Genomic DNA, 72,089 nt, shown 5'->3' with positions numbered 1-72,089 from the left:
ATTTGAACTCATGGTCTAACATTAGGCTGACTCTAATCCCTGACACGACACTCCCTCTAATTGGTGAATACTAAAAGTTGCCACTTAAACCCCAGTCAAGAGAGCTGATTGAAACAGGGAGAAACTGCAGCTCCTTCCTCACTACTATAGAAAAAAATAATAAAATTGTACCAGATGAAATTGTGATAAAGAAATACATTTAGACTCTTGCATGTGGCTTCTTCTATGTCAAAAATAAAAAGTAAGCCCGAAACATCTGGGAGCAGGAAAGCGGGACTGCTAGCCAAGCCAGTGCCCTTGTAGGCAAACAATCTGGACCAGAGTCATGCTAGAGACATGTAGCCTGTACAGCTCTGTCTATGGACAGAGCAAGAGCAAGGAATCCCCACAAGAAAGCTGTGGGAAGGTTGGGAACCCAAGCATGAGCCATTGAAGCCACCCAGAGTAGTGCTGACCAATGTGGGCATAACAGTGACCAGAGCAGAATGCCTGAAGGCTCTGAGGTTCCTGACTCTTAGATGGGTCTGAAGATTCCTCACTCAGAACCTTAACAAATCCATGGGCATCTAATCCTAGAAAGTGGAGATGAGCACAAGAACACATATGATCTAGTATGAGACCAAGAAGAGACACGCACCACATCCAAAAATGTATCAGAGAACTGGGAACAAATGTGTCAGAGAGGAAAGATGATTAACACAAAGAAAACTCCAACTTCTATAAAGAAATATTATAGGGGTCAGCTAGGTGCCTCAGTTTATTGAGAGCCAGACCTACAGAGAGGAGGTCCCGAGTTCAAATCTGACCTCAGACATTTCCTAGCTATGTGACTTTGGGCAAGTCACTTGACCCCCATTGCCTACCCCTTTCCACTCTTCTGTCTTGGAACCAATACACAGTATAGATTGTAAGATGTAAGGTAAGAGTTTAAAAAAAATATTTATTGTATATCCTAAAATGTCCTAAATCCCTGTGAGGAGATAGCAAATCCAAAATAGCTGCAAGTGTAGATTCAAAGAAAAAATCTATTTATCAACAAAGATTACACGAATACTTAAAAGGAATGAAGCAATTGATTAAAATGAAATAAAAGCTCTGATTGTAAAAATCAGTAGCTTATAAGAGAAAGTGGTGAGAATTATCCATTACCTGATATTAGGGCCAAAGGTCTCCCTGAAAATGAGAATGGACCAAGAAAATCAATCATTTCATGAGACAAAAACAAATATTAGCACAAAATAAAAAAATCTACAAAGAAAAGAGAAAATGGAAGATATAGAAAAACATATTGACCTGGAAGAAGATAGTCACAGAGAAATAATTTAATGGCAATGTAAGTGGATTCTTAAACACATTGGAAACTAGTTTGTCACAAGCATTCATTAAGTGCCTACAATGTACAGGCACTGTGCAAAGAGCTAAGAATATGAAGAGAGCAAAACAAAAAATCCCTACTCTCAAAGAACTCATTTTTGGGTGGAGTGAAAACATTTACATTTTTTAAAAAAGCACCTAGTAAATGGCAGGCAATCCAGATGAAAAAGATACTGGTAAAGGTAGGATTACAGGAGATGACAGGCAGGACCATGAAAGATCTCCTGATGAAGGTAGAATTTGACCTAAGTCTTGAAGAAATCTATAGAAGCCAAGAGGTGGGTGTTAGGAGGGAAAGCATTCAAGACTTTGAGGTAGAGACTGGGATAGAGATTTGGAAAAATGGTCCAGAAAGTATATTTCAAAATATAGTAAATGAAAACTGCCCAGATCTATTAGAACCAGAAGGCCAAGCAAAGATAGAAAGGATCTGCTATTGACTTTCTGAAAGAAATCCCAGACGGAAAAATTTCATTTCAAAGAAAACAATAATCATAAGCTTCTGATGAGTTAAAGAAGCAAGGAAACCTACAAGACTTGGCAGCTTCAACTCCAAAGGAGAGGTGATTTTAGAACACCGTATTCTAGAGGAAAAAATATTTAGACATAACCAAGATTAATTTCCCCATCAAAGCTAAGTATTAACACAAGTGGGGGGGTGAAGATGGATTTAAATGAAATTGAGAACATTCAAGTAGTTTTTGGTGAAAGACAGCATCTGACTAGGAATGGTGAAATGCAAACAAGAGCCAAGAGAAATGTAAAATGGATATTGGGGAGTTATCTGAATACAATAGAGAACCTGGAAGTTTTATGAGTTTTATAAGGGGGGAAAAGAAAGGAGGATATGAAATGAAGCATATATTTATGCAGAAGGGAGGAAAAAATGAATTGAACTTGTTATATCTCATCATTAGGGTACACGAGAAGAAAATAACAAACATGAAAGTTGGGGTGGATGAACCATGAATCAGATGTATCTTACTGCTGTTTGGAATGGACAAAGAAGATGGAATATATGCTTGTGAACACAGACATGTGAGCATACACACAACACACACACACAATTCTTACTTGTCAAAGCTCTGTGTAGAAATATATCAAAATCAATGTGAAGCAAGTGGGATGTGAAAGGGGTGAAGAGTTAAAAGGGAGGATGGTACCAATGAAGCACAGTGAGGAAAACAATTTATACAATGACAATACCATTGTAAAGAAAAAGAATTTTGAAGGACTCTACAATTCTGGTCAATGAAGATACCCACTGGTGCTCAAGAGGATCACCACAGAAGCAGACCATCCAAGTTCTAACAGGGAGGTGATATACTCCAGGTGAAGAAGGTGACCCACATTTTTGGACATGGTCACTACTTGGAAAATTTTTGGATTGACTCTTTATTACAAGGGTCTCCCTACTCCCTTTTGTTGTGTTGGGAGCAGGGAGGGAGAAAGAATCTTAGTTGTATTGACTAATAAGAATAAATGAGTGAAAAATTTAAAGAAACACACTTAAAAGAGGAGGAAGAAGTTCACATGGGAAAGAGTGCTTTACTCAGTTGCCACCTAGCTATCTCTAGCTTCTCCTGTTTGTTGCCCAAGCTTTTGATGCTTGCATGTGGATAGTGGAAGTCCTGGGTTTTATTACTTGTTCCTTTATTGGATCTCATTGCTGCAAATTTGTGTTTGTCATTCTTGCTATCATCCTTCCTTTTGTGGCTCTCCTCCCTTACCTTTTAAGGTTGTTTGTTTTTTTTTTTTTAACTCCTACCTTCTGTCTTATAATCACTATTAAATATTGGTTCCAAGGCAGAAGAGAGAGAAGGGCTAGGCAATGGGGTGAAGTGACTTGCCCAGGGTCACCCAGCTGGGAAGAATCTGAGGCCACATTTGAATCCAGAACTTCCCAACTCCAGGTATGGCTCTCTATCCATTGAGCCACCCAGCTGCCCCAATCCTTTGAATTTAAAATCCCAGGAATAGATTTGTAAGACACCTGGCCATATTGGATATTCTCCATGTCTGGCCAGGTATTGTGCCCTTTTCTCAGGGCTAGTATCATTTCCCTAAGCACCCCTGTTATCCTCATCTTAGTGCTGCAGCTGCGGGACGATGGCTCACACCTCCATCCATTCTTTATGGATCCAGAGACCTTTCCAATTCAGGATCTCATCCAATCCTTAAGTAGTCAAATCTGAGGCACTCAGGGCAGTGAGTTTTATTCCATTGTTACAGGAGTGGAAACTGAGGCTCAGAGAAAGAACCTTGATTCCAACTCCTTTCCACTCCATCTTCCTAGAGGTACTGATTGCTATCAGTTCCTGTAATTTCAGTTTTCTAATTAACCATCACCTGCCTCCTACCTGGTGTCTTCTAGAGTCTGAGAAGTCCTCTCTCCCCTCTCCTCTGCTCCTGGAATCCCTGCTCTCTACAAAATTCAGTCTACATGCTACCTCCTTCTTATTTGCTCTTTTCCTCTCCTCTCTTCACTCCTCAAAGGCTAGTGCCTTCCCTTATGGCTACATTCCCTATATTGGTTTGTATCTTCTTATATTCCAATGACTACACATGCCTCCTCCAGGAGAATGGAAGCTCCCAGAGGACAGGGACTGCTTTGGCTTCTCTCACCTGGTGCTCAGTGTCCCCAGTGCCTGGTACACACTTAATGCTGACTAAGTGCTTAGGAAATGGTTGTTGATTGCCTCATTTTTTGCTCCCCCCCCCCCAAGTGCTGAACACATGGTAGGAGTTTAATAAATACTTGGTAGATTGAATTGACCTTGGGGAGTTCTCTTCCCCTCTCTGATTCTGTTTCTTCCTGTCTAAAATGAGGTGTTTGGACTCTTCATTGATCTCTGAGGTCCCTTCCAGCACTAATATTCTATAATTACAGGATTCTAACTTAATTCACTAATTGGCTCATTTTTCTTCTCCACTGTAGAAATTAGCTTGTGCGCAGTCTTCTAGAAGATATGAAGAGATGGATGTGTGTGTGTGTGTGTGTGTGTGTGTGTGTGTGTGTGTGTGTGTGGTGTATGGTGTGCCTGGAGACCCAAATCCTACTTTTCACCATGGAGGAGATGCCTGGGCATCCTCATCTCCTGACCTTTGGGGACTTTTATGTGGCCTACAGGTCATGGCAGGAGAGATTCCAATGCACTTATTCCCACTCCAAGGTGCTGCTTCTATACACTTCAGGGGCCACAAAACCCTCCTAAGAATGAGCTCACGATGGAGCTTTCTCAAGCATAATCTTCCCCATTTTATAGGTGAGTAAATCTGCCTCGGTGAGGATGAGTGACTTGCCCAGTACCCAGATGTCTGAGAAGAGATGGGAACCCAGGTAGCCATATTTCAGGAGCTCCACTCTCTTCCCTCTGCCAGGTATCCTAGGAGGGAAGGAGGTCTTGGGATTGTGGTTCAGAGGGGAGCCAACCCAGCCCTGTATTTTACACTGGAGCAAACCAAAGGTCAAGAGATGGGAAGTGACTTCCCCAACATTGCCTAGGGAAGGCAGCATGGAGCATCACCAGGACCTGGCAAGGTGATGGCAGGGATCTTCACTTATTTGGAACTCGGATCAATCATCAGGAAACATCAACATCTCCAGGTCAGAGTGCCAAAAGGGATCCTGACTCAGGATGGATTTTGGAAGTCTCTTCCTTGGGTTCTGGTAGAAGGAGCTCTGCACTTGGAGACTAGAAGTAGGCTGGTCCTCCCTCTGCCATGAATTAGTTGTGTGATCTTGGACAAGGCATTTCCTCTCTGTAAGACTCAATTTCCTCTGCTTTAGAATGGGAGCAAGACTTGGATATTCTTTAAGTAAGGTCCTCCCACCCCAACATTTAGCATCATGCCTGGCATGAAGGTGCTTAATAAATATTGAATGTTGACTGACTTTCACCTCTTAGGTCCCATCTGCGCTCTTCTTGGGGACATTCTGTGTCTCAAATTTTTGGATTTTTAAGCCAAAATGACTTGATTTTGACCCCAATCACTGACATGAATTATCTATATAGGTATATAATATAAGACAACTAGGGGATGCAAGGGATAAGACAGTTGACTCTTTAGTCAGGAAAACCAGTTCAAATTCATCCTCAGATACTGACTAGCTGTGTGACACATGTAGTTAACCTGTTTGCCTCAGTTTCCTCATTTGTAAAATGGGAATAATAATGTCTAGTAGGGTTGTTGTGAGGATAAAATGAGATAAGAGATCTAAAGTACTTTGTAACACTTAAAACAATTTTTACTATTCCTAGTTATTACTTTTAGCTGTATAACTTTTGGTAGACCATTTCAACTCTTCTGGACCTCAGTTTATTCCTCTGAGAAATGAGGAAACTGGCCTTGGTGATCTCTAAATCTATTATCCTTTAATAATTCCAGGATCTATTTTTTCCTAGTTTGTTGCAAATGCTTAGTAACTGCTTGCCACACTGAACTGAATTGAATTGAATGGCCTTGAGTCCCTTCTGGCCCTGTGTAGCTGTCTAGGACTGTGTTCTCTGATTCCATCTCACCTTTGATCCAACCTGGCATTCCTGACTATGTAGCATTTTAATGATACTGTAAGAACCCTGTTAAAAATAGGGTGATTATGTGGAAGGAATTATAATTGTTCAGAGGAGACTGTCCTTCTGTCCCTGCTAGTGAGCATCCTCCATTTCTTCTGTCCTCTGTAGCTAAACCCCATGAAAAGTCATCTCCACTAGGGGCCTCTCCTTTGCTTTCTCTCCATTGTCTCCATTTCTCTGACCCTTTTTTAACTCCTTCCAATATGGCTTCCAACATTATCTTCCACTAACATTCATTGCTCTCTCCAGTAAAAATTTCTTAGTTGTCAAATCCACTGGCCATTACTTAATTCTCATTCTCCTCGACCTCTCTTCAGCTAGAGGAAGAAAGAGAATGTGGGACTCAAGATTTTTAAAGGTGAATGTTAAAAACTAATAAATAAGAGTGTAATTATATAAAGGGTTAGGACTAGAGAGGTGGCATAGTGGATAAAGTGAATGGGACCTACAGTCTGAAAGGTTTATCTTCCCAAATTAAAATCTAGTCTCATCACTGACAACCTGTGTGGCTTTGGGTAAGTCATTTCACCCTGTTGGCCTTAGTTTCTCTATCTGTAAAAGGAATTGGAGAAGTAAACAGCAAACCACTCCAGTGTCTTTGCCAAGAAAGCCTCTAATGGGGTCACAGAGAGTCAGATGTGACTGAAAAATGACTGAACAATTATATAGGAAAAAAAAGCCCATATTCCTCAAGAAGCCATCTCTAACCCCTCTTAATTCCAGTTCTCCCTCTCTTTTAATTATTTCCTATTCATCCTCCATAAACCTTGCTTATTTTGTACATTTTCTGCCTCATTAGATTATATGCTTCTTGAAAGTAGGAACTGTTTTTTGACTATTTTTGTGTTCTCTGCATTTGACAGAGTGCCTGGCACATAGTAGGTACCTAATAAGTAGTTATTTATTTAATTAATGGATGGATGGATGAATAGATGGATGGATGAATGAATGAGGAAACATTTGTGGGAAGGAAGATTTTATATTTACTAAACAATGGACTAGAAGACTCAGAGACCCAACCTCCCAATTTTACACAGGAAAAACTGAGGCCCAAGACATCTGGATGATCAGTAGCTTGACAACCATATTTTCTGATTCTAAATCCAGTTTCCTTATCCTTTATATCTTGATGTCTCTCATCTGGGCCAGTATTCATTTCTTTTTTTCAATTCTCAGAGTCTGGAGGTGGGATGTTCCCTTTTAAAGATGCTTGTGCCCCAGTTAGGGGCCTTTAAACAAGGTGTAGTCACTGATAACAAGGGCTAATGCTACTCTGCAGTAAAATTTTAACGTGAATATAGATCACTGACCTCCATAGTAACCTGGGAAGGTAGGTGGGACAGCCATGCACACACCCGTCTGTGTATATGCTTGCAGGCTCATCTCTACAGGCACACAGATATATTCCTATACAACCATGCATCTCTCTGGGGATGTAGATACACATCTGTATGTATTAGCTGTATTGCAATAGGAGCTTCTTTTGTAATCTCTGCATCTAAAGCCAGTCTTCTGAGAAAGACTTCAGTGGCTTCAGTGGAGCATCAAAGAGGGCCAGGACCCAGAGAACACCAAGAACCCATACATTACCTGCTCAATACTCCTGGGTGCTCGTGGAGAATAATCACACTGACATAGTGAGTTGGGGTCATGATGTGCCTTTTTCTAACAACCCTGACAGATTGAGGATGATGATTGATAGTGATGGTGATGATAGTGATGGTGATGATGGTAAGAGTGATAGTGATGATGATGATGATGGTGTTGGTGATGATAGTGATGGTGATAATGCTGATGATGGTGAGAGTGATGGTGATGGTGATGATGGTGGTGGTGATGATGGTGATGATAGTGAGAGTGATGGTGATAATGGTGATGATGGTATTGATGGTGAGAGTGATGGTGATGATGATGATGGTGGTATTGATGGTGAGAGTGATGGTGATGATGATGATGGTGGTGATGATAGTGATGGTGATAATGCTGATGATGGTGAGAGTGATGGTGATGGTGATGATGGTGGTGGTGATGATGGTGATGATAGTGAGAGTGATGGTGATAATGGTGATGATGGTATTGATGGTGAGAGTGATGGTGATGATGATGATGGTGGTGGTGGTGGTGATGGTGATGATAGTGAGAGTGATGGTCATGATGGTGATGATGGTATTGATGGTGAGAGTGATGGTGATGATGATGATGGTGGTGATGATAGTGATGGTCATGATAGTGAGAGTGATGGTCATGATGGTGATGGTGATGATGATGATAGCTAACATTTACCTGGCTTCTACTCTGTGCCAGGCACCTTGCTAAACACTTTACAATTCTTACAAGATCCTCACAAGATCTCTGGGAGGGAGGTGTTGTCATTATCCCCATTTCACAGTTGGGGAAGGGGCAGCTAGCTGATTTGGTAGATAGAGTGCTAGGTCTTGATCCGACCTCATGTGCTTACTAGTTGTATGATCCTGGGTAAGTGATTTGAACTCTGTTTCCCTTAATCCACTGGAGAAGAAAAAGGCAAAGCACTCCAATAGCTTTCTTAAAAAAAACCACATGAGGTTAATGAAGAGTCAGACATGAATGGCCACCCAAAAAAGTGAATAAATTGAGGCAAATAAAGCTTAAATGACTTTCCAAGGGCCAAACAGCTAGAAAGTGTGTGAGACTGGATTTGAATTCAGGTCTTCCCAACCCCAGGCCCAGAGCTCTAGATCCTGAGCCATTTTTAGTCGCCCAAATTATCCTTCTTCATTGGATGGGAAAACTTAGGCCTAGAAAAGATGTTCAGAGTTCAAGGCCATCTAGTCAAACTCCCTTCTTTGGAGAGGAGGAAATTCAGTGACTGCTACTCAGAAAGCTGCTCTCAGAGGGCACGGAGATGAGGCTTAAACCAATGTCCCAACTCTGACAGGTGGGGAGAGAGGCAGCCAGCATTGATTCAGAGCCTGCATTCTCTATGGCAGCCATAGTGCTAAGTGCTGGGGCCAGCACAAAGAAAGCCAAGCCAATCCCTGCCTTCCAAGAGCTTACATTCCAGGTGGGTAAGGCAATGCCCCAAAGGGGGTGGGCTGACAAGCTGTCCGTGCCAGGGCAGAGAGCCAGAGCTGAGATGGGGGTGAAAGATGGCTGCCCAGAGGCTCTCCTCTCAAGCAATGGGAAGAGGGGATGGCACAAGGGAGGGAGAGTCTAGGCCTGAGAAAGAACTTGCTTCATGATGCTGATGTCAAATGGGTCAGAAATGTGGGCAGAAATGAAGGAAGGCCAGCCTGGGATCCGTTGCTCCCACCTCATGGTCTGCCACCTCCTGAAACATTCACTTAGTGAAGGAACCCAGTGCAGGGTCTTTACCTTCCCCAACTTAAGGAGGTGGCCACTGAAGGCTTTCATTACTCAGTCCTTTGGTGTGGCGTTTGTGGAGTGGGGAAAGAGCTTATTCTTGTAGCAAACTGAAGGAAACATTCATTTTCTTAAATCTTCAAGGGATTTTTTGTTTATAATTTTACCGAGTGAAAAGAGAAAGACAATGTGTGGCACTGGGTCACTCTGGGCAAGTGACCACCCTCTGTGCCTCAGTTTCTGTTTCTGTAAAATGAAGATGATAATGCTGAACTCCCAGGGTTGTTGCAAGCCTAGAATGAGTCCATTTACATGAAAGGCTTCATGAACTGGCTGGGTGCCTCAGGAGACAGAGCACTTGGCCTCAGAGTCAGGCAGACCTGAGTTCAAATGCTGCCTCAGACACTTATTATCTATGTGACCCTAGACAAGTCAACCTCTGTTTGCCTCAGTTTCCTCAACTGTACAATGGGAATAATGAAAATGCTTATCTCTCTGGATTGCTGGAGGGTCGAGTGAGATAGTATTTGTAAAGTGCTTAGCACAGTACCTGGCACATGGTAGATGTAGAAATGTTTATTCTTTTCCCTTTCCCCCACCCAACTGGCCAACTATTAGTAGAATTAGTCATCTCCATTGGAGGAGGGGGCCACAGACGCTACAGCTTCAGAGAATGCATCTACTCATTCTCGTCTGGTCCACAGTTTCCATCTCCCCCCCGAAGAAGAGCCTTTGCCAACACAGAGGTCGAGAACCCGTGCAGCATCTCCTCTTTGGATTTTGCTGTTGAGTCCTTTCAGCCGTACCTGGCTCTTCGTGACTTCTTTGGGGTTTTCGTGGTAGAGATGCCAGAGTGCTTTGACATTTCCTTCTCCAGCTCATGAACATAGGAGGAAACCGAGGCAAACAGAGTGAAGTGACTTGTGCAGGGTCACACAGCTAGTACGGACCTGAGGTCAGATTTGAACTCAAGTCTCCCTGACTCCAGACCAGGACCCTATCCATTGTACCATTGGGCTGCCCCTGTTCAGAGAAGACATAAAGCACAGCCTGCCCTTGAGGAGCCCAGGCTGCTTCTTTCTGATCTCTGTTTTCTTTCCAGGATGGATACTCATCCACCAAAGCTGTGGTTCTGCTCCTCCATGTGCTGCAATACCTGGACAACAAGAAGCATTTATATGATTGTTTTTCTATGCAAATCTTTACTCAGAACCTAGTCGAGGAAAGTTGAAAGGGTTGGGATCATCTCTTTAGAGAGAGCGCCAGTATAGACGGGACTGATGAAGACCCAAGCCTGGGATCATCTCTTTAGAGAGTGTGCCAGTATAGATGGGACTGATGAAGACCCAAGTCTGGAATCATCTCTTTAGAGAGAGTGCCAGTATAGATGGGACTGATGAAGACCCAAGTCTGGGATCATCTCTTTAGAGAGAGCGCCAGTATAGATGGGACTGATGAAGACCCAAGTCTGGAATCATCTCTTTAGAGAGAGCGCCAGTATAGACAGGACTGATGAAGACCCAAGTCTGGGATCATCTCGTTAGAGAGAGTGCCAGAATAGATGGGACTGATGAAGACCCAAGTCTGGAATCATCTCTTTAGAGAGTGCGCCAGTATAGATGGGACTGATGAAGACCCAAGTCTGGGATCATCTCTTTAGAGAGAGCGCCAGTATAGATGGGACTGATGAAGACCCAAGTCTGGAATCATCTCTTTAGAGAGAGCGCCAGAATAGATGGGACTGATGAAGACCCAAGTCTGGAATCATCTCTTTAGAGAGTGTGCCAGTATAGATGGGACTGATGAAGACACAAGTCTGGGATCATCTCTTTAGAGAGAGCGCCAGTATAGATGGGACTGATGAAGACCCAAGTCTGGGATCATCTCTTTAGAGAGCACGCCAGTATAGACGGGACTGATGAAGACCCAAGTCCATGCTACTAGTGACCTTTTGCCACATAAGTCCAATTCACCAGAAATCTCTTCCAGAAGCCAGCAGGACTGTTGAGGATGGCCTCGGAGCTTCGTGGTGGCTTTTGGCACTTACAAAGGGTCTGCTGGTGGCCCAGCCTTGGGAGAGGTACTCAGTTTAGGGAATGCAGAATTTCTCCCTGTTCTCTCAGCCTTAGTGAACCTCCTACACAGAGGGGACACCTCCCGGCTGGTTAGAGGGTCAGCTTTGTGAAGCATGAAATACCATCAAAAGAAACGTAGAAGGAATATCCTCCATTAAATGAATGGAGTCAGAGATGCTATCCATCAGCCAGTGGAAACGTTACGGTTTTAATTTTTAAACAAGATTCATTTAGGTGTTGATCCCTTTATCTGGGTTAAATTCCACTTTAATTAGGTCAAGAAGAGAAGAGTGTGATTGGGAGAGAGAACCAATAAACCCCCAACGCTTCAGGCTCTGAGTCTATTCCAGGGACGTCTACATCCCAGATTCGGAATAAGAGATGAAAGAAGGGCACGAGTCCTGGAAAGGAATTATTCTTACGAGATGAGGCAGATGGACCAGGAGTAAACAACAGATCAAGTTGGGAGCCGATGGGAATATCGAGGACAGATACCCATTCAGAAAGATAGTCAACCAAGGAAGGCAACTAACTGTTTCAAGGAGAATGATCTTGCCATCAGAGAAGATAATTGACTAGTTACTCAAGAAAAGATTTTAAGTACCAGAAGGTGGGGATTATTCTTTGCCATACTCATAAATGTGCCTCACTACTATATTCTCCAAGTTTAAGGTTACAATGTCCTTGGATGGGGGAGTGTTTATGTAGGAAAATGCACTCTAGGGTGGGTTTTTTGTATTTATTTTTCCTTCCATTTATTCAGTTTTTTAAAAGATTATTTTTATTTTCGATTTCAAATCATATCTCTTTTCAGCCCTTCCACTCCACATGAAGGAGGCCAGAAATACGATGGCCAGTATACATGTGGAGCCATGCAAAACGTATTTCTGCCTTAGCCAAATTCTGGAAAAAGTAAGAAAAACAAAGCAAAACAGCTTTTCAGTCTATATCCTCTGAGTCTGTCCATTCTCTATCTGGGGCTGAATATCACTGTATACCACGAGTCCTTTGGAACTGAGGTGGGTCATTGTACTGATCAGAGTTACCAAGTCTTCCGCAGTTAGTCTTTGCCGTATTGCTGTTACTGTGTAGGTTATTCTACTGGTTCTGCTCACTTCATTTTGCTTCAGTTCATATGAGTCTTCCCAAGTTTTTCTAAACCTCCCCATTTTCTCATTTCTTCCAATACAATAGTATTCCATCCCATTCAGTCACCATCACGTGTTCAGCCATTACCCCTTTGTAGGGTATTCCTCTAGTTGTGAATTCTTTGCCAACACACAAAGAGCTGCTACAAATATTGTCACACCCAGGAGTCCTTTTCATCCTTTTCTTGATCTCCTCAGGGCACAGATCTCGTAGTGGCATCACTGAATCAAAGGGTGGACAGTTATAGAGCCCTTTGGGTAGGACTCCAGATTGTTCTCTGCAATTGTTGGACCAGTTCATCGCTCCACTCGTTTTTGTACCAATTGTTCTTATTACATGATACCATTAAATGCCGTTGCTAAAAGATTAGAGTATTAGCCAATTTTGGGAGGATATTCAGTGTGGTACCAAGAATAAATGGAAATGCTTGAAGCAGAGCAATTCAGAGAGTTTTTACTCATAGCTATGCAAACATGGAGCTCTGCTGCTCTACAGCTAAGGCTCAAGAACAGTGGCTTGGGAGTCAAATGGGATGTGTACCCCAATTGGGAACTCAGATCTCAGGGTCTCTTAGAGCTGATGGTTGTTGCTGGGCAGATTCTAAGGGACTGAGTTGGGGTGGACTCTTAAGGGCAGTTAATCAGTGGATGGTCTGGACTATTACTTCCTTTATAGACTGCAAGGGCAATGGAAAGTTTGCTAACATTGCAGACTTAGTTTATATGAATTTTGCCAAATTTTATCCTTGTCTGAATTCAGCCAACCAAACCATTATTGGCCTCTTAGGAACTTGTTGGTACATAGATGAATCTGTGGTCAGATATGGAGTGATTTCTGTCAGCTGGAGCTTAGCTAGTCTATCAATAGGTCAATTCTCCCAATTGTTCATGGGACACATACTAGTGGAGTCCTGTGAGCTACAATGTTATCAGAATAGCCTTACAGGCTAACCTCTAGAACCCTGAATAGTAATGGCATCTTCTATGGCCACTCAATCTATAAACCTGCCAGTAACAAATTAGGGAATTATATGTTGTATGAGATATATATTATGTGAGATAAATGCAGAAATAAGATTATAAAATTTTATAATGGGAAGGACCTTAAGGACCATCTTCTCTAGTGATGGTGAACCTTTTAGAGACTGTGTGCCCAAACTGCAACCCTCCTACCTATATGAGCTCTCCTACCTTACCCCAGATAGGGAAGGGAGGATGTAATCCCACTGGGGTGCTGGGAGGAGAGGTGGGTCATGTGGAGAGGGGTAATGGAGTAGCCCCCTCTGGCATGTGCCTGCATACATGTCATAGGTTTGTCAACACAGATCTACTCCATTTCCTCTTATTATTGATTTGAGGTAGCTTGGGCTCAGAGAAAGGAGTCTCTCCCAAAGTCACACAGCTGGTAATTATCTAGACTGGACCTCAAACCAAGATCCCCTGGATCCAGGTCCAGCATCTTCTCACTAAACATAACTTAAGATCAAAGGATATATGAATCTGGAAGGGCTTTTAAGGATCAGTTAATTTAAGGTTTTCCTTTATTAGACTGGAGAAAATTTGGCCAGACAGATTCAATATCAGAGCTGGAATTCAAGTACTGGTGCCCTGTATCCAAAGCCAACACTTTTCACTAACTCATCCCACCTTTCTTGCTCAAACTGAGTTAAGTACACTCCATGAAGTCATCCCTCCAGAGGTAATATTTTCCTGGGACAAGTTAAGGACCTGACAGGGTATTTCCCATATAAAGATATGACTGAAAATCATTTTAATCACCCCTCCTTTTCTCTGTCTCCTCTTCCAAGCAAAGTATAGTTCATGGCATAAGTTATTTAATGGTAAGGATGATAGTTTTAGTAGCACTAAAAAAAATTGCCATATGAGGTATTTGGCAGAATGAATATAGAAAATGAACAGCGATTCACAGATGTTCTTGCTTCTTCCTGGGTAGCATCACTGAAGATGTAAAGCTGCTACCCAAACTTTATCTGGGCTCCTGATGATGTTTGGGTACCTATTCTGAGCTCTCATGGCATAAGTTTCCCTTGTTCAAAGGACAGCCATTTTCTTTGACAACCATGCACTGGAGAGCCACCAGAACAGATAAAAGTACTAGGTGACCAAAGGAAGGTAGGGAATGAGGGCCACAGTTCAGAAGGGGAATTTCCAGTCTCACTTGATGACTGACCTGGGTAGAGAAATCTCCCCCAGGGATAGTTGAATAACCAAATAGTGTCTATATTTGCTTTGTTGGTTTTGGCAAGCCTGGAGACAGAGGAGAAAAGTTTGAGGATGCCAATATGTCTATGTTCTACTCTGTTATTCAATTCCAATTAATGTACCATTTACCAAGGAGAAGACACATCCAGCCTCTTGTTTGCCCAACACAACACAGATACTGGCTGAATTATTCTAAAAGACTTGCCATGCTGTTCTTTTCATCTTGGAAGAAAACTAATTGAGTTTATGTTTGGAAGTAAGAAAGAACACAACAGCCGGAAGATGGCACATGAAGGGCAGAGAGTTATTCAGTGTATGAAGGACTTGCCGGTTACACTCTTCGTCCCACGTGTCATGTAAAAACATTCAGAGAAATTGATGAACATCTGAAGCAATTAGTTTGGCTTTGAGTACAGTTTTTTAATTGTGTTACTAAATCCACTGAGTAAGGAGACAGATGAAATTTTTAACTGAAGTATTTGCAAGTTATTGTGGGGAAAGAATAGGATATTCAGTTTTTGTCCTGGCTTTGTCACCAACTAGGGGTGTGTGTGTGTGTGTGTAAATTCTTCATTTAATTAATCAATCAAATGTGCAAATTAGGTATGGACAGATCCTTGACACCATCTTAGAATCAATTAAGAAAAGTGTAAACTACCTTTGGAGGAAAAGTCCTTAATCCATTGGTAGAGGGAAAATAGTTGAGTCATTGGATGGAAGCAAATGAGCCAGACTGAAAATATTTTGTGATTGGCTGAAAGAAATGAGGCAGACTTGTGGGCTTCTGTAGAAGAGAGCCAGCCAGTCTGGAAGCTGGAATTCTGAGCTTTTAGACTGGGGAGTCCCTAGAGAAGGCTGATGCATGAATGTTTACAAGAGTGTAATAAATGAGAGCACGGGGGAAGGCGATGAGTCCAGAGGAAGTGTTACACATGCCACCTGCAATGACCAAATGGCAATCCTGGGAACTTGGAAAGGTAAGAAGCCCTGGAGTTGCCATATTCCCATCGGCCACACATAGAAGTGCTCCCTAGCAGTGGCAAGGGGAAGCCCTGACTGCCTTAGGAGCTGAGAGACACACTGAGGACAAACCAGAAGCACTGGGGAAAGTCAGCTGCAGGACACTACAAGGGCAGCAGCCCTTGGAGCCCAGATGAGAGCTACAGCTAAGGAGAGCTTCACGAAGCATCCATCAAGGGAGAAAGGGGTGAAAGAGCTTCCAATGACCAGGAGCTCTGCATTAAGGTCATGGCCATCTAGACTCTCCAAGTCTGATCTCACTCTTCTAAGGGAGAGTATGAAGGCACAGGGAGGGTGTGCCCAAGGTCGGGAGCTTGTTTCATAACAATTGTCCTTCTGACAGGGTGATTCAGGGGGAAGTTTAGGTGATCAGAAAGTAAACCAATTAAAATCGAATTTTAGAAATGCTGTGCACTCATTTCAGTTGTCTGACTCTTTCTGATCCTATTTGGGGTTTTCTTGGCAAAGACACTGGAGTGGTGAGCCATTTCTTTCTTCATTTCATTTTACTGAAGGAGAAACTAAGGTAAATAGGGTGAAGGGACTTGTCCAGGGTCACACAGCTAGGAAGTGCCTGGGGCTAGATATGAACTCAGGAAGATGTCTTCCTGACTCTAGGTCCTAACCACTATACCACCTAGCTGTTCTATTAGTAAATAGCAATTATTAGTAATTAATTAGTAAACTTTCTTCTAATATCTATCATGTCTGCCTAATTGGGGGGGAAACTCTGCCTGGGGATTCATGAGGAATTACATTTGAAACTTCAGTCCTTCAGAGTTATCCTGAGGGCAGAAACAGGGCAGGAGGCTGGCCAGCAGTTGAAGTCAATTCCATGGACCCCTTTTCTCCATATGAATTCCTGCTGGTAAATTTACCATCAGAGCCTGCCTATTGGCTGTAGAGGAGCATCTAACTCTGAAGAAATGTCTCACATAATCTGTGTGTGTAACTGGCTTCTGATGCCTATGAGGAGTTCTGCTTGTCTTTTGTCTAAACATTGCATCTCTCCCTGCATTCTAGGCTTCATTCACACTGCCCTTTTGACTGCTCTTCACACATAGGACCCCATTTCCCACCTCCATGCTTTTGTACTGGCTTTCTGCTGTTCTCAGAAAGTATTTGTGCCTTCTTCTGATCTCTTAGAACCTCTCATTTCCTTAATACTCAGCTCAAGCACTGCTTTCTGAATGGCCTGTGATTCCCCCTCTAGTTCCTAACGCCTTCCACCCCCAAATCCATCTCCCGTTTCCTTTGGGTGTCTCTTGTACACATTGGTGTTGCCCACATAGGTTGTGTGTATGTAGGGATCGGCTTAGACTGCTCCCCCTCAGGGAGGATGGAGATCGGAATGTGAGCAGAGTCCCAGCTCTCCTCAGTGTTGGCTTCTTCCCAGAGGCGTTCCCTCTGCTCAGGGTGTTTCTCCAAAAAGCATCTGGATCTGAGCTACAAATGCCAAGATCCAGATTTCTCTCCTGCCAAGCTCTTGCCAACTCTCTGCTTTCGCAAAGGGACTCGGAGCCCTTTTGTGTCTTCCTCGGAAGAAAGCACTGGCTGCCCCCCACATCTGCCATGTCCTCCCTATGCCCAGGGACAACGTAGAGCCCTCGACTTTCCTCAAGATTCTCAACAAAGCCCACTTTCAGCAGGGGGGTCCTTCCTCCCTTCCCCGATTATTTGGGGAAGGGTTTGGATATATTCTGTATTTATCAATTACTATGCATACTGTCCCCTCCAACAGAATACAAGCTCGTTGAGGACAGGAGTATTCTAGTGGAGTATCTCTATCTGAGCTCAGTAGATGCTTACACTGCTGGCTGCTTGCTTCCTTTATTGCTTTGGCAAATCCCCCAACCTCTGTTTCTACATCTGTACAATGGGGTATTGGCCTGGCTTCTCTCTGTCTCTCCCTCCCTCCTTCCCTTGCTTTATGTGCTCTGGAAACTTATCAATAAACAATGAACATATCTTATTTGTAGAGAGAAAACAGATCTAAGATAACAAAACTGGAAACATGCCGGAATCCTGAAAAGGGAGGCCTCCTTCCTCCTCTTCCTTCAAATAAACACTCGATTTCTTTTTTTCTTTCCATTTTCAAGCCAGTAGTCTTGGCTGTGTGCTAGCTCTTGAGAGGTGCTGCTATCTCTGAAGTTGCCAGCCCCAGATGGAGTGTTTCTACAGGGGGAAAATCATATTTATGTTCAGGCAAGCTTAATTAGAAAGAAGGTGATGATCGAACGGATGGCATCAAACATAATGTAGGAGTCCATAATTACAAGTTGTTATGAAACTGTTGGACCGAGTCCTCGTGGAGGAGGGGTGGGGGGAGAGAGGGACGTGGAGCTGGAGGAAGCTGTGGCTCTTAATGCTCCCATTCTAAGACATTTTGTCCTTGGGATTCCATTGTCACTGAGTCATCGCTGGAGAGTCAGAAGCTACACGTCATCCTTTAGAATCTCATATTGTCTTTGAGTGTTGGTAAGTCCCATCCCCATCCGGAGCCTCAGTTTCCTGCTTCGTTGGACTAGATGACTCCAAGGCCCCCTTCGGCTCCTACATTCTGGGGTCTGAGATCCTTGGTTTTCATTGGGATGTTCTCCTGACTCCCCCCTTCCCATCCTTTTGTCTTGCATTTGTCAAGCAGCACGAGCTTGACACCATTCCTGAAACACTCTTTCGTCATCTCTGCTTCTTGAAATCTTTCTCTGCTTGGCAGCTTGAGCACCTGATCAAAAGGCTTTAAGTTGAAAATGGAGAAGGAGGAGGAAAACTCCCCACACATGGCTTCATCAAGAATAGGTCAGGCCAGAGTAACCTCGTTTCCTTTTTTGACAGGATTGCTAGACTGGTTAGATCAGGGGAATGCTGTGGATAGAGTTTGCAAAGATTTGAGGCAAGTCTTTGACAGCTTCACCTGCTCTGCTTCTAGACAACATGGAGAAAGGTGGGCTGCGTGCGAGAGATGAAAAGTAGATGGATTCGGCGTGCCTTCAGTGGCCAGATCAGATAGTTAGTCTGGAATATAGGCCAATCTGGAAAGAGATTTTGGGTGAGTCTCCTTGAGCCCATGTAGGTGTCGCACACCATGGCTATGCATGCTAACTAGTTTGCTGTTTAGTACTGCTTGACCCTAGGATGGTGGTTCTGAAGCCTAGTTAATGAAGTCACCAAAGCAATGGTCTCTGGATATCTATTGGTCTGGAGGGAGTGGAATCAGAGTGAGAGGGAACAGGATATGCTGGGAGGGTAGTTTTGTAGAATGGGAAGAATATGAATAATCATGAGAGCAATCAGAAGGAGACAATTCAGGAGCTAAAGGACCTTGGGACCAAGCCAAGAGAGGATCTGGAGATCCCCTCACTGAATCCTATTTCCCCAAATGGGTGAGAGCTCTCCCTCTCTCTTCCCCCCCTCTCTCTCCCTCCCTCTCTTTCCCTCTCTCTCTCTCTCTCTCTCTCTCTCTCTCTCTCTCTCTCTCTCTCTCTCTCTCTCTTTCGCTCTCGCTCTCACTCTCGCTCTCTTTCTCTCTCTCCTCCCTTCCACATTTCACATCACTTGAAATCCTTCCTTTCTGCCCCTTCTATCTCACAAGAAGAGATGGCTCCTTTCCTTGATCAGATAAATGCCTGGTCATGCCCAAGGGATCTCTTCCATTCCATCTCCTTCAGCAGACTGTTTCCACAATCAACCATTCATCCCCATCACATGAGCAGATATATGGCTATTGTGTCCCCCTGGGGAGGGGAGCACAAGTTGTTTCATTGGCACAGCTTTGGTCTATGTCTCAATCCGGAATAGACACATGATAAATGCTTGCTGATTGATTGTTTTGAACCATAGGGAAAAAGAATGATGAGTGAAGGTGACAAAGAGACTAGCCTGGGCTTGAGGAAAGAACAACTTGATAATATTGGTGTGGTGTTGTCCTAAAGTGATCTAGACAACCCCAAGAAGGAGGGGGTTCAGGAGACTTCAAATGACAACTAGGTGGCCACTTGAGTGTGTTGTGAAGGAGATTCTTGTTCAGGTATGGGTTGTGCTAAATGACTTCCATTGGTCTTCCAGCTTTGAGTGTCAGAGTCTGCCAAGGCACATCTCATAGTTACATATATCCATTCAGCTATAACATATCAAATGAACAAAAGAGAAAATCAGTAATTCTCTGGAGAGAATATATAAGAAGGGAATCAGCAATAAAACCTATGACTCTGTCAGGTGTTGTTACAGACAAAAGAGTGGTTTCCATAAACTGACTGCAAAAATATGGTTTCAAGACTTTGAATAGCCAAAACTGTAAAGATAAATTTTTAGTGTTTTGATTTTATAGCAAAATAAAGTGGTCGCCATGGGAAAAATTGCCAAATATGAAATACCCAAGTCAGCTGGGTTTTATGGAGATTTTAATTAATACAAATGAAGGAATTAAAGAAAAAGGAGAGAGAATAAGAGAAGTATAGTATGAAGGGCCTAGACCAACATGGCCTAGGCCTGAACCTTAGGAGAGAGACTAGTCAGTCTTTTATCAACTCACCACAAGATTTGTCCCAAGCAAGATTCTAGTGTTCAGAGAGTTCCAGCTACTCCAACTAGTCCAAACTCCAACTTAGCTACCAAAGCTGAATTTCCTTTCAGCCACCAGAGACAGAGACCAGCCTCCAATTCAGCTCCATGGCTGAATTTAAAATTCAGAGGCCTTCTGGCCTCCTTTTAAAGAGAATTTTCTCCTATATCCCCACGCCTAAGTTTTCACATCTACCAATCACAGTAGACATTTTCACAGGAGTGACCACACTTAATTCACACCTTGTTATCACCTTCTCTGGGTAGACTAAAACCTCTTGCTAAGCTTGCTTGAACTTTTAGTGATTAATTTGACCTTCATAGGTACTTAGCACCCTTTTGTATTAGATCTAAAAATAGACCTCGCTTAAGGGCTTTTGCCTCACTATAAGTATGAGTTAAGTACTTTTTCATTGTTCAGTAAGGAGTTTACAACTTTATCTTCCCCTAAAGTATGCCTAAGTATGGGTGGAGTAATGTTAGAGTTCTCACATACATTCCTGACTAAGTACCTCTATTGTTTAACTAACTGGGGAATAGCCTTAACCAAATGTTTTAAGGTAGAGTTTGAGCAGTTTTAAGATTCACAGTGTCGGGGGCAGCTGGATGGCTCAGTGGATTGAGAGCCAGGCCTAGAGATGGGAGGTCCTAGGTTCAAATCTGGCCTCAGACACTTCCCAGCTGTGTGACCCTGGGCAAGTCACTTGACCCCCATTGCCTAGCCCTTACCACTCTTCTGCCTTGGAGCCAATACACAGTATTGACTTCAAGACAGAAGGTAAGGGTTTTAAATTAAAAAAAAAAAGATTCACAGTGTCTAATTACAAAGAGGCCCTTTATAGGTAATGGTGGGTGGACTAGAAGGAGGAGAGACTGGAGGCTAGCAGATCCTCCAACAGGCTATTGTAATCATTCAGGCATGAGGTGTTGAGGGCCTGCACCACAGTGGTGGCAATATCAGAGGAGAGAAGTGGGCCTATTCAAGAGTTGTTCCATAGGTACAATCTAGAGATAGGAGGGATGAGAAAGAGTGAGGAGTCAAGGATAATACCCAAGTTGTGAACCTGGCTGACTTTGAGCATGGTGATCTCCTTGACAGCAATATGGGAGTTTGAAGTGGGGGAGGATTTGAGGAGAAAGAGAGTCCTGGTTTGGACCTACTGAGTTTAAGATATCTACTGGAAATCCAATTCAAGATATCCAAAAGACAGTTAGAGATTAGCAAAGAAGTAGCACTTGATAAGGAGATCTGAGTATCATTAGACTACAGATAATAACTGAATCCTTGGGAGCTGCCGAGGTCACCAGATGAAATAACATAGAGGGAAAAGAAAAGGGGACCCGAGTCTGAGCCCTGGGGGATCCCTATTTTCATAGATGGTGTGACCTCCACTAGAATACCAGTGGGGCATAACCACCAAAGAAAAGTCCAATGATGAAAAGAACCTAAGGGATACAAGTCATTGACACTTGAAGGATTATATAAAAGTGGGGGCATGTTCATCATGGAAAGAAAGATTGGCATAAACCAGAAAGGAGGTAGGGTTGTGGAAAGGGTAAATGCCATCTCAGTTCTTTGGAAGAAGAGACAATCACAAAATAAGTTCACTAAAGGGCAATGATCTTGACAGCCATTCCTGAAAACATTCTAGAACATATTATTCAAATTTCTTATATGAGGAGGTCCTTGATTCCAAGAAAAGGAGAGGTAGAGAGTCATTGTATACTCTTGGGTAAAGGCATGACAGGTATATGAGAAAGAGGATTTCTGAAACAGCTTGTGCAGTATAGATTGGAGGGGAGGGGGGAGGGACTGGAGGCCCAGAGACCAACTAAGAAGCTACTGTAATAATAGGATAATGAGATTCTAAGTTAAGCTCTGTGGAAAAGGAATGACATTCTTGGCACAAAGAAAATGAAGGGCTGGGCTCATTTCTTTGGCTTTTGTGAACCCCATTGCTAGGATCCAGAGAGTTACTATGAATTTGTCAATTAGTTTTTTTTTTTATCAGCAAGCCATTTTTGAATAAAATAAACATCCTGCCATTATGGGGTTTTTATTTAATAAAAAAGCCCAATTACATAATTAGGTTGTGCCATAAACAAACCATTATCTTCCTATTTATGAGCTATAAAATGAGATAAAAGAGAAAATAAGAGTAAGTTATGAAAAGGAGAGAAGATAAGGGGATTTACTGGGAAAAATCCTGTGTTAATAACATTTCCCAAGATTTGGGAGGGACCTTAGAACATGGAATGGAGAAAGTCAGAGTCAGGGAGGACTGGCAAATGTGGAACGGACACTATCAGCATCAGAAAGACCTAGAACTGACCTGCAAGAGCCCTTAGAAGTCATCTAGTCCAACCCTCTGGTTTTAGAGGTGAGGAAATGGAGGAGCCCATCAAGGGAAGGAACCTGCCCAAGGTCACACAGGGAAGTCACTCCAACTCTGTGAAGTCATGTTCAGTCATGCTGCCTCCGAGCACCTCAAAACATAGAATGTAAAGACTGGGGACCAGCCTGGAACATAGATCGCAGGGAATCAGAGATGAGAGGAACTTTAGATTATAAAACAGAGGATGTCAGAGCCAGAGGGTCTTAAACTATAGAATGCCAGAGCTAGGAATGACCTTGGAGGCAGGGAGAGAATATTCCCAACAAGGGGTCTTTCAGACAACTAATATTGCTAAGAAGCATGTTATAGTACTTTAAGCTTTATAAATACTTTATAAATATTATCTTCATTTTTTTCCTCAATGAATCTGGGAAGTAAGTTCTTATTATTTCCATTTTATAGATGAAGAGACTGAGGCAGGTAGAGGTTGAGTGACTTGCCCAGAGCTACACAGTAAATGTCTTAAGCAAGATTTAAATTCAGGTCTTTCAGACTGCAGGTCCAGCATTCTATCTGTCCACTGTGCCTCCTGGCTGCCTCATTTCTTTAATATGTCTTATTGATGCAGGCCCCTCTCCTATATAACTCTATGTGTTAGGAAGCTTTCCTTAACTTCTCCAGGATGGAACTGGCCTCAGATTGGGATAAGGCACTCCAGATTCTCTCATTCTTGAGCATCTCTGCAGAAGCTTGGATAAGGGTTGGACAGGCAGGTCCTTCCCCTCTGAGGAGGAGCAGATCATGCTTCATTCATCACTCACAGAAGCAGTACTGGTTCTCCTCCTCCAGAAAGCTCTCCTGAGCTCTCTAGACAACAAAGATCTCTTTGGGGCTCCTCTGAGTCTTTGGCCTCTTATCAGAAACTGCCCTGTTGCTGATTTCAGTTTTTGTTCTCCACAAAAAGAACATAAGATCCTTGCGGGCAGGAGTTGTGCTTTTTAAACTTCATAGGCTTTCAAGAACAACATGGTATAGTGAATTAGGGTGCTGGTCCTGGAATAAGAAGACTTGGGTTCAATTCCTGCCTTAGTCTTGCCATGTGACCCTTATCATACTCCACTTCCTTCTTTGCAAGATGAGGATGCTGGATTTAGCTTGTCTAAGGCACCGACTTCCTGGCTTCACATCTATTATATGCTCAGAGGTTTTTTCTTGTTTGTGTTCCCCACATCTCCTGGCACAGTAAATGCTGTTTCCTCAGTAAATGTTGATACTCCTGGAGATCATTTGTCAGTTCCCTTAACAAACATTTCCACCAGTCGGCACAGAGCCTGGGATCTAATCCTTTCAGTGGAGTTGGGCAGGACTAGACTAGAAGCTTCATGAGGGCTGGCGCCATATCTTCTCTCCCGATGCTCAGGGCCATGCTCTGTCTATCACTACATCCCGAATCTGTGATGCCACCTCTGTAGGGGCTTTTCCCCCTGATGCAGGTGCCAGGCCTCCTTTAATCTAGTAAATGAGACTTGAACTGTTGCCTGAACACCAGAGAAGTGACATGACTTGGTGGTGGCCACATGGGGAATACCCGAAGTGGGGATGGAATCCAACTCTTCATTCATTCATCCATTAAACATTTATTAAGCACCTACTCTGTACCAGGCACTGAGCTGATCACTGGAGATACAAAAAGAGGCAAAAGACATATTGTCCCTGCCCTCAAGGAGCTCACAATCTAATGGGGATGTGGGGAGAGGTGGAAGAGAGGGTAGAAAAAAGAGTGAAGCATAGATTTTTGGACATAGATAATGTGAGAATTTGTTTTTCTTAGGTAAGCATATTTATCATAATTTATTACATATGTATAACAAATCACATATATTATTATACTGTTGCATGTTATATTGTTATACATAAATAAAAAGAAATATTAACTACAAAAATCTAATGAAGCAACAACATAAAAACAAAGCAAGCTAGATATAGGTTAAATAGGAAATAATTAAGAGAGGGAAGGCATCAGAATTAAGATGGAGGGGGGAGGCTCCTCTAAGGTGGGATTTTAGTAGGATCATGAAGGAAGTGAAGGAGACAGTAGTTTGAGTGAAGGAGGAAGAATATTCCAGGGATGGGAGGCAGCCAGAAAAAATGTTGAAAGCCAAGAAATGGAGGGTATTGTTTGTGGAACAGCCAGGAGAGTAGAGTCAGTGTGGTGAGTATGTGGTGAGTAAGGTGTAAAAAGATTAGAAAGGCAGGAGGGGGCCAGATTATGAAGGGCTGTGAGCCACAGAGAATCTTGTATTTATTTGCTCTTCAGGAAGAGATATTAAATAGAGAGCCACTGGAGTTTATTGAAGGGTTTTTTTTTTTTTTAAGAAAATTAGGAAATTAGGACTTTTAGGAAAATCACTACTGGCTCAATGGAAGATGGACTGGTGTGGGAACAACTCTTAGTTATGCCATATTTTCCTCAAAGCCAATAGAAAGTGTTTAATACTCAATGGATTAAACAAGAAGTTTAGTAGGATGCCACCCATGTATTCTTGGAGCCTTTTTGAATTTGTCCTCATCAGCATTTCCCTCTGTGAGCTGGCTTCATGCTCCTTATTCACCTGAATCTTGTTGCCAAAGTCAACAAATGATCTCTTAGTTGGGAAATATGGTGGTCTTGCCTCAAGAAGTTCTTATGCTTCTTACCCTCTCTGCAACATTTAACACTGTTGATAACTCTCTTCCTGCATACTCTGCTCTATTGGGTTTTCCTCACTGGTCTCTCCTGGTTTTCCTCCTACCTATTTGACCACTCCTCAGTCTCTTTTGCTGCCTCATCATGATTGTTCACATCATGCCCACTCACCATCTGTGTAGGCATCTCCTATGGCTTTTCCTCTTCTTTCTCTGCTCTCTTTCTCTTGGTAACCTCAGCAGCTCTCATGGGTTTATCATATTTTTCCAGCTGACTCACAGATCTATCATTCCAGGCTCTGTCTTTTCCCCAAACTTCTGTTGTGAATCACCAACTCCTAATGGACATTTCCAATTGGGTATCCTAGAGACATGTCAAACTCAACGTGCTCAAATTTCATTATTTTTTACCTCGAACTCTATCCATCCCTGTTTCTGTTGATGGTTGCACTATCCTTCAGGGGACCAAAGTTTGCACTTTGGGTATCATCATCAACTTCTCATTTGCTTTTACTTCACAATCTAATCAATTGCCAAATCCTCTATAACATCTCTTGTTTCTCTCCTCAGCATTTACATAGACATTAACTCAGTTTAAGCCTCTCCCCCACCCCTAGCCCCAACTGCCTCTCTCCTGGACTATTATCACAGCCTTATATTTGCTTTCCACAGAGCAAGCCTTTCCCCATCTGAATCCAATTGTCAACTATGGTGTCCCTTGAGTACAAGTCTGATCAAGTGGCTCCAACATGGGGTGAGAGGGAATTGAGGAATGGCTTTGAAGTCAGTCAGGGAAGACAATTTGGGTTCCCAGCACCAGAGAGAGGAGTTTTTCATGTCATCCTTGAGATGATAGTAAGCTATTGATGGCTCTTTAGCAGTTCAATGACATGGTCGTATCTGTGCCTTAGTAACATAAACCTGGCAGCTGTGTGGATGACTGACCAGAAGGTGAAGATTATTGACTTAGATCTGGAGATCTTAGTGACTATCTATTCCAAACCCTTCATTTTACAGACCAGGAAACCAAAGTCCAAGAAGGCTAAGTACTTGCCCAAGATCACATAGGGAATAGTGAACTGGAGCAGGATTTTCATTCAGGTCCTTGAACTTCTCTTCCACAAAGTAAGGAGAAAATTTAGGAGACCATTGAAGAGAAGAGAAGTGCAACAACAGGAAAGTGGCTGTGAAGAAGAGAGAAGGCAGGGATGGAGAAGTAGGGCATGCCCCAACTTTCAGCTTGTGGTTTTGGAAACCCGTGGGCCATCTTTACACCACAAGGGGGCAGCAGAGGAGTCTTTGCCCCTTGTATGTATTCTGAATACATATACTTGTGTGCATGCTCTATCACTCCAGGTAGGATGGAAGTTCCTTGAGGCTCCAAGCTATTTTTGCCTCTTCATCTGCCCTTCATCAATTAAGGGGACAGCCTTATTGGAAGTTAGTAAGGGACCTCTAAAAACCCCGACTTTCCTCTGGTCTTCACTGCTCTTCTGAAATGACCTTGAACACCAATTCTGGGAGTCCGCATACTAATGAACTCTTGGTTCTCTTTCCTTCACCAAGGATCCCCACTGTGAACAATGTCTGGCAGCATCACTGGTTACTTGCCAGCTTTTGATGAAATGCTTTAAAAGAGGCTAAAGAACATTGCCTGAGGCTTTAATCTGGTGCAACCAAGCAAGGAGCTGAGCAGAGCTGTGGCTCAGCTTGCCAGCAGAAGGTCCCAATGATCCCATCCTAAGAGTCAGGGAATTGCTTTTGTGCAGGGAAAGATTTGTTAGTGATAGCAGAGAGCCCACTCCTTCCCTCTGCATATTCAGGACATTTTGATAAACAATTACCAAGCACAGGTCCTTTGCAGGACACTTTTCAGGTTCTGGTGGAGATGCTTGCTTCCTACATGTTACATAGATGTTGGCAGATTCACCTTCTGGATACAGCTTCAGGGCCAGTACAATGACAGGAGCAATGACTTTTAAAAATATCAAACCATTATTTATTTATTTTTAACATTCACTTAATTTTTTGGGGGTTCTAAGTTCATTCTTTCCTTTTCCTGTCCCTCCCCTACCCACTGGGAAGGAAAGAAATGGGATGTCAATTATACACATGAAATCATGCAGAACACATTTGCATATTAGCTGTTATTAAAAGAAAAAAAGATACTTTAGTCAATGTGAGATGGTTAGAACAGGAAGAGGCATGATCACAGATAGGGAACTCTCCAGCTTTCCAGTCTGGAAACTCCAAAAAGTTTCTTTTCTCTAACATGTGTGGAAAGTGTCCCATGGGAGGTTCTTTAAAACCAAAACCGAAACCCCAAACCCTTAGCTTCTCTCTTAGAATCGATGCTAAGTGTTCTAAGAATGGACTCTAAGACAGAACCATTGTAAAGGGTAAGCAATTAAACCCATTTCCTCCCCATAAGAGGCTCTTAATAAATTCTTATTCAATGACTGATTGATAAAAGTCCCTTTACTATGTTCCTTATAAGACTCCTACCTTCCCAGCCAAAGGCTTTTGTTGGTTGGATGACGTCATGAAAGAAAAGACCTGAAGTCAAGAGACTCAGATTCTTGATTGGCTATGCCATTTACTGATCGTGTGATGAAGAGTCACTTCATTGGTTAGGTCCTCAGTTTCCTTCCCTATAAAATGGCAGTGATGGAACAAGAGATCTTAAAAGTCCCTTCTATTGTAGTATTCCATGTTCTAAGTCCATATCAGCTCTAATATTCTGTGTTTTAAGGTTCTTCCAGGCTCTATAATTCTGTGTTCTAAGGTTCCTGTCAGCTCAGACATTGGTTTATATTTGAAGTTGTCACCAAGCACTAATGTTCTATGTTCTGAGGTTCTCCTAGTTCATAAATTCTGCTTTCTATTTTAATTTCTCTACACTTTTTAATATTCTATGTTCTAAGGAACTTTCTACTTCTGACATTTTCTATTTGTTTTATGTTTTTTTTACCCTGCAAAACTTCCTCCCACTATTATTCTTAAGGCACTTATCTTCATAGTACCTAATCCCTGAGGCAGAGACTAAATTCATATACAGAGACCTACAGTATATCTTTTGTAAATAAAGTGGCTTTTAAAATGATAGCCTGGATCAATCTTCTCTTTCTACCCATTGCATTTCAAGAACTGAACCTGCTAAGAAAGTTCTGCTTCTTCCCTCCTCTCTCCACAATTTAAAGGCCATTCATTCATCTAAGCACAGTCAGTATAGGGAAGAGATAATCAGATTCTGTTGAGTATTTCATTGAGAATTTTCACACAGTGACACAGAAAAAGATTCCAGTGCACTCAAAATTCCCTTTGATCTCTAGATGGCACATTGGCTTGTACCATCTCTAATTTCAGAGTGATAGCACTGGAATTTCAAAATGTCAAAACATACTTCATTGAACTCAACATTAATTTAATTATTTTAAATTAATCATTATCACATAATTAATTCCTTTTCTTCCTAAAACTGAAGTTAGTCTTGTGTGAGAAAGGCTTAGACCAGTTTGATGACATTTTATGGTAATAGGTTCATAGATATAGGGTCAGAAAAGACCTTAGAGGGTCATCTAGTCCAAGTTCCTCATTTTAAGGATGAGGAAACTAAAGCTCACAGAGGTCAAGGGTCTTGGCCAAAAATTGTAGACATGGTAGACTCAGGATTTGAATTCAAGGCTCATATTCCATGTTCTTCCTACTGTGCAATGATTTCTTTCATTCAGCAAGAATGTGTATGCCCTTCTGAATTGTGAGACCCTAATCTCAAAAAGGATTGGCCTATCACTTAACAGCAAAGATGGCTGGCTACATAAAGAACAAATGGCAGAGGATAGGTATAGAGGATGTATGTCCAAGGTCATCTAGTCCAATCCATCTCTGAAAAAGAATCTTAATCATGATTCACTTAAATTTACCTCATTGGCAGCTTCTAACAATTGCTTCTAGCCTTTGTCCTCTTTGACCAAACAGCATGAGGACAATCTTATTCCATCTTCTATGTGATAGCTCTTCAAATTTCTGAAGACAGATCTTATCAGTACTCCTCCATTCAGTCTTCTGTTTTCTGGACTCAACAAATCTTCTTTTAACAAATGCCTGTGTGACACAATTTCAAAGTTCTTCACCCTCTCGGTCATCCTCCTCTAAACACTGTCCAGCTCATCATGGTCTAGTTGTCTTTCCTAGGATTAACAGAATTTTCCTGATGTTATCTGATCAGGGACAACGAAACTATTACTTCTTTATTCCTGGAAGCGATGCCTCTCAATGCAACATGAGATTGCATTTGTTTTCTTGGATTCCATATCACATTGTTGATTCATGATTAGTTGACACTATGCTAAAATTCCCAGCTATTTTTCAGATGAATTGTTCTCTGTGTTCCAGATTAGTGAAGTTGTTGTATTGGAACTTAAGTATAAGGCCTTACATTTATCCATATTGTATTTCATCTATGATAAGCATTTATTAATTGTTACTATGTGCAAGGCACTGTGCTAAGTGCTAAGGCTACAAATAAGACAGCAGAAGACCACCCCTTTTCTCAAGAAGGTTACCATTTAATGGGGGAATGCAATACCCAAAAAGAAGCTGGATAGGAATGATGAAGATGGTGGAGTTGAAACCAAGTGAACAGGTGGTGGCAAATGAAAACATGGCTGGGATTTTGAACTATTTATCAAGGGAAGCTTTGGAAGGAGTACTTAGGATTCTATCTCTAGCCCTCCAAAAAGAGGACAGAAACAATTTATCATCTCAATCAATTTATCAATTCACAAGTATTTAGTAAGGAACAAGTATGTGCCAAGCACTGTGGTAAAGGCTGGGGATACAAAGATAAAAGCAAAAACAATCCTTGCCTTCAAGGAATTCACAATATACTGAGAGAGACAATGTGTGTTTAGAGGTGTATGTATGCATCTTTATCTATGTGTATGGCTATACATATATATGTGAGTGTATGTTTTTGTGATCCACCAAAATACATCTATGCACATCTCTCTCTCCATCCACCCATCCCTCTATCCATCTATATATCTATCCATCTATCTATCTATCTATCTATCTATCTATCTATCTATCTATCTATCTATCTATCTATCTATCCATTCATCTATCTATGTCTCTATCTATCTATCTATCTATCTATCTATCTATCTATCTATCTATCCATTCATCTATCTATGTCTCTATCTACCTATCTACCTATCTATCTATCTATCTATCTATCTATCTATCTATCTATCTATCTATCTATCCATCTATCTATCTATCTATCTATCTATCTATCTATCTATCTATCTATCCATTCATCTATCTATGTCTCTATCTACCTATTTATCTATCTATCTATCTATCTATCTATCTATCTATCTATCTATCTATCTATCCATCTATCTATGTATCTATCTATCTATCTATCTATCTATCTATCTATCTATCTACCTATCTATCTATCTATCCATCCATCCATCCATCTATCTATGTCTCTATCTATGTCTCTATCTATCTATCTATCTATCTATCTATCCATCTATCTATGTATCTATCTATCTATCTATCTATCTATCTATCTATCTATCTACCCATCCATCCATCCATCTATCTATCTATGGATATTAGGGGTAGGAGCTTATGAACTCTCCTTTATAGAAATCAAAATCCCAGCTATATTTTCACTTGTCATCAGCTCTTCTGCTTAGCTTTAACTCCCCCATCATTTCCATCATGTGCTAGATATTTGATTGTGATATATATACACACACATTATATATATAATTTTCCACACACAGATAGGGAGCCACTGGAATTTCTTTGGGGAGGTGGGTGTGACATGGACAGACCTCTTTGAAAAAATCCCTCTGCAGGCCTTGTAGAAGAGGAAGTAGGGAGGCTTGAGGGAGGGAGCCATTTCAATTATCTACATGAGAAGTGATGGAAACTTGAAGCAGGATAAGGACCATGTGATGGGAGAGAAAGAGATTGTAAGAAACATATTGAAGAGCAGAAACAACAGGATTTGGTAAGTGGTTTACTCTGTGGGAAGACAGAAACTGAGGTATCTGGAATGAAAGTGAGTTGGTGAATGTGGTAGATAGAAGCCAGGGTTCCACTGAGGTATTCTGAATTCTCATGTTAGTTATCTCTTTGGAGGGTGGAGAAGTTTGTGGTCTCTGTGTTCCTCCAAGTCCTTGAGGAGAAGGTTGAATCATTTGTCTGTGACCCATGGCATTCCCTTTGAGGGTTCCTTCAAAAGTAACCTGGACAATGAATGAAAGACATCACTTTGAATCTGACCAACCAACAAGTTCTAAATCCATCTGCACTTTGGTCATGATCTGAACCCTGGAAAGTATTTTTAAGATTGTTACAAAATGAGGGAATTGAACTCTGGGGTCTATTTTAGCATTAGACCTGTGACTCTATGAAAGCACCAAAGAAGGGTCCAAAGAACTGGAGATCTGGTGAGGGAGAAAGAACCAGCCTGCCTTCTGAGAGAACCAGAGAGGCCTTCCTAGAAAAGGCATTAGAATGACTAGGATGCCATTAGGGAGGGGAGGAAGAGAGCTAAATCATAGGATTCATGCACTATGTTCAGGACACATTGTATAAGATGCAAAATAAAATGTGCCAAACTAAAACTGTGGTATTTTTGTTATTAAGTTGTCTAAGTCATGTCTGACACTTTGCGATACTATTTGAAGTTTTCTTGGCAGAGATACTGGAATGATTTACCATTTCCTCTGCCAGCTCATTTTACTGATGAGGAACTGAAGCAAACAGAGTGAAGTGACTTGCCCAGGGTCACACAACTAGGAAAAATTTAAGGCTGGATTTAACCCATGAAGATGAGTCTTTCTGATTCCAAGCCTAGTATGATCCACTGCATCACCCAATACCCAGGCTGTGGCATGTGATTTAAGGGATGATTGGGTTCCACTCTATCTACAAATACAGAATGATCTTGTTAGAAATCCTACCAAAAGAGCTGTAAAGAAAAAGAAAGTCTTACTCTGAACTCAGCTTGACATTTTCCCACCTTCCTACATGTTCTCCTTTTATCCCCCACAACCATGTTAATGACTATTCCATTGTTCACTCAAAACAAAACAGTTTCAATGGCAAACACCTTTTAAAGCCAAGCAACTTATCAAGTTGGGAGACTTGGGTCAAAATGTAGGCTCTTCCATTCATTTATAAATTGTGTGGCTCTGGATAAGCCTCTGAGTCTTGATGTCCTCATTTGCAAAATGTGGTAAAGGATGCCATCAGAGGCATTCAGGATTAAAAACTGGCTGGGGCTGGGAGAGCAAAGACTGACCAGTGAACATCTGTCATGCTGTGGTATCCCTGCAATGCTGAGGGTATCAAGTGTGCCCTGGCTCCCCCTCCCAGAGCCAGGCAGGCTACAGCATCCCCCAGGGATTGAGAGATCTCTTCTCTTTGACCATCATCTTGAGCCCCCATCGGAGGTGCTCCCTCACATTGTTAGGAGTCACTTCCTGCCACTTGGTCTCCATGAACATCAATTAGCTCTTGCAAAGGGATATTTATTGAAAGATGTAATAAGCATAGAGAACAGAAGGAATCTCTGCTGACCTTTGGATTGCAGAGCTTGTCTGGCCATAAAGCAGGAGGCAGCAGCTGTCTCTGCAGGAGTTAGAGTGGGTCACCACCTGCCACCAGGCTGACAATGTGCCTTTGCCCTAGTTATGATTCGGATCCTGGTGTCAAGGACTGGGGATGTCCAATAGCTCTCCTCTGGAAATAGCCTCTGGATCTGTTCCCAAAGTTCTAAACTTATGTTGTAATTGGAGCAACGCTTACCACTGGGGATTTTGATGTCCAGCACTCGCTAGAAATAGCAGATCTCCAATGGTGGAGCTCTAAGAAAGAATGCAATCTGAATTCCATTTTTCTTCAGTAAATGGCCTCTAATCTATTATTCAAGTTGATTTTCCTCTTGGGCTGGGTGGGAGATAACATTCCCAAAGGGAAGGGAGACCACAAGCTGATTCGATCTGTCTTCGGCACTTTCTGGACTCAATCCCATCTGTCTTCCAGCGTCTTCACCATGAAAGAAGACACAAACCACAGTGCCTTGGATCCAGCCTTCTAGCTTCTCCTCCTGGTTTTGTCAGAATCCAGCTTTCCTTCCTGGAGAACACACATGTTCAAGGTGTCATTGATCTGGCCAGAAGATCGTTATTAAGCTTCCTAGTGGGGAATGTCTTCCAGACCTCTTCAGTGGAGATCATGTCTGCCCCTGGAATCAAGGTTCTACAGGAAATTATTGGGAGCCTCCTCCTGTCCCAGAACTCACCTCACCCCCAAAGTGAGCTGCTGCAAATATTCCATTCATGATTGAGTGTGGGCAGTGGTTCCCACACATGTCATCGCACTCAAGGCACTGAACCAAGAGAAACACTTTTTCTATTGAAGGCAGAAGAATAAGACTAGAAAAGTGATGGACTTGATCTATGCACTCCTTAAAGTCTCTTCTAAGTTTTTTATTTGATTTTTAGAGCTTGAATCTACAGAGAGCTCTTAGATTCCTTTTTGGTAATGTATTCCTTATAACAATTATGAAGATGTGTTATGCAAGTTCTCTATTATTCCCATTTATGGATGGAAGAACTGAGGACCAGAGAGGAAAGTGAGTAGTACAATATTACGCAGAAAGCAATGCATTAGTCTGGGATTAAAAATAAACTATAATAAGGGGCAGCTGGGTGGCTCAGTGAATTGAAAGCCAGGCCTAGATATGGGAGGTCCTGGTTTCAAATCAGGCCTCAGACACTTCCCAGCTGTGTGACCCTGGACAAGTCACTTAATCCCCATTGCCTAGCCCTTACCAATCTTCTGTCTTGGAACCAATACACAGTACTAATTCCAAGACAGAAGGTGAAGGTTAAAGAAAATAAGCTATAATGACTAAATTCAGTAGCCTAACTATTATCAAATTGTATCTTATCTGTAGGCAGTTAGGTGGCTCAATAAATAGAGTACCAAACCTAGTGACAGGAAGACCTGGGTTCAAGTATGACCCAAGACACTTCCTAGCTGTGTGACTCTGGGCATGTCATTTAACCCTGTTTGCCTCTGTTTTCTCATGAACTAGAGACGGAAATGAGAAATCATTCCCGTATCTCTGCTAAGAAAATCTCAAATAGGGCCATGAAGTATTAGATATAAATAAAATAATTGAACAACAACAATAAAGAAAATCTTACCAGTATGTTCACTGATCCAAAAAGTCTCCCCTTTTTTGACCTTTCTATATTTTTGTTATATTTTTTTCTCTCTCTCCAGGAATGTTCTGTTCTCTTGTCTAAGGTCCTTCCTAGCTCTGACATTTGGTCCCAAGGTGACTTCCTGTTCTGATCCAGTAGGGACCCTTGAAGTTGTCACTTTACATGTTCCCTAATTATGTTTATTCCTTTTTTTTTGTTCCAAGATTCACAATTCTGGGTTGTAAGAAAGGACAGATTTTTTATTTTTGGAAAGAAAAGAAAAGCTTAAATTTGCATTCAGTCTCCATCAATTCTTACTCTGGAGTCAGATAGCATTTTTCATCATAAGCCCTTCAAAACTGTCTTGGATCATTTTATTGATTGGAATAGCTAAGTCATTTCCATTTGATCATCATACAATATTGCTGTTACTGTGCACAGAGTTCTCCAGATACTCCTCACTTCACTCCAGAATTGTTATGAGGAATGTTGTATTTTTGTTGTTTAATTATCTTTTAAATTTCTAAATAAAATTTTCACCATTTACATGCAAAAACATTTTTTAAGAGTTTCAAATCCTCTAGACCCTTCCCTCCCCTTCTTTCTAAGACAGTACGCAACGTGATTTGTACACGTACAAACATGTAGAATGTTTTTTTCTGATTCCTTATTTTGTAGACCCCCCAAACCCAAAGAAAGTGAAATGCATAATATTTCAGCCTGTATTCAGACTCTGTCAGGTCTTCCTCTAGAGGCAGATGGAATTTTTCATCATGAATCCTTTGGGAAAATAGTGAAGTCATTCAAAGTTGTTCATAGGACAATATTGTCAATACTGTGTGCACTGTTCCCCTGGTCCTGCTCACTTCACTTCACTGCTTCAGCTCATGAAGGTCTTTCCAAGTTTTTCTAAAATCATCCTGCTCATCATTTCTTATAGCACAATAGTATTTAAAATGATATATCATAGCTAGTAGAGGTATTCCACAATTGGTGGGCATCCTATCAATTTCCAATTCCTTGCCACCTCTCTCTGTCTCTGTCTCTGTCTCTGTCTCTGTCTCTGTCTCTGTCTCTGTCTCTGTCTCTCCCTCTCTCTCTCTCTCTCTCTCTCTCTCTCTCTCTCTCTCTCTCTCTCTCTCTCTCTCTGTCTCCCTCTCTCTCTCTGTCTCTCTCTGTCTCTCTCTCTCTGTCTCTTTCTCTCTCCCTCTCTCTGTCTCTCTCCGTCTCTCTGTCTCTGTCTCTGTCTCTCTCTCTGTCTCTGTCTCTGTCTCTCTAATAATAAGTAGTTTTATACAAATAGGTTCTTTTCCTCTTCCTTCATTCTCTTTGGGATCCAATATCCAGAAGTGGTATTTCTGGTTAATGGCTATGCACAGCTTTATAGCCCTTGGGGCATAGTTCCTTTTTGCTTTCTGGAATGGCTAGATTAGTTCACCACTCACTAACAGTGCATCAGGGTCCCACTTTTTCCATGTCTCCTTCAACCTTTCTCCTTTTTCTCTTATGCCATGTTAGCCAATCTTCTAGGTACAAGGTGGAACCTCAGAATTGTTTTAATTTGCATTACTCATCAATAGAGATGTAAAGCAGTTTTTTTTCCAAATGATTGTAAACTGATTTCTTTTTCCTGAAAACTACCTTTTCATACCCTTTGACCACTTATAAACAGAGGAATGCCCCAAGTTATAAATTTGACTCAGTTCCTTAAATATTTGAGAAATGAGGCCTTTATCAAAGAAATTTGTTATATTCCACCCCCCCCCTCCCCAGGTTTTCTGCTCTCCTCCCGATCTTCATATTAATTTTATTTGTGCGCAACCTTTTTAATTTGAGGTGATCAAAATGACCCATTTTATATCTTGTGATCCTCTCTATATCTTGTTTGGTCATAACTTCTTCCCTTGTCCTTATCTGACAAGTAGAATTCTGCATGCTCCCTTTATTTCCCAATGGCATCACCCTTTATGTCTAACTCCTGTACCTATTTTGAGTTTATCTTGTTATAAAATATAAGATGTTAGTCTCTACCTAATTTCTATCAAACTTTTTCCAATTTTACCAGACATTTTTGTCAAATACTGAATCTTTGTCTCCAAAACTTTATCAAATACTAGATTACGTTGGTAAATTACTGCTGTATAATATGTACTTAATCAAGTCCACTGATCTATGATCTATGAAAAAAATGAAATTTTTTAGCCAGCAACAGATTGTTTTCATGATTACTGCTTTGTAATGCAGTATAAAATATGGTACCTCTAAATTCTTCAATTCTCTTTTCTTCTCTTCTTACTATAACAAGCATATCTAGTACAATATTGAGTAATACTGCTATTAATGGACAGCTCTCCTTCACTCCTGATTTTATTGGGAAGTTTTCTAGCTCATCCCAATTACAAATAATGCTTGTTGATGGTTCCATATGAATATTATTTATCATTTTAAGAAAAGTACCCTTTATTCCTATACTTTCTGGCATTTAAAAAATAGAAATGAGTCATTTTATTAAAAGCTTTTTCTGGATCTACTGAGACAATCGGTTGATTTCTGTTGTTTTTGTTATTGATATGTCAATTATGCTGGTACTTTCCCTAACCTTGAACTAGCCCCAATTCCAGGTATATATCCCACCTGGCTATAATGTATAAGCTTCATGATATATTTCTGTAATCTTTTTGCTAGTATTTGACTTAAATTTTCTGCATCAATATTAGTTAGGGAAATTGGCCCATAGTTTTCTTTCTTTGTTTTTGCTCTGTCTGGCTTAGGTATCAGCACTATATTTGGTCATAAAAGGAACTTGGTAGGATTCTTTTTTTGACTGTTTTCTCAAATAGTTTATGTAGTATTCAAAATTTTTGCTCTTTAAATGTTTGGTAGAATCTACTTGTGAATCCATCTGGTCCTGTGGGTTTTTCTTAGGGAGCTTATTGATGACTTGTTCCATTTCTTTTTCTGAGATGCAATTATTTACATATTCTATTTCACCTTCTGTTATTTTAGGCAACTTATATTTTGTAAACATTCATCTATTTCACTTACATTGTCAGATTTATTGGTATATAATTGGGCAAAATAAATCCTAATAATTGCTTGAATTTCATCTTGGTGATACATTCACCTTTTTTCTTCTTCTTAAAAATCAAATGAACCATTGGGTTATCTATTTTATTTCTTTTTCATAAAAAGAGTTCTTAGTTTTATTTATTAATTCACTGGTTTCTTTTACTTTCAATTTTACTAATATCACCTTTGATTTTCAGGAATTCCAATTTGGTATTTAATTGGGAATTTTTAATTTGTTCTTTTTTATAGTTTAGTTTTAAACTGCATGTCCAATTTATTGATCTGCTATTTCTCTATTTTAATGATGCAATCATTTAGAGATATAAATTTTCCCTTAAGTACTACTTTGGCTATATCCCACAAATTTTGGTATATATCATCTCCTTGTCATTCTCTTTCATGAAATAACTGTTTCTATAATTTGTTCTTTGATCTACTCATTCTCTGGGATTAGATTATCTAGTTTCCAATTAATTTTAACCTATGTTTATACAGCCTTTTAGTGAATGAAGTTTTCATCTGATTATGAGCTTAAAAGATGAATTTAATATTTCTGCTTTTTTGTATTTGTTTGTGAAGATTTTATGCCTTATGACATGGTTAATTTTTGAAACAGTGTCATGTACTACTGAGAAAAAGGTATTCAGCTTTCTATTCCCATTCCATTTTCTCCAAAAATCTATAATATCTATCTTTTCTAAAATTCTATTCATCTTCAATTAAAAAAATATTTTATGGCTAGATTTATCTTCTTCTGAGAGGGGAAAGCTGAGATCTCTCCACCCCCTGCCCTTAGCATACTTTTACTACCTATTTTCTTCTATAATTTTTTTTAACTTTTAAAATTTTAGATCCTATGCTATTTGCTGCATATATGTCTAGTATTTATATTACTTCATTTTCCATGATACATTTTTAGGAAATTTTAGTTTTCCCGCATATTTCTTTTGCTTAGGTCTATTCTTGCTTTTGCTTTGTCTGGGATCATGATTGTTATTCTTGAATTTTTCCCCTCAGAAGAAGCATTATAGATTCTGCTCCAGCCCCATGTTCTTGTTCTGTGTTTGCCTCTCTGTTTCAAATGTGTTTCTCATAAACAACATATTGTTGAATTCTGGTTTCTAATCTATTCTGCTGTCTGCTTTCTTGTTATGGTTGTGTTTATCCCATTCTTACAGTTAGTAATGATTACTGTGTATTTCTCTCTATCTTATTTTTTCCTGTTCATCTGATTCTTTCTCTCTATCTCTCTGTCATCTCTGTATCTGTCTCTCTGTCTTTGTCTGTCTATCTGTCTCTGTCTGTCTCTGTCTCTTTCTCTGTCTGACTGTCTGTCTGTCTGTCTGTCTGTCTGTCTCTCTCTCTCTCTCTCTCTCTCTCCCCCTCCCTCTTGCCTTTCCTCCACTGTTGCTCAAAAGTCTGTTTTGTTTCTGACCACTGTCTTCCTAAAAAACAGTACCTATTTTCCATCAGCTTCTCCCACTTCTATTATCCCCTTTCTTTTCTTCTTCCCTTTCAGAAAAGATAGATTTCTATATTCAATTGAGTGTGTAGGAATTAATTCTGAGAGAAAAGGTCAAGTGTTGCCCTTCATCCTCCTCTCTGTTTTCCCCTTTACTGTACAAACTCTTCCTGCATACCTCTTTAATGTGAGATTGTTTTCCCTGTTCTTCCTCCCTTTCCCCTTTCTCCCACTACATCTTTTGTTCTTGCTCCTTAATTTTTTTTGAGATCATTCCTACAGTATCAACTCACATTCATTCCTTCTGTCTCTGTCTTTTAATCACCACAATAATGACAAATTTCCTAGGAGTTACAAGTATCATGTTCCCATATAGGTATACAGTTTAACATTGTTGAATTCTTTATAATTTCTCTTTCATTTCCTACCTTTTTATATTCCTCTTGAGTCTTGTGTTTGAATGTCAAATTTTTTTTTATTTAGCTCTGCTCTTTTCCTCAAAAATGCTTGACAGTTCTCTTGCTTGACAATAAATATCCATTTTCCATGGGAAGGATTATGCTCAGTTTTGCCAAATAGTTGGTTTTTTTTGTTGTTATTGTTATAATCCTAGCTCCTTTATCTTCAAGAGTATAATATTCCAAGGCCCCCACTCCTTTAATGTGGAGGCTACTCAATCCTGTTTGATCCTCACTGTAGTTCCACAATCTTTGAATTATTTCTTACTGTCTATTTGAACATTTTCTCCTGGATATGAGAATTCTGGAATTTGCCTATAAAATTCTTGGGAATTTTCATTTTTTAAAAGTCTCTTTCAGGAGGTGGTCAGTAGATTCTATCAATCTCAATTTTACCCTATGGTTCCAGAATATCAAAGCAATTTTTCTAGATAATTTCTTAAAATATGATGTATAGGCTGGTTTTTTAAATATAGCTTTCAGGTAGTCCAATAATTCTTAAATTATCTTTCCTTCATCTATTTTTTTTCAGGTCAGCTCTTTTCACAAAGAGATATTTCACATTTTCTTTTCTTTTTTCCTTTTCTTTTTAGTTTAGTGATGTTTCATGAAATCATTAATTTCCACTTGCCCAATTTCAGTTTTTAAGGAATTATTTTCTTCAGTGAGATTTTGTACCCTCTTTTTTAAAAGGGTCAATTATAATTTTAAAAAGTTCTTTTCTTTGGTAGATTTTTGTAAATCTTTTCCCACTTGACCAGTTCTACTTTTTAAGTAATTCTTCTCTTCTATGGATTGTTGTACCTCTTTCATCATTTGGTCAATTCTATTTTTTGAAGTGTTATTTTTTAGTATATTTTTGTGCCTCTTTTACCAAGCTGTTCATTTACTGTTTGTAATTTTCTTGCATCATCCTCATTTATTTTTCTAATTTTACCTCTATCTCTCTTATTAAATTTCTGAAATCTTTTTTGAGCTCTTCCATTAACCCTTGTTGGGATTATGTCCACTTTACATTTTTTCCCTTTGAGGTTTTGCTTATAGCTCTTTTGACATTGTTATCTTCTTCTGAGTTTGTGTTTTAATCTTCCCCATCACCATAGTATCTTTTTATTGTCAGATGGGGCTTTTTTTGCTCATTTTCCAGTTTATTTCTTGACTTTTAACTTTATGTTAAAGTTTGGGCTCTGCCCTTGGGGTTGAAGGGGCACTGTCCCAAGTTATAAGTTTTTCCTACTGCAATTTTCAGAGTTAGTTCTTGAGGTCTATAAATTTTTGGTGCTTCTAAGATAATGTGATCCAAGGAGGGGTATGGTCACTTCTTTCTTGGCTTTTGCCTCTGGTCTTTATCCAGGAAGGGACCTCATTCCTCTGCAGTTGCAAATGCTGGTACTCCTCTTGTCCCTGGCACTATGACAAGGTAATTTGCTCTTGTGCAGCTGCAAATACTATTGCTTCTTTCTGCCTTGGAACTAAAACCAGAGCCCCTATTCCCTTCTGAAAAGCCACAAATACTCTTCTCTGCTCTAGAACTATGACCAGGACACCTGCTCCTCTGTGTCTTGAAGTGTTAGTGCTCCTTTTCAATCTGGAATTGCAGCTAGGACATGCATATAGGTAATGCAACAAAGTCCTGTGTCCAGTGCTAGAAAAGGCTCCCCTGTAGTTTTGACCAACTGTATAACCTCTTCCTGTCTATGGGCTGAGTGCTCTGGAAGCAGCTATTTCAGTTCTCATATCTAACTTCAATGCCTGCTTCTGAAGTTTCCACATGTGGGCTGTGCTCTAGTTGACCACCACCCTGATGTCACAGACCTCTCTTTCCAACCCCCTAAGTTGTCTTGGAAAGGAAAAATGTTTCATTCTGACCTTGTTTTCTCTGCCACTTTAGAATTTGATTTGAGACCTTATTATAAATTTGTTTACAGGGGAATGTTGGGAGAGTTCAGATGAGTTGGTTGTCTGTCCTCTTCCATCTTGGCTTAGCCCTCAGCTTATGCTTTTAATGAGCTATGCTTCTACCTGAGTCAATGTCCTATATATAAATATTTTTAAAACAGAAATATTCCAGGGATGCTAGGTGACACGGAAGCATGAAAGCCAGAGTCCAGAGGAAGCAACACGAGTGATTAATTGAAAGCTATCTTTTACCAGAAAAGAAGATTGTCTAGTCTTTAAGCAGGGTTGAACTATATGTCATCAATGGGTATTTCTCAAGCTTGATTAGTACCCAGGTGATGATGAGAATTCTAGAAGATGGCCACCATGACCATGTTGAATGATCTTATCAGTATAATCAAGACAGAGAACACAACCTATCTTTGCTATTTCATCCAATGCAACCCTCTTGCATATTATCCCATAATCTTCTAGAGGAAGTTATACCCAATGTTCTTGAAACCTTCCTTCAGATTTATTGACATTGCATGGATACCAAGGGAGCACATAGACTGTTCATTGCTTGTCCCTTATTCTAGCTACATGATCAACAAACTCTCCTATTCCAGTGAAACACTCAGTCATAACCTTGACTTTACCTCTCATTCAGTTATTCATTCATAACAATGTGACCTACTCAATTTATCAACAAGCATTGTGTTTTCTATGTGCCAAGCACTGTGCTAGTCTTTAAGGACCCTAAAAACTTTGGGAGATTTGCATGATAGACCACTTTAATTCATTCGAAGTTGTTTCATGACCCATAGCTATGTGTCTCGTGCTATAAGCCACATGTTAACAAGAAAGGCCAAAACACATTCTCTGCCCTCAAAGAGCTCCTATTCTGATGAATAAGAATAACCCAGAAAAAACTCCATGTACAAGACACTTGCAGATTTTTTTGGTTGTTGTTTTTCAATGGTTTCATTTGTCTGATTCTTTGTAACCTCATTTTCAGTTTTCTTGGCAAAGATACTAGAATGATTTTGCCAATTACTTCTCCGGCTCAATTTACAGATGAGGAAAATGAGGCAAACAGGGTTAAATGACTTGCCCAGGTTCACATAGTGAGTCAGTATCTAAAGCCAGGTTTGAACTACAGTCTTCTCAGCTCTAGGCCTGGCACTCTATCAACCATGCCACCTAACTGCCCCCTAATGCAGATTAGATGGAAGTTAATGGCACAATAGTGTATGTATATGCAGAAAGGTCCTATACATAAGATGATAATGGAAATAAGTATTGAAGAAAACCAGGAAAGGTATGTAATAAAGAAAAAGAAAGAGAACATTCCCAAAATGGGAGGATGGGAGATAGTCAATTAAAAGGCATGGAGTCATGAGATGGAGTGTCTTGTTTGAGGAAGAGCAAGAAAGCAGGAGGTCCTGCAAGGTAAATCCATGTAAGGAAGGAAGGGTCAAAAACGTTGAAAAGGCGGATAGGAGTAAAGTTCTGAAGGATTTTTCATGGAAAGCAGAGCATTTTATGTTTCATCTTGGTGGTAAATGGAATCCCAAGAAATTTACTGATTGGGCAATGGCTAGGTCAGATGTACACACTGAGAAAACCAAGTTGGAAATTGAGTGGAAGATGAATTGGAGTAGGAAGAGACTTGAAATGGGAAGACCAAGAAGTCTTGCATAATCTTATGAAAGCCAGCACGAGAGTAGTGACTGTGTGTGTGAGTGAAGATGTGGAAATATCTTGGAGATGTGACCAAACATAGAAATGACTTGACTTGGCAAGAGATATGTAGAATAAAAGTATGAGAGGAGTTAAGGATGAAACCAGTATTAGAAGTCCAAGTGACTAGAAGGATGAAGTTCAGATTTGAAAGTTTGGTGGCCAACATATATTGTTTTGGACCTATTAAGTTTGAGATACCTAGGGATCTGAGAGGTCACCATGGCTAAGAGCCAACTGGTGATGGGAGATGTATTCAGGAGACATTAGAGCTGAATAAGTAGACACAGAAATTACCTGCACGAAGATGACAATTGAGTCTTGTCTTTTTGAAATAATCTATTTCCACATTCCTCGCAGCCTAGTAGTATCAACATTCATATGCCACAACTTACTAAGAAATTCATCAGTTGTTGGACATTCTTGTAGCTTCCATTTTTTTTACCATAACAAATAGAGCTGCTTATAAACAACTTTGTATATAAAGGATCTTTGCTTCTCTTTGGTTTATTATAGGTTTGGGACTAGCATTGACATAGATGACACACTCTCTTTAGTAACTTTGTTTATAATTATGAATTGCTTTCTAGAATGGTTATTCCCATTCCCAAGTCCACCAACAAAAAACCAAAGTGTCTGTTTTCCCATAAACCCTCCAACATTTATTTTTTCCTTTTTTGTCATTTTTAACACTGATGGATGGGAGGGAGAGTTGTGAAACTGCTTTAATTTGCACTTATCTTATTTGTAGTTATGTGGAACATTTTTAAAAAAACAACATAGCTTTAGATACTTGGCTTTCTTCCTTTGAGAACTGTGTGTCCATATTCTTATATCGTTTGTCAGTTGGGAAATACTCCCTTTTTTAAAAAACAAATTTGCATTGATTCCTAATGTGATAATGCCTAACCTGAACCCCATGTCTTGAAGGTCAGATATGCTACCTTTCCTCCTCTTCCAGGGTTCTCTAATATCTTCAGGAGAATTTGGGAATGTCTACTCTCTTGGCCATTGGCTCCAGCCCCTTTGATGATGTTCCTCCCAATGTAGCAGGGTGGCCCCCTGAGTTGAAGTTCTATTGAAATATTTAACTCAGATTGGCTTTTTTCTTTTTACAAAGGAACAGTTACTTCAAAAGTATAATCCCAAATATACAAGCTTACTCCCTAATACATGATGCTTAATCTTCCCTTCTAAACCACTTCCATTTGGGGGAAGAGTAAAGGAGTCAAGATCATTGCTTAGCTCAGTTCCCATACAGCAGAATCCCAAGTCCCAAGTCCAAACCTCCCCTTGGGTTCAAGGCTCAGACATTTTGGCTTCTCAGAACTTCCTGGCTCTAAGGACACCATTCCTAGGTTCAGTTGGGATTGCTGTCTGCATATAGAAACTAAGGACAAATGAAACAAAAACACCCAAGGCCCATTTCTCAGCCAAAGAGCAAAAGGAGAGAAGTAGAGTCCGGGAGGGAAGGATCTCATTTCTGGTTCCCTGACACCCAACATGTGGATAAATTGCAATTAAATTTTACTCTAGCTGTAAAGGAAAGGGCATTTAGGAAAGAAGTGAGATCATACCTATCTTTCAGTTTAAAAGATGCAGCCTTTTCCAGCTATATGGTCAGTCAAAGGAGGCTACTCTCACCCAAGTAGCAGGAAAATGCAGGAAAGCAGAAAAGCTCCATTCCTGAGCAAACTGCATTGTACTGATACTTTTTGGAAATGACAACTTTACCAAAGAAACATTCAGCAAAAATTTTTCCTCATTTGTTGTTTAATTTTTAATATTAGATTTGTTTGTGTAAGAATTTCTTAATTTTATGTAATCAAAAGCATCTATCTTATCTTTCATGATCCTCTCTATTCCTTATTTTGTCATAAAATTGCCTTCTATCCATAAATCTGATACGTAAGATTTTCCTTCCTCTAATTTGTTTATGATGTGACCTTTCACTTGGAGTGTGTCTGGGAAGGTGTGAGTTGTTAGTCTAAATCTAATTTCTTTCATATTACTCTCCATTTATCCCAGTTTTAGTCAAGTAATGTATTTCTTCCTTCCAGTAGCTGAGGTCTTTTTGTTAATTTAAAATTAGGATAGTAGATAATCAAACCCTGGAGAGGTCACTGATTAGGATAAAATAGAGGGAAAATAGAATAGGGTTCAGAAGAGAGCCTTAAGGGAAATGATTAATGGGCTTGATCTAGGCAAATCCAATAAAGGCGATTGAGAAAGCACAATCAGACAGGTAGGAAGAAAACCAGAATAGAGTATTACAAACCTAGAAATTAAAAAATGAAATAGAAGTCATCAACTTTCAAAGGATGCAGAGGGGTCAAGAAGGAGGAGGCCTCAGGAAAGGCCATTAGGATTCTCAACTCCTCCTAACTTCAGTGCCATCATTCATTGCTGCAGTTTTGCAAGTTGGTGAACGTTCTTCATATTGGGCACCTGGAAACCAGGGTAAAGTTCACCCAAGGCAGAGTAGATGTTGTGGCCATCAATGACCCCTTAATTAATCTCCATGACGTGGTTTTTAAGTTCTACTATGATTCTACCCACGGCGAGTTCAAGGACACTTTTAAAGCTGAGGATGGAAAACTGGAGATCAATGGAAAAGCCAATATGATCTTCTCAGAGCATGATCCCAACAATATTCAATAGGGAAATGCTGGAGCCAAGTCCATAATGGGGTTCATTGAGGTCTTTGCCATCATGGAAAAGGCCAGGAATCACTTGAAGGGCAGAACTGACTAAGTCATACTCTCTATCTCTTCTGTCAATGCCCCTGGAGAAGTGAACTATGATGGGAGCAAAATAGGATAATTCCCTTAAGACAGTCAGTAAGATGTCTTGCACTAACCATTGCTTTGTCCCCTCTGGCAGAGGTCACATGGGCGATGCTGTTATGCTATCCAGAAGACCGTAGATGACCCATCTGACAAACTGCAGCATGATGAGCACGGCACTGCCAAAACCATCATCCCTACTTCCCCCAGTGCTGCTAAAGCTATGAACAAGGGGATCCAAAGCCACATGGGAAACTCACAGGCATAGCCTTGCATCCTCCTGCTCTGAATGTCTTTGACATCACCTGGAGAAGCTTGCCAAATAGAATATCAAGAACATAGTGAGGCGGGCATCAGAGCAACATTAGAAGCTATCTTGGGCCACACAAAGGACCATGGTATTTCCTATGACTCTAAGAGGGATGCTCACACTTCTACCTTTCCTGTGGCTCTGGTATTGCCCCCAGGGACCATTCTGTCAAGCTCAATTCCTTGTATGAAAATGGAGGTGGTTCTAGCAATCCTGAAATAGACCTCATGGTCTATATGGCTTCCAAGGAGCCCACTGAAAAGTCATTGATCTTCCAATCAGCTAAATGAGGAGTTCTATCCCTTGGGAGCCCACATCCCTAACTTATGTCCCCATATTGGGGATCTCGTGTCTCATAAATAGTACTTGCCCCAAGGCAAGCCTGTGCTGGGGAGGAAAAAGAGTCCTATGTTCTGCCATCCATAAGCTCGCCATATTCAGTGATAAAGAGAGAGACACACACACACACACACACACACACACACACACACACAGACAGAGACAGACAGACAAACACAGAGAGAGACACACAGAGAGAGACAGAGACAGAGAGAGACACAGAGAGAGACAGAGATAGAGACAGAGAGACAGAGAGAGAGAGAGTTTAGATTTAGCAAAAGATGACTAAAAAGGTTAGAGAAAGCAGTTTCAGTTACTTGATGAAGTTGAAAGCCAGATAGAAGAGGGTTTAGGCTAGAGTGGAAGGAGAGAAATCTACATTTTATTCAAAATATCATGCATATTTCCAAAGGCAACCCAAGTCATTATCAGTCTACTATTCAGCTCAGTGTTCAATTCATTTTTATCTATTGTGTTTTTCTAAAACAGGTAAACATATATGTACACACTTACATATAAACAGATACTGATGGATGAACTTTCTGAGCTGCCCACATAATAACACACCAATTCATAGTTTTCCCTTTTTGCCTTTTGTTGTACCTCCAGAACTTAACTTAGTGCCTAGCCCACAGTAAGCACTTCATAAATATTTATTGATTAATGATACAAGAGATATTTTAATACGTTTGTATTCCCCACTCCTTTCAGCGGGTTGGGATGAAATCTTCTGATCTTTTAGGGGCTCTGAACTGCTTTAGGGTGTGAGGAAATCTGCACAGTGTCATCCCCCAACTCGATTCTATGTCCTGCCTCTTTCCTTTGGACTTGGGCCAGGTTATCTTCATGATGCTGATTAAATCTTCCTCAAAAAACTGTCTCCATGGTTCATGCATCCTTTGGTAATAATTATCAGAGCTCTGGCCATGAGAATATTTTTTCTTGCAATCTACATTATAGATCAGAGGGAATCTTGCATCATTTTAACATGAACCTGGGATATACCTCATTGGAAGAGAGTCTTTAAGGCAACATTTAGATCTATCAAATTAAATGCTTTTTAAAAAAACAGTAAACACATAATAATCACAGTGGGGCATTTTATTCTCTCCACACTTCAGTTCACAGAGAAATCAGAGTTAAAGGTATGATGTTCTTAGGACTGTATAATTAGATCTGGAAGGAGAGTTAGACATCATCAAGCCTAGAGGTCATGTGCTGTAGAAAATAATTTGTGAAAGTCTGCTTGCTCCCTTCTCATAGGAAGGCATGTCCTTGATGTGAGTGTAGATTATTTTAATAAAGATTTTGCAGATAAGGGAAAGTAGCCAAGTTAAGTCGATAGTTATTGACATTTTCTCCCCTCGTTTGGGGGGGATAATAATCAAGTCTGGCCTTTTTCCCCTTAAACATTTGTTATTTTCTCCTCTTTCACATATCCTGAGAGTTGATGCCTTGATTCTCTCCAAACAGAGTCACCTCTAACATGGACCCTTTCTGTATATTTGCCGACTCCAGCTTCTCTTCTCATATTTGTTTCCTTTGGGGACATTCTCTTTTTTTCTTGTAACACATAAAGATTCCTATTCAAATCGAAATTCTGGGTCTCCAAAGTCTCTGGGGAATTAAAGTATTTGCTTTTTAACATTTACATGCCAAATTGTGTTAGAAATTCTCCAGCATTTGCTATAGAAATTGGTTTCCAAGATATTTCCATTCTTTCACTCATTTGTTAAACTCCTTCTTCACTGGGTTTATCACCAAGATTTTTTATACCCATTCCCTCCGCTTCTTGTCATTACACTCCATGGTAATGACACTCATAATCTTTCATATTGTTATTCTAAGCTGGTGCTGTCCTTGGCTGCTAGGACTCTGGCATCTTGGCAAGGGGAGGAAACGTCTCCTGCCTGAGTCACTTTCTCAGCCTTTTCAGTCATTTCAGGCAGCTCTTGGTGGTAATTGATTACTATCAATGAACTCTCTTAAGGAATGATAATATTCTGTATTGGTGTCTGTTCTATGAGCTATTTCCCATTTTGAACATGAGCAGCCTATTTAAATCATTCCGATCAGGGCACTCAGATTGTTTGTTCTTCTCATTTGGGTTTTATTTTCATCTTTGCTTTGGCAAGTTGATGCTCTGACCGAATGCCGACACCTCTGTAAATACTGATTTCTAGTCTGTTAAAACGTAGCCCGTTTTATTTTTCAGACATTATTTGGGATTCAGCCCTGCAAATATCTACTAATTTCAGACAAATATTTACTTATCTATATACACGCATGTGTTTATATATGCACACACATGTTTATATAGATACATATATACATATAAAGTCAACATACATGAGCACTTCCTTATGTAGCGTGTGTGTCTTGACCTTCAGGACAACTGCATCATCCTTCGGGTTCCTAGAGCACCCGGAGGGGTTACAGTCTCCAGAAACCCTTTCCAGCTTGGTGCAGAAACCCTTCTTCTAGGACCCTATTAGTAGAGCCTCCGAGAACCCATTGGATCAGAGAAGAAGGTGAAGCTTCATAGCCTAAACCCGAGTTATTATTACTGTCACCAGAGGCAGAAGCATGACCACCATCATCTCTTTCATACCCAAGAGATGGACTGTATGGACCAAAGCCACTCCTGAATCTCCTGACATGGGGAGCAATTGGGACATTGGCTCTCTCCTCCTCTTTCTTTCAGGAAAAATGAGCAGATGCCAGAGAGGGGACATCAGGGTGTGCCAACACACTCAGCACCCTCTTCTAGTCACACCTGTGTTCTTTACCTATATCATGACCAACATTCAGCCCAGGGCTTGGCACATAGTGGGTGCTTAATCTATGCTATTTACAGGGGCAGCAAGGTGGCTCAGTGGATAGAGAACCAAGCCTGGAGATGGGAGGTCCTGGATTCAGATGTGGCCTCAGACATTTCCTACTTGGGTTGCCCTGGGCAAGTCACTTAACACCAATTGCCTAGCTCTTGCCACTCTTCTGGTTTGGAACCAATACTTAGTGTTGATTTTAAGACAAAAGGTAAGACTTTTTAAAATGCTGGGAGATTGCCTGTCAGTGAAGGGGGAAAATGCATTGATGATCTTATCTATCTTTTCGAGAATTATTATTTTTATTATCATTACCAAGAATTATTTTTATTTTCAAGAAGTTGATTTTTATTTTGTAAAAAGAAAATGAGATCTTGGAAATATTATTTCATTATCAAGAAGTTGTGCTCACAGCACTCTCCAGAGGTAGGCAAGTCCCTGTAATAGAACACATTTTAATAAGAACCAATAGTTAGCACTTATGTACATGTATGTATATTATATATATATATATAATAGCTTTAAGGCTTATTAAATACTTTACATGTTATCTCACTAGATCCTCACAATCACCCCATGAGGTGGGTACAATTTTTGTAGATGAGGAAACTGAGGCTTTGAGAAGTTAGGTGAGTTGCCCAGGGTCCCAAGGCTAATAAGTGTCTGTGATAGGATTTGAATTCAAGTCTTGCTGACTCAAAGTCCAGCAGGCTATCTACTCCATCCCCTGGCTGCCTCTAGACCAGGATTTACAAAGTCTTTCCTTCCTCACCATGACTTTGTGAGGTGTTGGTCAAAATGCAAATTTAAAGGTGCTGGTGGCAAAGGTAAATGAGAGGACTGTGTTGAGAGAAGCATGGGTTTTGGAATGAGAAAAGCCAAGTTCAAATTTCAACTCTGCCATTTATGGACTTGGGAAAAGTCTCTTCACTGATCTGAATTTCCATTTCCTCACTGATAAAATGAAGGGATTGGTCTTTAAGGTTTCTTCTAACTCTATGTTGCTTTCATTCCATGATCACTCATGTCAAGAGATGGATTAACACAAAGACAGAGATAGAAAGAGACAAACACAGAGAGAGAGAAGAAAGAAAAGAGGGGGAGAAGAAAAGAAAGAAAGAGGGAAACAGACAGGAAAACAAGCAGAAAGAAACTGACTAATAATAGAGAGACAGATGGAAAATACAGACAGAGAGAAAGAGGCAGAGATAGAAAGACAGAGAAACAGAGAGAGGGAAGGAAGAAAAGAGAGGGAGAGAAATTCTCATCATTGCATTGCTGCTAGTAGAAAAGTCCATTACATTTGATTGTGCCACAATGTATCAGTCTGTGTACAATCTTCTCCTGGTTCTGTTTATTGCACTCTGCATCAGTTCCTGGAGGTCTTTCCAGTTCATATGGAATCCCTCCAGCTCATCATTCCTTTCAACACAATAATATTCCAGTACCAACAGATACCCAATTTGTTCAGCTGTTCCCCAATTGAAGGGCATCCCCTCATTTTCCAATTTTTTGCCACCACAAAGAGCGCAGCTATGAATATTTTGGTACAAGTCTTTTTCCTTATGATCTCTTTAGGGTACAAACCCAGCAGTGCTATGGCTGGATCAAAGGCTGAGCAATCTTTTAGCACCCTTTGGGCATAGTTCCAAATTGGGAGGGAAATATTCTAAAAGTCTGAGAGCCTTAGAGTCCAGCATGATAACTCTGAAGCTGACCTCTCCAAGGTAGACCTCAAGGTTCCATTGGGAGAGGGATGAAGAAGGCAGTAGTATAGAGGGGATGGTGAGGAAGTGGACAGAAAGTGAGAACCTGGAGAGGAGTGTGGTACTGAGGAAAGACACTTGGATCTAGAATTGAGGGACATGACTTTGAGTCCAGCTCCTCTGCTTTCTACCTAGATGGGATCTTGAAGCCACTTAACCTCTCCCAGTTCTAGATCTTTCTTCTTCTGTCAAATGAACCTCAACTCCATAGCCTCAAAGGTCTTTTTGAACTCTCAATCTGTGATCTGTTCCATGGCTCCAGGAGCAATGTTATTATGGGACAGACCTTGGGTTCACAGGAATTCTAAATTTGGAGGGGCCTCAGAGATCGAATCCTCAATTTACAAAGGAGGAAACTAAGCTGGAGAGAAGTAACATGACTTGCTTTAGGTTATATAGTCAGGAAGTGGGAAATAAGTGACCAAATCCAATGCTCTTTCCAACCCACCAAAATGTCTTCCCTGTCCTTGGGATTTAGGCTGTGTATTGTCTCAAGGACGCCTTTATTCTTTGAATCAGCTTCCCCCCTCTGTGTGTATGGCCTCTTTTGGACTCATCCTGATTATGGCTCAAGAGAAATGAGCACCAGTCCCTTCCTTCAAGAGCTGAGTCTAGACATCAGGCTCCCTTTACAAAAGGCACCTGACAGATTGGTCCTATTTTCCTTTCTTTCAGTCTTTCTAAACTAAGCTTTCAAAAATGTTCCTTTTATATTTGAAAACCTTCCACGTGTTTTTAAAGCCCTATTTACATTTAAAAAACCCTCTCTTTGCATTCATTCAGCAAGATGAGTCACTTCTCTGTAAGCCACTGATTCATCCCTTATAGTTTCAGCTTCTAAACCTTAGACTCAAGAAGAATTTCCCTTAGAAATGCTTCCTGGGGGGCCCTGGCTGTCAGCCCCAAATACCTGAACCAACTAGGGCCAGGAACAGGAAGGAGAAAATTTAATCTCACTAGAAGGGGGGAAGGGATGAAAATGTGTTTGGGATCTTTCCATGTTCTTCCAATGAGCCAGACATACAAGTTTGACTCTAGACAATAAATCTCAGTTTGGATGAGACTGATGGAAAAAGCCCTGTGCTTGGGGAGAGAGGGTCTGGCTTTGATTTCTTTCTCCAATCCCTTCTAGCTTTGTGAACTTGAGTACAAAGACTGTCCAGGAGCAATATTCTGTGTCCTTTGACATAAAGTTCCTCCCAGGACTGGTATTCGGTTATCAATATTCAGGGTCCCTCCAAGATCCCTCTAATAATCAGGTTGTTTTTTCTATGCCTCCCTCTAGCTAGAGCAATTTGTGTTCTTTGTTCTGAGGTGCTCCCCCACCCCCAACTCTTACATATCATTTGTCATAGTCCCTCCCTTGGTGGTACATGTGCTTGAGGCTCATTATCGCAGACTCAGGCTAGCTCTGTCTTCTCAGGGCTCTTTGGGTACCAACAAGGAGCAGGAGTATCTTTTATCTAAAGCTATAGGCTCAAGCCCCCGCTTTGTACATGTTTCTCTCCCTGCTGGCCACTAGTGACTAGAAATCCATTTCTTCTTAACTAATTAACATTAATTAACTTGGAAACCCAGCTTTCTGAACCCCACTTGGCTCACTCCCTGATGTTGGGACACCTGCAAGGTGTTGTTATATCCCCACCGTCTATGCCAAATCACGACAGCAGGCAAGGAACTGAAGCCCAACTTGATAGGACTGTGTATTGGTTTTGGAGGGAGAGGCCCCACAGCCTCCTTTTGTGGAGCTGCTTCTCACCAGGTACTGTCAGTGAAGGAGTCACACCAAGAGTGGCTGAATCAAGAGAGAGGAATGAGGCAAAGGCTTTCTGAAGACATTCCCAGAGACTGTTATTTACCATGTCTCTGCCAGCCAGAAACCAGTCAGGGAGAGTCTATACAGGTTTCCAAGCCCCTTCAAGGGTCTTACTGCTCTCATATTCTGTTCTAAAGGATCTTATAGCTCTAATAATTTGTGTTCTCTTCTCTAAGGTGGCTCCCAATCAATCAATCAATATTTATTAAGTGCCTACTATGTGCCAGATGCTGTGCTAAATGCTGGGGATACAGAAAGAGGCAAAAGGTAGTCCTTGCCCTCATGGAGTTTATAATCTCTATCCTAAGGGCCCCCTTCCAGCTCTAAAATTCTGATTTATTTGCTAAAGACCCTTCCAACTATAATAATCTGCTTTCTGTAGTCCAAGCATCCTTCTAGCTCTCTCTCCCTCGCTCCCTTCCCCCCCCCTCTCTGTCTCTCTCTCTGTGTCTCTCTCTATCTCTGTCTCACTGTCTCTGACTTTGTCTCTGTCTCTCTCTGTCTCTCTGTCTCCCTCCCTCCCTCCCTCCCTCCCTCTCTCTCTCTCTCTCTCTCTCTCTCTCTCCCTCTCCCTCTCCCTCTCCCTCCCTCTCCCTCTCTGTTCTTCTCTGTCTGTCTCCTCTGTGTCTGTGACTGCATCTGTGTCTGTCAGTCTGTTGGTCTGTCTGTCTCCCTTTCCCTCTCTGTCTGTCTGTCTCTGTCTCCTCTGTGTCTGTGACTGTGTCTGTGTCTGTGTCTCCCTCCCCCTCCCCCCTCCTCTCTGTCTGTCTGTCTCTGTCTCCTCTGTGTCTGTGAGTGTGTCTGTGTCTGTGTCTGTGTCTCCCTCCCCCTCCCCCCTCCTCTCTGTCTGTCTGTCTCTGTCTCCACTGTGTCTGTGACTGTGTCTGTGTCTGTGTCTCCCTCCCCCCTCCCCCCTCCTCTCTGTCTGTCTGTCTCTGTCTCCTCTGTGTCTGTGACTGTGTCTGTGTCTGTGTCTCCCTCCCCCCTCCCCCCTCCTCTCTGTCTGTCTGTCTCTGTCTCCTCTGTGTCTGTGACTGTGTCTGTGTCTGTGTCTCCCTCCCCCCTCCCCCCTCCTCTCTGTCTGTCTGTCTCTGTCTCCTCTGTGTCTGTGACTGTGTCTGTGTCTGTGTCTCCCTCCCCCCTCCCCCCTCTCTCTCCCCCTCTCCCTCCCCCTCCCTCCCTCTCTCTCTCTCTCTCTCTCTCTCTCTCTCTCTCTCTCTCTCTCTCTCTCTCTCTCTCTCTCTCTCTCTCTTCTCTCTCTCTCCCCCTCTCTGTTCCTCTCTGTCTGTCTGTCTCTGTCTCCTCTATGTCTGTGACTGCATATATGTCTCCCTCTCCCTCCCTCCCTCCTTCCCTCCCTCTCTCTCTCTCTCTCTCTCTCTCTCTCTCATACACACACACACACACACACACACACACACACACACACACACACACACAATTAGAAGGTTCACCATCAGCACAGTGAACATAAGGATGTCAATCATCCCTTAAAAGATCCCGATGCTAAACTCTCTCACTGGCAGCTCCTAAGAAGATTTTTGGACCTAGCACTTCATTAATGATTCATGAGCTTTCCCTCCTGCTACTAAAGGAGAGCTGTATAAGCTGCTGGAAAGAGGATTGAGAGAGATGTGGAAGGGATACAGGAGGTTAAGAGAGCTTCAGAACTGGAAGTATTCAATATAATTCCTGGAAGCTTGCCTCCAGATCCAATTGTCCACTGTGGCTCAGTTTGTTGAATAAGTCAAGTCCATTGAAGGTCACTCGCTTCCTATGATTCCCTTTGATTTTTTCCCCATTGAGCTGTCCAGCTTCCCTTAGTTAACCTGCACATATAGCCATCATAGAATTAGGAAATGGAAATGGAAAAGACTCTGGAGATCATTTAGAACAACCTCTCATTTTAGACTGATCCCAACGAATCAATACATTGTTCTAAGGTCCTAGTGGGTTTAAGCAGCAAGGCAGGATTCAAGGTAGGGTCTTCCAAGTCCAGATCCAGGGGTTCCCAACCTGCAATTCTCCACAAGGTCTAGGTCTCTCCTGAGAGATTATGTAGTTACACAATCTTAAACAAAATCATGAATGTCGGCTCAAGACTTTGAAATCCTCGGATAGAATCCGAGACCCTGCATAAAGCTTCATGGAAAGAATGCTCGAGGCAAAGACCGGGATCCTAGGTTCAGGTCCCAACTTTGCCACTTATGTAATTCTGAATTAGTCTTTGCCTTGCTCTGAGCCTCTCAGCCCTACTATGGGCAGAAAGTCTCATACTGGAGGATTGGCTCTTAAGGAATTTTCCTCTGTGGCAATTACTTAAACCCATCAATATCAACTCAAGAAATATTCATAGGATTTCACTTCTACCCAAGCCTGAGGTGGTTTTCTTAGGGACCATCCTATGACTCTGTGTTCTACCCATGTGGAGGGAGACAAGGACTCTTGATTACCTGAAAGCATGTTGAATACTTGAATTTATGAGTAGAGTTTACTTCAAATAATTAGGGGACACACTTCAGGGAGGGTTGAAGGATATCAACAGAAGTCATGAGAGGTGAAGGCAAAAATGTCTAATGGCTAGGGGAGCCCTTGGAGCTACAGATCTGTGAGAAGCTGGCCCCAACATGTCTCGAGATCTCCCATGCAAAGATTTCTTTGGCAACATCCCACTCTCTCCTGGTTTGAGCTGGGATAGTCTCTTGCTCCCATTCAAAGAAATCATTAATTTGTGTCTTCTCTAATCGGCATAGCTTCTTTGATTTCTCTTTACTGTTTCCTTTAGTAAGGAGGTTTATGAGCTATTCATAACAGTCTTTTGTTTAGCCTGCATATGCTTGAAGGGAAGCAGGAAGGGAGCCTACTGTCAGCTACTGTGCTCGCGTGTCCCAACAGGAAGAGAGAAAAGAAGAGTGTCCCAGCAATCTGGACCAAGGCTCCTCAGTTCTTTGCCTTCGATAGATACCTCTGCATGTTCTATCAGCACTGGTTGCTCACCCCTAAAGGTCCTTTTCCAGTAAGATATTAGCTTGCTTGTTTCCTCTGACTTAGGTCTGGAGGGAACATGGCACCTCCAGGGGGCCAGTAGATGCTTCTCCCCTCTCCCCCTTCTTCAAGTGATTAATCCTTTAGAAACAAGGTGTTGCTGTCCTGATAACAAGAGATGCTTGCTGCTTCAATCCAGATGCCTGAATAATTTGAGGCCCACTCATTCTGAACAGCTCACAGCTTTTTCTCTGCCTGTGGTGTCTCCCTTCCCAACTCACTGAATTCCCTGTTAATCCTTAAAGGTCCTTTCCACCAGGAAAATGGATTTCTCTGCATCAGCCATGCTGTCCTTTTCTGAGGTCAGTCAGTCAATTAGCATTTATGAAGTACTTCCCAAGTGCCAGGCTCTGTGCTAAGTCCTGGGAATACAAATAGAAGTAATAGAGGTATAGAGAAATTTCCATTGGAGGAAAACTAAAGCAGCTAAGAACAGAAGCTATTTATTTTGGTCTAATGGCATGACTCGGCATTATTTTCTGAGCCTTATTTTAGCTGTTGCTGAGTAGGGGGTAGTGGTGAATGATTATCTCCCCCCTCACCAAAATAACAAGTGACTAGACAATAGTAGTGATCATTGCAATTACAGGATGACCAATGGAGGCAGGCAGACTCTTGGCCAAAAGTAGGTAGGATAGGATGGATGGACTTGAACCCAAGTCCTCTGACTGTACCAACTGGTCCTTCCACCTCCTGTGATGCCTCTGACCAATGATAAGCACCATAGGCATATTCACCAAGAGACATGACTTTTACACTCTACTTTCCTTTTACATGAAGAAAGGACATAGAAGGGAAATTGGAACATTTTCCTCTGTTCTGATGAGAGTTATTTTGGATGGAGAATAAGGTCCTACAGCTGCTAATAGCTGTTAAACTCATTCATTTCTACATGAAAATCAGGAAGGAGAGCAAGTAGCTGGAAGGAAATTCATGAAGAGTCATTGATAAGACACATGGGGTATTTCTGAGAGAATCTTGAGAGCTGGAGGAATTAAATTACTGTTCTGGGTATCTATTTTTTAAGGGGAACCCATATTTGCCTAATCCAATTTAGGTCTAATTCATATCCCATGTAACACTCTGAGAACATTGGCATATGGCTCTGTAAGATATAAATTGGGAGCCTGATTAAAAATCACTAGAGTCTTCATTTCAATTATATTTCACAAAGTAGACTAAGAGGGAATAATGCTTGTGTCCACAGTTCACTGCAGAAAGAGGGCAAAGAAAAAGTTCTCTTGGCTCACCTCTTTCCATAGGATCCAAAAAAAATGGTATTCATAAGAGAAGATTCTGAGGGAAAAAACTGGGGGACTAGGGGGCTTAGGAGTCCCAGATTTTCTTAACACTTGATTGATCCATAAATCAATCACCAAGCACTAATTGAACACATGCTATGATCTAGGTATGATGGATTCAAAGGGGCTCAAAGATAAGAATGAGACTCTCCATGCCCACCAAGAATTTATAGTCCTATTTGGGGAAATGACTTTCTAAAAATAAATAGAAAATATGTGCTGAGAAAACACAAGGTAATTTCAGACTTGGGAATTTTAGTAGCTTAGAGTGTCAAGAAAGAGTCCACACCAAATCAAAATAAGTCAACATTTAATGAATAAGAACCTACTATGTACCAGGCACTGTCCTGAGAGTTGGAGATATGCACAAAGGCAATAACAGGACCCCTGCTTTTAAGCAGCTCCCAAGATGCTCACAGAAACAATAGGCAAATAACACTGTATAAAGATATATGCAGAATAAATTAGAGATAATCTTAGAGGGGAAGAACTAACATTAAGGCAAATTGGGAAAGACTTCTTGGAGAAGGGTTTGTACCAATCACAACCTATCTTGGAATGAGCTGCATCAATTAGTTATTCCATAAGTTATTTCCAGAATGTTCTTGGCATCATTTATCCTAGTTGGTGTCAGATTCTAGGCTTTGGGCTTATTCCTTCAAAAGCATCAGGGCTCAGGGGTGACCTGTTCAAAGTCTATGTGCTACCAGAATTTCCCATATTTTAATTTTCACAGCTTAGATATCTTATCTATTTCATTGGTCTCACCCACTCAGCCTAGAAACTCTCCCTCTTGTAGGGCAGAATACTACTAGCTTTGAAGCTAAATGGTCTTGGTTTAAAATATGGCTCAATAGGGAACTTACTAGCTAGATGATCTTGAGGAAGTTGTCTTCTGTGATTCCTCATATTTTTTCTTTTATTCAAAGATATTTTATTTTCCCAATTACATGTAATAACAATTTTAACATATGTTTTTTAAATTATAAGATCCAAATTGTCTCCCTCCCTTCTTTCCCTCTCTGTCCCTGGTGATGGCAAGCCATTTGATCTGGGTTTTACATGTATTACCCTGCAAAACAGACTTCCCAATTGGTCATGGTAAGAAAATGCTCATGTAAAACCAAACTCACCAAATAAAACCATAAATAAATTAATGTGAGAAACAGTATGCTTTGATTTGCATTCCAACTCCACTGGTTCTTCCTCTGGAGGTGGATAGCATTCTTTGCCATAAATCTTTCAGAATTATCTTGGATCATTGTAATGCTAAGAGTAGCTAAGTTGGATCAGTTATGCAATATTGCTGTTACTATGTACAATGTTCTACTGGTTCTGATTATTTCACTCTACATCAGTTCATGTAGATCTTTCTAGCCTTTTCTGAAATCATCCTGCTTATCTTTTCTCATAGCATGATAATATTCCATCAACAACATGTACCAAAATTTGTTCAGTCATTCTCCAATGGATGGACATCCCTTCAGTTTCCAATTCTTTGCCACCACAAAAAGAGTTGCTATAAATATTTCTGTACAAGTAGATCCTTTACCTCTTTGTTATGATCTCTTTGGGAATGCAGACACAATAGTGGTATTGCTGGATTTTATAATTTTATAATTACAATTTTATAGCCCTTTGGGCACAGTTACAAATTGTACTCCAAAGTGGTTGGATTAGTTCCCAACTCCACCAACAATGCATTACTGTCCCAATTTTGCCATATCTACTCCAACATTTATCACTTTCCTTTACTTTATATTGGCCATTGGTTCTTCATATTTCTAAAACCTCTAAGCACACACATGACTCCTAATTCTATTTCTTTTAATGGTGGTCTCTCACGCCTGAAATACTCTCCATTCTCACCCCTGTCTTCCTTCAAGTCCCAGCTAAAATCTTACCTTCTACCAAAAGCCTTTCCCAATTCCCCTTAATGCTAGTACCTTTACTCTGGTGATGATCTCCAACATATCCTGTCTATAGTTAATTTATACATGGCTGTTGGAATTTGTCTCCTCCATTAGTTTCTGAGTTCCTTGAGAGCAGTGACTGATTTATTTTTTCTTTCTATTTTTAGTTCCTATCTTAGTGCCAAAGATGCATAATAGGTACTTAAAAACTTATGTACTAACCTCTAAGTAAGTGCAATTGGTTACTACAAAACAGACAGGGTTAGTTTGTCTTTTTATAAATATAACACAGAGACCTTTTGAGAATTAGAAAATCTTGGTCTCTGGTGGGCCAACATAGGTCCCACACTAACGATCTGATGTAACTTGCAAAAGATAATGTGCAAGGGCAGCGAGGTGGCTCAATGGATTGAGAGCCAGGCCTAGAGACAGGAGCTCTTGGGTTCAAATTTGGCCTCAGATCCTTCCTAGCTGTGTGACCTTGGGCAAGTCACTTAATTCCCCTTGCCTAGCCTAGCACTCTTTTGCCAAAACATAAAAAGATAATATAGCATAGATATGACAATTAAAATGGGATAAATTAAAAGGAGAAGAGCAGTAGGTGTTACCAAGTACCTGGAAAGAACTTGTTACTTCAGGAATACCCTACTCTGATGGCTCCTTCCCAGGTAGCTTATTCCATTTTTAGACTACTCCAACCATTACAAAGCCAGGAGCTTCAGTGGATGCCTCTATCCACTGGACATGAAGTCAGTACAATCTGAGTTCAAATCTAGTCTCAGATACTTGCTTTTTGTGTGATCCTGAGCAAGTCACTAAGCCTCAGTTTTCTCATCTACAAAAATAAGGATACTAGCTTCTACTTCCCAGGATTTCTATGAGGATCAAATGAGAAAATACTTAGATATTCCTTAGTAAACCTTAAAGCCTTATGCAAAAATTTACTATTGCTACTACTACTTAAGCCAATGGAACTCTTTGAAATGCCTCCTCATTGCCCTGATTATTATATGGAGACAAACAGAACTCTTGCTTCTTCCCATGATAGCCTATCTGATACTACAAACAATGAGCCTTCTCTTCTCCAGGCTAAGCATCCATAGTGCTTTCAACTGGTCCTCAAATGAAATGGCTTTCAAAAACTTTGGCATCATGCCTAGACTTCTTAGGAAGCTCTTCAATTTCTTAGAGACAATACTAAAATATGGCATCCACAGCAGACATTTGGGTTTTGTTTAATTAATGTTTAAAATATACAGTCTTTCAGGTATTATTATGATGGAATGGCTCAATTCAGGAATTTTTTCCCTTCCTTCCTTCCATCCTTCCTTCCTTCCTTCCTTCCTTCCTTCTTTCCTTCCTTCCTTCCTTCCTTCCTTCCTTCCTTCCTTCCTTCCTTCCTTCCTTCCTTCCTTCCTTCCTTCCTTCCTTCCTTCCTTCCTTCCTTCCTTCCTTCCTTCCTTCCTTCCTTCCTTCCTTCCTTCTTTCCTTCCTTCTTTCCTTCCTTCCTGCCTTCGCTCCCTACTCTCTTCACCTAATAATTTCTCACCAACATTCAGGTAAGAGACAGGCTCCCAGGTCAAGGAAAAAATATTTCAAGTAGCCAGAAAGAAACATGGAGCCACAGTTAGGATCACAAAGACTTAAGTTTCCACATTAAATAGTCAAGGCTTAGAATATTATGTTCCAAAATACAAAGGAACTAGGATTACAATCAAGGGTAATCTAATATGCAAAACTGAGTATAATTATTCAGAAATTGAAAAAAAAAGGATATTTAAGATTAACCATTTACATTCATATATAGAGAGATAATAAATGTAACTCCTATGAATTTTATCATCATTAGGGGAGTTAAATGGAGTCTACATAGACAGAGTACGGGTATTAGTCAATTATATTGGAATTAAATCTTTAAAAAATGAAGAAGTAAGAAAGAAAGATACATTGGGAGAAAGGGGAAGAGAGAGGAGGAATGGGAATAATTATTCTCATATAAAAGAGACTCATAAGGAAGAGCTTTTACATTGGAGAGGAGAATGGGGTGGGACTGGCAAGTGATGCTTAACTCTTACTCTCATCTAAATTGGTTCAAAGACTGAAGAATGTTTATACATACTCAGATCAGCATAGAAATCTATTTTACCCAACAGAGAAGTAGAAGGGGAAAGAGATAAGAAAAAGGAGGGAATAATGAAAGGGAAAAACTAAGGACTCAGGCAGGCAGTGATTGGAAACAAAGAAGACTCTTGAGGAAGAACAGGGTGAAAAAAATAGGTTGGAGGAAAATACATGGTTAACAATCTTTACTGTAAATGTGAATATGATGAATTCATCTGTAAAATGGAAGGGAAATGCAGAATGGATTAAAAACCAGAATCCAACAATATGAAGTTTATAAAAGATAGTAGAATCTTTTATGTTTCAGTTGAAGTTTCAAAAATAAAGAAAGAGTAGCAATCACAATCTCAGACAAAGCAAAAGCAAAAACAGATCTAATTAAAAGAGACAATCTTTGCTAAAAAGATATTATAGACATTGAAATGTTATAATTTTTAACAGCAAGTTTCTCTGATAAATGCCTCACTTCTCAAATACATGGGAAACTGTACTCAACTTATAAAAATAAGGACCATTCCCCAATTAGCAAATGGTCAAAAAGGCAGTGTTCAGAAGAAATCTGTCATATAAAATACTCTAAATCACTACTGACTAATGAAATGCAAGTAAAAACAACTTTGAGTTACCACTCAACATGTATTGAAAACAACAAATCTTGGAGGGGATGTGGGAATATAGATACAGTAGTAAAAGGCTGGTAGACCCATGAAATGGTTCAACCATTCTGGAGGCAACAGTTTAGACTCCACCCAGCAAGACTACTACTTGGACTGTATCTCAAAGAAATCATAGAAAAGGGGAAAAAACTTATGCATACTTAAATATTTATAGCAGTGTTTTTAGTATTTGAATTAATTTATTTAGTCAATTTAGAACATGATTCCTTCGTTACAATAATCACATTGTTTCCCTCCCTCTCCTGCACCTACCCTTCCCATAGCCCACACACAATTCCACTGGGTATTACATGTGTCCTTGATCAGAACCTATTTCCATGTTCTTGGTGTTTGCATCAGGATGTTCATTTAGAGTCAACATCCCCAACCATATCCCCTCGAACCCATGTAATCAAGCAGTTGTTTTTCTTCTGTGTTTCTACTCCCACAGTTTTTCCTCTGAATGTGGATAGCATTTTTTCTCATAGTTCCCTCCAAGTTGTTCAGGATCACTGCATTGCCACTAATGGAGAAGCCCATTACATTTGATTGTACTACAGTCTATCAGTCTCTGTGTACAATGTTCTCCTGGTTCTGCTCCTCTCGCTCTGCATCACTTCCTGGAGGTCATTCCAGTCTCCATGGAATTCCTCCACTTTATTATTCCTTTGAACACAATAGTATTCCATCACCAACATATGCCACAATTTGTTCAGCCATTCCCCAATTGAAGGGCATCCCCTCATTTTCCAGTTTTTTGCCACCACAAAGAGCACAGCTATGAATATTCTTGTACAAGTCTTTTTCCTTATTATCTCTTTGGGGTACAAACCCAGCAATTCTATGGCTTGGTCAATGGGCAGACAGTCTTTTAGTACCTTTTGTGCATAGTTCCAGATTGCCCTCCAGAATGGTTGGATCAATTCACAACTCCACCAGGAATGAATTAATGTCCCAACTTTGCCACATCCCCTCCAGCATTCATTACTTTCCATTTCTGTCATGTTAGCTAATCTGCTAGTTGTGAGGTGGTACTTCAGAATTGTTTTGATTTGCATCTCTCTGATTATAAGAGATTTAGAACACTTTTTCATGTGCTTATTAATAGTTTTGATTTCTTTGACTGAAAATTGCTTATTCATGTCCCTTGCCCATTTATCAATTGGAGAATGACTTGAAATTTTTGTACAATTGGTTTAACTCTATAAATTTGAGTAATTAGACCTTTGTCAGAGGTTTTTGTTATAAAGATAGTTTCCCAATTTGTTGTTTCCCTTCTAATTTTGGATGCAATAGTTTTGTTTGTATAAAAACTTTTTAATTTGATGTAATCAAAATTATTAATTTTACATTTTGTGATTTTTTTCTAGTTCTTGCTTGGTTTTAAAGTCTTTCCTTTTTTTTTAATTAGACTGACTACTACTTTGTCTATTTTATTTGTTTTTTCAAAGTATCAGCTTCTAGTCTTATTTATTAAATCAATAGTTCTTTGACTTTCAATTTTATTAATTTCTCCTTTGATTTTTAGGATCTCTAATTTAGTCTTCATTTGAGGATTTTTAATTTGTTCACTTGTTAGTTTTTTAATTTGCATGCCCAATTCATTGACTGCCCTCTCTCATTTGCTAATGTATGAATTTAAGGATATAAATTTCCCCCTGAGTACTGCTTTGGCGGCATCCCATAGGTTTTGAAAGAATTTCTCATCATTGTCATTTTCTTCAATGAAATTATTAATTGTTTCTATGATTTATTCTTTAACTAAATGGTCTTGGAGAATCATATTGTTTAATTTCCAACTAATTTTTTATTTACCCCTCCATGTACCCTTACTAATTATTTTCATTGCATTGTGATCTCAGAAGGTTCCATTCATTATTTCAGCTCTTTTGCACTTGTTTGCAATGTTTTTATGCCCTAATACATGGTCAGTTTTTGTGAATGTACCATGAGCTGCTGAAAAGAAGGCATATTCCTTTTTTGCCCCTATTTATTTTTCTCCACATATCTACTAACTCTAATTTTTCTAAGATTTCATTCACTTCTCTTACTTCTTTCTTATTTATTTATTTATTTTGGTTTATCTAGCTCTGCTAGAGAAAAGTTCAGGTCTCCCTCTAGTATAGTTTTTCTATCTATTTCATCCTTGAGCTTCTCCTTTAGAAATTTGGATGCTATGCCATTTGGTGCATACATGTTGAGTATTGATATTTCCTCATTGTCTATACTGCCTTTTATCAGGATGTAATTACCTTCCCTATCTCTTTTAACTAGATTTATTTTTACTTTGACTTTGTCAGATATCATGATTGTGACTCCTGCCTTCTTTTTATCAGTTGATGCTCAATAGATTTGGCTCCATCCTCTTACTTTCACCCTATCTACCTTCCTCATGTGTGTTTCTTATAGACAGCATATGGTAAGGTTTTGGATTTTAATCCACTCTGCTATTTGCTTGCATTTTATGGGTGAGTTCATTCCATTCACATTCAGAGTTATGGTTACCAGCTGTGTATTTCCCAGCATTTTGGTTTCTACTCTTAGTCCTGCATTTTCTTCTTTCACTATTTCCTTCTACACCAATTTTTGTTTTTAATAAGTCCCCCTAGTTCCCACCCTTATTTTACTTCCCTTTCTACCCCCTACCTTCTTATTTCCCCCTTATTTTCTTTGTAGTCTTTTTAAAACTACCCTGCACTCTCTCCCTCCCTTGTACTGCTTCCCTCCCCACCAGACCATTTGTTACCCTTCTACTTCTCTATAGGGCACAAATCTATTCTCTGCCTCAATGGATTGGACTGTTCTTTCCCTCTTTGGATCAATTTCAATGCATGTAAGAGTTGAGTATTTCCTATCTCCAACCTCTTTACCCTTCTAGTGTATTGATGTTCTCCCCCCCACCTGCCATGAGCTTCTTTGTGACATATAAATTTACACCCTCTTGTTTCTTTTCCCATTTCTTTTAGTATTAACCTCTTTTTATCTCTCTCTGTACACACACACACACACACACACACATACACACACACACACACACACGTATTATAGCAGCTTTTTTTAAAATAAAGAATTGACCATTAAGGAGATGCCCATCAATTGGGGAATGGCTGAACAAGTTGTGGTATATAATTGTGATGGAATACTATCCTGCCATAAGAAATGATGATGGGATGGTTTCAGAAAAAACATGGGAAGACCTATATGAACTGATGCAAAAAGAAATGAACAGAACCAGAAGGTAATCATTGTACATAGTAACAGCAATATTGTAATGATGATCAATTGTGAAAGGCATGACTAGTATGATCAATACAATGAATGAAGGCACTTTCAAAGTACACTTAAGAAAAAAAATATTATTCACTTCCAGACAGAGAACTAATGAATCCTGGGTGCAAATTGAAGTACAATTCTCTCAATTTATTTTTCTTGCTTTTTGGGGATGTTCCTTACATGGAAATATGTTGTATGGTTTTACCTACATAATTGATACAATATTTTGTGCTTTCTCAGTAGGTAGAGAAGGGGATGGAGGAAGTGAAAGAATTTGAAATTTGACATTTTTGAACTATATTGAAAATAGACAAATAAAAGTGAAAGTGAATAAATAATTTTATTGTTAATTTAATTATTCATATTAAATAATAATTAAATGCAATGAATTTAAAATAACAGCAAAAATAATAATTTACATTTACAAAGAATAAAAAGGGGATTCTATATGAAACTGTGAATTTCTAGTAATATACAGCTCATTTTTAAAGTATTCATTTGATTAAACAGCAAATAATCAGCATTAGCTGCTTTTCTGTGTCCCTTCCTTAATATACTTCTGATTTCTTCTGCTTATTTTTTCTATGCATCATTGGCATGCTTTTCTTTATTTTCTTTTTGTTTACATCACTGCCAATACCCACTTATTTTTCCTCCCCCACATGCAACTGCCACACCCTTCCTCAGAATAGGAGCCCTCCTGGTAATGTGCTTACATTTGTTCCCAAATTATGCTGTAGAGGAAAGGACTAGGGGTATGAAATCACTGGACCTGGGTTTGAATTCAAGTGCTGTTTGTTTATAACCTTGAGCCACTGTTCTCCCTGAAGAAATGGGGCCATGTAGCCTAGATAGTTAGGGTCTAAGGTTCCTTACAACACAAGATCCCAGGATCCTGTTGTGTTTTTTTTTTCCTCTTTCTTCAGCTGCCCCAGCTGGGACATTATTTTCTATCCCTGCCTCAGTCAGATGGGCTGGGCTAAAGTGGGAGGGAGATGACAGGCATACTTAGCAGCTGGCTCGCCACTTCAAGCGAAGGAATGCGAGACTGAGCATGCCCATGCTGCCAGCTTCATTGGGAAGGTTTTCAAAGATTTTTGTTCCCAATCAAACTCGGACAAAACCACATAATTAAAAAACAATTACAGGATCCTTGTGCAGAGCATGACTGACACATTTTGATGGGTCTCTATGCTTGCTTCGAAAAAGAGGAACTGACTCAGGCTTTTACATTTGTTGAATTATTTATTTTGGAAATGTATTTTCAGATTGAAGACCAGGTGGCTGAGGTTCCCAGGGAGAGCACAGGCTGGTAGGACTTCCTTCTTGGCTTATTGCCCTCAGTCACCATATCCATCATCTTGGTAAAATCAACCATTTCAACAGCAACCGTTGGCTTAATGCCCACTTTTCTTTAGTCAAGGAGCCAGGTTGGGTACTGGGAACTGAAAGATAAAAAGCAACACAAGTCCTGCCCACAGGTGCTTCTGATTGATTCAGGAAAAGTCATAAATGTGCTCCAATAAATACAGGAGGAAGACTGCTCACTATGATCCAGCAGTGGGCTAGAGGGACAAGTAAGCTCATGGGGTCTTGGACAGCAATGAGAGTTATGACTTCCAGGAGTAAGGAGAGAACAATTCCTCCTCCCTCCACACTGGCCTGATCAAACAAAATCTGGGCTCTTGTGCTCAGTTCTTGGTGCCACAGTTTAGGAATGTCATTGATAAGCTCAAAAATACCCTGAGTGTGTGAACCCGAATTTTGAAGGACCTGTGGATATTCAGCCTGAAGAAGAGAAGACTGGGGCTATGGGAATTATACCTACCTTCAGGGATGTGAAGGACTGCCACATGGAAGAAGTTGAGTTTTCCTTACCCCGGAGGGCAGAAGTAGAAACAGTGGTTGAAGTTGCAAACATGTTCCTGAAGCTTCCTTTCTCCCAAAGTTTTGTAACAAGTAAATGTGTCCCAAAGTGGAGCAGTTTATCTTGGGAGCTAATGGTCTCCCTCTTCTTTGAAGTCTTCTTGGAGATGGTCATCCATCTGGTCCTATGTAAAATGGGCTCTTGCTCAGGGATGGGTTAAACAAAGTGGCTTCTGAATTCTCTTCTGACTCTAAGACTTTGGGATTCCAAATGAAGTGAAGACAAAGGATTTTAAGTCTTCTTAGAGGCAGGAGGGAGCTCACATTCCAGGGAATGGGAAATAGGGAAGCAAAGTTTTAAATGGGAAAGGAGGATTTCGAGGGGCGTCAATGAGGAAAGTGAGTGTTTCAGGCTTAGGCCAAAGTGCCAGTGAGCCTTAATCATCCAACATAACCCAGTTCAACTAGTCTTCATTCACTGCAGACTTCTGCTAGCCTGACACACTGACCCATGTGTCTCAGGCCTTTGTCCAGATTGCTAGGTTGGCTACAACCTCCAGCATGGATTCTTGGACCTCGGTGTTGCTTAGAACTCATGTTCTAAGCCTTGATTAGAGACTCCATTGTGCACACTTAGAAAGAAAAAAGAATGAATGAAAAGGTCAAACACCCAGGCCAATTTCTTAGAACCACATGGCTTAAGGGAAGAAGGAAAAGGAGGTGACCTTAGGGCCTCCCTTACCTTACCTTGTGGTCTCATCAGTCATGAAAGAGCCCTTCCCATCTTCCAGTTGGGACATTTTAAAGTCCACAGTTCTAGCCATGTGGTCAATAGAAAAAGGCTACTCCCAACCATGAGGTAAACCAAGGCAGACTATTCACATGTTTTTGATTCTCCCATTGTCCTGTATGCTGTCCTCTGGCAGCTTTCCCTTGGATGATGCTATCTTGGGCTGCCTAGGCATGTGACAAATCTCCATTACCTATACTAAGTAACTTCAGGACAGGGAGAAGAGAGGACTCACTCTTTGGAGAGGGGATCAGAAAAGCCTTGCATAAGAGGTGGTACTTTAGCTGAGTCTTGAAAGGAGCCAGAGATCCTAAGAAGTAGAAATAGGAAGAGAGAGCATTCTAGGAATGGAATTCACTCACAAAATTTGGATTTAGAAAATCTGAATTTGAATCCAAATTCTTTTACCTCCCATCTTCAAGATTCTGCGTAAATAATTTTACTTTCCTGGGTCATAAAATCCTCATGGGGAAAATGACAAGAACACTTGGAGCCATAATGTGTGATGACAGGAAGAGCTCTGCACTGGGACTCAGGAAACTTGGGTTTGAATTCAGACTCTGCTGCTTCATAGAGTCCCTGAGTTAGGAAAGACTGCTTTTGTCCAATCTGCACTCAGATGTGAATGCTCTCTGCAACACTGACAAGTGGACACCCAGTCTTTGTTAGAAGGCCTTTCTTTAGGGAGGAAGAACCTGCTTCCTGCAGAGAGAGAACATTTCAGTTTGAGACAGCTCTTGTTGTTAGGGTTGTTTTCTTCCATTTAGCCCAATTTTGTCTCTCCAATTCTTACAAAACACAGAGTGTTGCCGAACAAAGTGGGGGATTCGCTCTTAGTATCAGTTTCCTCATCCGTAAATCCAGGCAGCTATGCTATTATCCTATCACTCCAAGAATTCAAACCTGGATGACAAAAAGCATAGCTGAGAAGGACAAATTTGGTAGAGAACTTGATAATTCTTCTTTAAGACTCATTTGGTTTGATGTTCCCATGCTGAATCACAACTAAGTCTGTGAAGTAGTTAGTGTGGTCTAGGTTAAAAAATTAAACTTTAATTCAAAAGTTTCTCTATTAACCATGTACCGAAGAGGAGGGGAGGGAAGAAAAAATGGAAGAATAGAATGAGAAAAACAATAAAAGTAGAGAAGGTTTGGGAGAGAATTTGGATTGAAATAAACATCAGAGGCAAGGAACAGATCACAAATCATGGAAAGAAACCAAGAAGAAATAGTTGACAAAAAGAAGTAAAATGAGAAAATGATGACAAATGAGAGGGAGGGAGAGTTTAAAAGAAAGAGAGAGACAGAGACAAAGAGACAGAAAGGGACAGATTCAGAGACCAAGAGGAACAGAGACACACAGAGAGATAAATATTGGGAGAGAGAATCCAGGAGTGGGGAATAGTTGGCAGATGGACCATACAATGAGTAGGTCAGAGGAAAACTCAGTTATGGCTGACTCTGAGACCTGGTCTTGTAAAGGGTAAATTTAGGGTTGAGACTGAATATAAATTTAGTTAGTCACCAGGGATTTAATTTCTAAATACCAATAAAGCACTCAAGTCAGAATGGAATTTTATGGTGTTTTATTTACAATAGGAGGAAGAAATTAATAAAGGGAGAGAGGGGAAAAGGAGTTAATTTAAACTGCTATAGCTCAGGCTGATCCAGGCAGGAGTTCAAAGGCCTCAGCTAAAGGGGCCTCCCCAGAGAACCAAGGGAAAGGAGAGTAAGTCTTATCACTCACCATGTGACCGTCTCAAGGAAGCCGTCTGAGGAGCTCCTCCAGGCTCAAGTTCCAAGGTCAATTGCCGCCCAGGTTCTCCCCATAGGAAGTGATGCAAAATACAAAGGCAGTTCTCTACATCAATTCCCATGTCTCACATGTGCCAATGGTGGCTAAATCATGGCTTAGGACAGCCCAGGTGACAGTCAGTTGTTTCTGATTTGTCACTTGCTAGCATATGCCAGTGTGGTGTGGGTGTATACATTTCTGGGTGCTAGACTAAGCAAAATGGAGAAAATCTAAAATTCACAATTCCCCCTGATGATGACTGGGGGACTAGTTTCCCCAGTTGATCACTAGACATAATCATCTTGCACCCGTAAATTTTATAACTGCAGGTGCATACAAAATTTACCTTCTAAGAGGAAAACTATAATAGTTAAAGCTAAGGAAATAGAAGTGAGAGAGACAGCAAAACCAATGTTTACCACAAGTTGGACGAGAACTTCTCAATTTTTTTAAGATAGTCTAGATAATTTTTTGAGTCATATTTCTCCTGCCAAGGCTTTTTGCCCACCCCACCCCACCCACCCTCACAAAACTTCTGATTCCGCTTGCTTCTGCTGCCCACTCCTGCCTCCAGCCATCATCTCCTGACCTTCTTGACCCAGATCGCACACCCAGCCCCAGCCCCAACCCCAGCCCAATCAACTTTACTCCTGATCTCCGGCCTCCAAGCCACACCCAGGCCCAGCCCCAGGCTTCTGGTAGCTGCCCCTGTGTCTTTGGAATCACAAGTCAACTGGTAAAAACTGGGGTGTTTTTTCCTCAGGCAACAATTAACCTCCACATGGCAGGGGACCTCAGGGTAGCAAGAAGAGGGAAGAAACTTTTCCAAACATTAAGTTGATTACAAGCATGGTGTATTCTATGAGAGAGCAGTGCATTGCCTATTTCAAAGGATGTTTTTTGAGTGCACTGATCCTTTTACTTATCTTACCTAAGATTCAGGGGAGAAATTCATCTCCCTGCAACTCTTTGCCATTTGGGACTGCCCAATTTGAGATTCCTAAAACCCATGTTCTCCCTCGCTATGGGAAATCCCACAATACTGACAAAAGGAATCTCAATGAATAATTAAAAAAAAAACATCAAATTTTAAATGGACTGGAGGTTATATTTCTAAGACTTTTCAGACTCCAATGTTTTATAAAAGTATCTGTATTTTATTGCATTTTGCTGATTGTTTTGTTTTATATTTAATTTTGTTGGTTTTAAGTTCATATATTAATGTATGGGGTGTATGGGGTGCTCAGGGAGGAGTAATATCTCTGGTATGGAGGGCTTGTCGTGCCCTTCTAGGGCAGCTCTCCAGGCTCTGACCCTCACCTGACACCCAGCTCTCACTTGTGGCTCCTAGTAGCTGCTAGCATGTGGCAGCGGCCACACCCCGAGCAACGGCTTCGACAGGCCGGCTAAACTTTGTGAGAGTAGCCATTGGGTCATAGACCCCTGGTGAACCAGGGCTTTGCTCACCCAGCATGTGAAGACTGCTTCGGCCAAACAGATGGAAGAAACCAACAAGAAGGTTCAATGGCTGAGAGGGTGACGCAGCAAAGCACTGTGGAGTGCTCAGGGTGTGTTGGAGCACAAAGGACAACACGGCCATCCAATGCAGCTGAGGAAGTCTCCAGGTGTAATGACTTTTCGTGCCACTGGACCCAGGCTTCCAACGCCGAGAGAGTGGGACTGTCTCTGTGCATCGGCTTTTCCACTTAAATCTCCTTCACGCACAAGTGTCTTTGTGCACACTCATCTATCATAGATGAAAACGCACAAAGACAATTGTCATCCTCAGTTACCGAGAGACTACTACTATACTATTAATGTATTCAATACTATTCTGTTACACTGAATCATTTTAATGTGCTGGGTTTTAACTACTGTTATATTCTGTTGCTTTTCCCCTATAACTATACTGAACAAATATTATTGAATAAGCCCATAAAAAATAGCCTTTTTTCTATTTTGACTTTTTAAATTGTCACATAGAGGATGGATGGACTTCATCAAAACTAGTTAAAATTGTATAACAACCTTTGGAAAATTTAATGAGTTAATATCTCAACTTGATTTTAAGGGGTCTTTAGACATGATTTTTAGATTTTTTCACCAACAACTCTGATCATTTCGCCTGCCTCTAACAGGAGGTAAGGTTCATCTTAGTAGCTGAAGTGAAATACAATTATAATCCCCACCTCCCACATTTATAAAAATGTGAATGAATGGGACATCATAGTCTCATACCAAAGGAGCTGGGAAGTTAATCCCAGGGCATGGTACCCCCTGGATAGCTCCCAA

The sequence above is a fragment of the Monodelphis domestica genome, chromosome 1 (genome assembly GCF_027887165.1).
Source record: "Monodelphis domestica isolate mMonDom1 chromosome 1, mMonDom1.pri, whole genome shotgun sequence".
In the NCBI taxonomy this organism is placed as follows: Eukaryota; Metazoa; Chordata; class Mammalia; order Didelphimorphia; family Didelphidae; genus Monodelphis; species Monodelphis domestica.
Note: the sequence above shows the minus strand (reverse complement) of the source record.